Source organism: Pleurodeles waltl, chromosome 2_1 (genome assembly GCF_031143425.1).
Source record: "Pleurodeles waltl isolate 20211129_DDA chromosome 2_1, aPleWal1.hap1.20221129, whole genome shotgun sequence".
NCBI lineage: Eukaryota > Metazoa > Chordata > Amphibia > Caudata > Salamandridae > Pleurodeles > Pleurodeles waltl.
The window spans coordinates 726,159,702-726,231,790 of record NC_090438.1 but is presented as its reverse complement, the minus strand read 5'-3'; the positions used below and the strand labels follow the sequence as shown (position 1 = coordinate 726,231,790).

The 72,089-nt window shown below is 44.9% G+C and overlaps 1 protein-coding gene across 6 annotated transcripts; it reads left to right on the top strand.

The window, feature by feature from the left end:
* The first annotated feature begins 38,983 nt into the window (after nucleotides 1-38,983).
* On the top strand, nucleotides 38,984-71,150 carry TFAP2A (transcription factor AP-2 alpha). Of its 6 annotated transcripts, none has more exons than XM_069217229.1 (8): nucleotides 38,984-39,180; nucleotides 48,967-48,993; nucleotides 50,761-51,189; nucleotides 54,093-54,144; nucleotides 61,057-61,291; nucleotides 64,661-64,779; nucleotides 67,482-67,623; nucleotides 69,972-71,150. In XM_069217229.1, exons 1-8 carry the CDS (start codon nucleotides 39,130-39,132, stop codon nucleotides 70,258-70,260), a joined length of 1,344 nt encoding a protein of 447 aa, XP_069073330.1. In that variant the 5' UTR covers nucleotides 38,984-39,129; the 3' UTR covers nucleotides 70,261-71,150. The 6 variants fall into 6 exon arrangements, with proteins under 6 accessions (XP_069073330.1, XP_069073321.1, XP_069073346.1 ...); XM_069217220.1 differs by having other exon boundaries at nucleotides 61,030-61,291; XM_069217245.1 differs by lacking the exon at nucleotides 48,967-48,993.
* The last annotated feature ends 939 nt before the right edge of the window (nucleotides 71,151-72,089 follow it).

Below are 72,089 nucleotides of genomic sequence, written 5' to 3'. Positions count from 1 at the left end.
CTAGCTTCAGCCATAAGGAAATTAACGATAAAAGTTACATCTGCTGAAAGGGGATTGATACGTTTTCCCATGCACCAGCTATGCCATAATGACCATGCTGATCTGTAGGCTTTCTTTGTACCTGTAGCCCAGGAGTGTTCAATGAAGATTGAAGCCTCTGCCGAAATAGAAGGGATTGGTTGGGAATCCCCGACAATTTCCATGCTGAGAGGGTGAGAAGATTCTCTAGAATCAAGTTGTGGGGAAGACTGAGGGGATTGGAAAGGACCGAAGCAGACAAGGGAAGTCTGTTGCCAACTCCAGAAGGGAAGGAAACCACACTTGGGATTGCCAAAAAAGGGCTATGAGAACCACCACTGCCTGTTGACGTCTGACCTGGGCTAAAAATCCGCTTATCATGGTAAACGGAGGGAAAACATAATTGAGAGATGGTGACCAATCCTGAGAGAAAGCATTGAATGCTAAAGCTAAGGGATCTGGACGCCAACTGAAGAAATGGGGTAGTTGAGCATTGAGTCGAGATGCAAATAGATCTATCTGGAAAGGGCCCCATTTGTGAGAAATAGCATCGAAAATCATGGGGTGAAGTCTCCAATCGCTTGAATCCTGGAGGTATCGGGAATGTCAATCCGCCACCATATTTAGATTGCCCGGAAGATACTTTGCCTGAAGTGAAATCCTGTTTCGGAGTCAAAATTCCCAAAACCCTTTCGCTAATTCCGCTAAAGGTTTGGATTTTGTGCCTCCCAAATGGTTGATATAACGGACCGCTGAAATGTTGTCCAGCCTGAGAAGTACTGAGCAACAAATCCTATCTCTTGCTAGGCTTTTATTGCAAAGGAGCTGGCAAGCATGTCTAAACAGTTTATGTGCAACTTTGACTTCTCTAGAGACCATGTGACCCCAGTCGAGATTGGCCCACACCGGGCTCCCCAGCCGGAACGGCTTGCATTGGATTTTGATACTAGATCTGGGGCTGATGCAAAGATAGTCCTGCCATTCCAGGCGTCTAAATGGTCTATCCACCATTGCAGCTATGCACAAGATTCCTGATCTAAAATGACGTTGTTTGAATAAGAGAGACCCTGTTGTAGATGACGTCTTTTGAGTCTTTGCAGAGCTCTGTGACGGTGTGGACCTGGAAATATGGTATGAATTGAAGAAGAAAGAAGACCTACTATCCTTGCTGGGGTTCTTATGGATATAAAAGATTTGCATAATGTTTGAAGAATTTCAGACTTTATGGATTTTACTTTTGCGGAAAGGAAGATGCAAAGTAGCTGAGTCCACGAGAAACCCAGAGAATTCTAGTTGTTGAACCGGAACCAGAGAAGACTTTTCGTTGTTTATGAGAAAACCGAGATTCAACAGAAGGGAACGGGCTAACTGGAGATGAGATTAAAGTGAAGAAACACTTTCGTTCATGATGAGGATATCGTCCAGATAAATAATTAACCTGACTCCTTGGGCTCTTGAAAAAGCCACTACCAGTCTCATGAGTTTTGTGAAACACCAGAGTGCTGAAGAAAGGCCGAAAGGAAGAGAGGAAAAGTGATGTCTTGTTTAACCATTCGGATTGTAAGAATTTCCTTGATTCTGGATGTATGGGAACAGTAAGGTATGCATCCTGGATGTCCAAACAAACCATCCAATCATCCTGTAGAAGAGAATCTCTGAGATGCAAAATAGTCTCCGTTTTGAAATGACAATACACGACAAAACGGTTGAAGTGTTTTAAGTTGATGACTGGACGCATCTTCTTGTTCTTCTTTTGAACAAGGAAAACCAAACTGATAAAACCTGTAGGGTCTAACTGACAAGGGACAATTGCATGCTTCTGCAGAAGGGATTGGATCTCTGTTGAAATTAGGTTTGTCATTTCTACTGAGAACTTGGGAGGGTGAGGAGACACCAGTTGAACAGGCTTTGAGTAAAGCTCGATAGAATAACCCTTTACAGTGTTTAATAACCACGGACCTGCGGTAATCCACTGCCATTTTTGAAGAAACAATAAAAGACGACCTCCTACAATCAGAAGGCCAGAAGAGGGACTTACCAGTTTGGGATGAGAACCTGGAGCTTCTGTTGCCTTTGTTGTGGAAACCGCGACATCTTTGCGGGTAGAATTGAGGTCTGTATTCTTGGTACCAGGAATTGAAGGCACCACGGGCACCCTGGATGTGGTAACAGCGGCCGGCAAAGCGGTTCCTGCCTCTGCTGGCCCTGGCTAAAACCCAGTTGGTGAACATCTTCTTAAGGGATAGATGGGCCTTATCCAACGAAGCAAAAGTTGCCACATACTTGCTTAGCTCCTTTATAAAGGAGTCCCCAAAAGGAGACCTTCCGCTTTGATGCCTGGATCTGAAACAGCCAGGTTGACAAGTTTAGGGTCAACCTTTAGAAGGAGACCTTTTCTGCGTTCATTAGTGATTGCAGAGCTGGCATTCCCCAAAAGACATAAGGATCTTTGAACCCAGAAGGACAAATCAACAGGGTTAATAGACGAATTGCCCAGCTGAGCTGCTTCTGCTAAATCAAAAATGCGAGTCAACGGACCCACGACGTCTAAGAGTTTGTCCTGGCATGTAGACCATGCCTTATTAACCTTCTTGCAGCGATCCTTACCAAACTTGATAAAAAATGTAAGCAGAGAAGGATCAATGGCTGGAGTAGAGGTTATTTTGGAGTGCAGAGAAGGACGAGGACACTCAGAGCAGAGTTTAGCTCTAGATTGTTTATCCAGGGGAGTGCGCAGCCTAGAAGCAACATAATCCCCAACATGATCTGCTGGAAACCATTCCGTGGAGTGCGGATGGTGTATGTCATTTGGGTCAAACATAGGAACCCCTTCCGAGCTGGTAATTAATGGAGGTTTAGAAGCCTCTTGCGCCGAAATCGTTGCTTTTTTAAGAGGAGGAGAAAAAGCAGTATCCCTGTCATCATTATCAGATTTGTTTACATCTGAAACAATGTCCGGAATTTCATCATCAGTATCTAAGATACTAAAAATAACAATAGGCGCAGAAATTTGCTTAGATTTTTTGGAACATTTTAGAGACAATTTATTTTTGTTTGAAAACCCCTCCCTTAAGGGAGGCCTATGAGGAGCTGTGTCCTCTGTCTTTTGTGAGGAAACCTCACCAACCAACGCCCCTTTGGGAATATTTTTGGAAACTAAGCATTTTCTGCTATCCCCCGCAGACTGGGTCAAAAACGTCTTGGATACCAAGCTTAGAACCAAATTTTCCAAATTGTTTGACAGTTTATTTATAGAGGCTGAAACAGCCTGTTCAACAGAAAGTTGGATAAAATCATTTAATTGTTCATTAACAATTTCCTCTTCTTCATTCATTGTCTTATCAATAGGGGAACTATCAACTTCCATGATAACAGAAAGTAAACAATGGAAAACGACAGTAGCTATGAAGAGGTTAACAGTTTCCTCAGCCGGAGGAAAAACCAACTCGGCTCCGCCTATGGGCGGAGAAAAGGGGAGGTTCGAGAAGAAGGAGAACACAGAAGAAACCAGGCAGCCTGGAATGAGGGAAAGGAAACCAAGCGGTAAGCGGAAAATGCCAGAAACAACAAAAGTAAGGTGCGAAATCACCGTCCCGACGTTTCTCTCAACCGTGCACGGAAAATGGCGGTGAGAGAAACGTCGAACATTCGAGAGATAGAGCGCATGCTAGAGAAGACACACATTTGGATGTGTGGCTACAAGCCGAGCTGTGTAAAATAAGCTGGACAAAGCGCAATAGAAGGCAGTGCACCAAAACTTTAACAATAAACTAAGCAAATATGTAAAATAGTAAACAACAAGATTTTCAACACTTATCTTGACTGCGACCAATAAGAAAAGAGGGCTGTTTACAGTCAAGATGAGTATTTAGGGGCGTACTGGACTGTGATTGGTGCATTTACATGGACTACTCGTTTTCTCCCATTGGCCAAGTTTTGTTTGCCTACTGGGATTTGTAGTTTTTTGTCTTGACTGCTGCTATTGAATAAAACAAGAAAATAATAACATAATAGGAGCCTCCAGTCTTGCCATAAAATACAGCCCAACGTTGCACAATCGCTGCCGTTAAGTAATTGGACATCAATATCCTTGGGAGATATGCCTTGTTTTTCTATAAACAGTAAATTTTTTGCCGCTGCGTCATCTGCCATCGGCTGCCGTGCTTTGATTTAACAGGCAGTGGTGCACATAGCAACAGGCACGCGTGGCAACACAACAATGCACGCACAGAAAAGTACTATGAGCGAGCCAACTACTGCAACGAGAAAGTTCCCAAAATACGATGATAAAAACTGTATTTTAGTAACTTAATTTCCCTTTAAAACATGTATCCTGCTGAACGAAAGGATACAGTCTCACCAATAGCTGTATATTTAAATGTTGAGAGCCCTGTCCGTTACGTTCCTTCTGATTTTTGTTTTTCCAAAACCAAACGTTGCGAGGTTCATCCTGTGTCTGCTCTTTTCTTAGTAGTTTGCTTGTTACCACTTTCTTGTGTTGGATAGATACAGAATCCGATACTTTACATTTCAATTTAAGTTTTTCTGTAAATAAAGGCAGAGAGGTACATTACAATCTTCTCCTGTCTCAGTCTTGTCCAACTGCCTCCACATTCTATTCTACTCTGAACTCACTGCATTCCATTGCACAGCATCAATACATTTGATCAACCCCTTCAGCATTCCATTCAACATATATAACACACTGCCTTTAGTATCGTGGACCCTGCCTCTATTGCCTCCTCACGTCTAAACTTTACCATATGTTATCACTCTTTGCCTCTCTCTTTATATTATGATTCCTGCTTCTCTCTGGCTAACTCCTCCTCTCTAGCTTCACCTGTTACTTCCTCTCCGATCCCCTACCTCTCTGCTGACACTGCTCTTTCCCTCGTTCTGCCACTCCCTCCATTCGCTGTTTCTTTCTTTTTCTCCCCTTTCCCCATCCCCATCTGACTCTCTCCAACCTTATCTCTTGATCTCTTTTCTCTGTGCCTCCTTGGTGACCTTTGCTCTCTTCACTTCTCCCTTTTCTCTTCTCCACCCCTCTCCCACTGTCTACCTTCACTACTGGCTGTTTTGTATCTTTGTCTTACTGTTTTCTTTCTTTTCCTATGAACCCCACTTCTGTCCTCTTCATTCTAATTACTGATTCTCCCTCATAACATCTGTCCCTGGTATAAGACTTTTCTAATGCACTCAGGACATTCTTATCTTTTGGTCTATGACTTTGTTTCAACCTTAAGAAGATCCTTCCTCTATTATTTGAAGACTGGGGGCCTGATTACGGGTGTGGTGGTCCTCGGATCGCCACACTTGTGGTGGCTTCGGACTGCCACGGTTGTGGCAGTCCAACCACCACATTACCAGGTTTCCGGGCAGCCCCGCCAACCTATTGCTGTCTCCACCAGGATCTTCAGTCTTGTAGGGATAACAGCAGGTGCAGGTTGCAATCAACCAGGGGGGTTCTGACCTCAGAGCAGCCCTGCTGATTACAACCTGGTTCTCCGCCAACCTTTTCATGGTGGTTTCACCGCCATGAAAAGGTTGGTGGAGAACAAGTGCAGAGGGCCATAGGGGGACCCCTGTGCTGCCTGTACCCCTGCCCAGCACCCTCGTAATGTGTACTGTCTGCAAATTACGAGTGCACCCTACGGGCATCAGCATTGCAGCTGGCTTGATTATGAGCCGGCAACAATGCTGCTGGCACTTTCTCAGTGGGCTGACAGGCAGAAACCTTGGTTTCCGACTGTCAACCCAGTGGGAAAGTCATAATTGCATATACCAACCATAGCAGGGAAATTTCACCTTCCTGTAGATTTTAGGTTGTAACCATGATGTTCTGTAGCATATGTTTCTGAGAATTTTTTTATGTTTATAACTTTTGAACTCAGATTAAACGATCAAGAAGTCTCATAATTCGATTCCCACTAATAAAATAAATGTCATATATTGTAAATTAAGATGTGGAAATACCACAAGCACTTGTGAAATTAAAACAAATATTACTAGAAATTAAATTAATCCATACTAGTATATGTAACAAAGTGTTAAGCATAAAACTTATATAAATGTGCACTAAACAATAAGGACCTGATTCACATAAGCAACTTGCACTTTTGAGTACCTTACACTTTTGAGTCCATTTACTACTTTTTGCTTAGTCACAAAATCCGGATGTAAGTTACTATAAAAGAAACACAAAGTAGTAATTCCAACACCACACAAGGCCAACCATTGGTACTGCAAACCCTTCCATGAAAACTAACCGAGGTAGTGAATTAAAATAAAACTTCATACAGAAATTAAATTACATTATTTATAAATATATATATATATATATATATATATATATACACACATATACACACACATACACACACACATATATATATATAAAACAATTTTACATATTTCTTATTTAATTCTAAAATATTTGAATATCCTATTTTGAATTTCAAAACAATATTTTTATTATAATATAACTAAATTAATTTAAATGAATTCTATACATCACATTTAATAATTTGTATTACATATTAAAATATTTGATTTCTCTAGCTGTGAATGGATTTCTAAATTTCGACTTCAGAAAATAATTGTATTTTAATTTGGTCTATTTCTATTAAGTAAAGATTTACTTAAAAATAGTAAAAGTGCAGTAGCATTCTTTATATTTTGTTCTCCTTTTAAAGTAATAATATAACAATAAAGGTGCATTAGAAGTTAGAATACAAATATTTTAATATTGATTTTTTGAGTCAAATTTGTTTTTAGATTTTTCATATACTTTACTATGGAGAGACTACACAATTGGGAGAGAGCCCTCCACATTGTAAAGTACAGGGGAAATAAAAAAAGTATGCTAGATACATAAAACTAAGCAAATAAATATTAAACAAACTTTTATGATGAATATTAATGTAAATGTATTTTAATTATTTATTTTAAATGTAGAACAAAATAAAAAATACTACAACACTATTAACTTAATTTGTAAATAAATCTTAAATCAATGGAAACTTATTACATTAAAATAAAAAATATATTTTTTAAATAAATCAGCACTTTAAGAAAAATATTGTTATTATGTATTCACATTTATTAAAAGTGATGTGTAGTATTATTGAAAATTAATTCAGTTTTATTTAATAAGATTATTTACATTCAAAATTGGGTATTAATATGTATCATTATTAAATAATAAATATGTAATCTTTTTATATATTTTTATAAAAATAAATAATACTTTACCTATTTAAATAATGCATTTTCATATATTATCATTTCCTGTGGGGTTTTAGTTTTATTTCCTAGATCTCGTATTTCCTATGGGAACGTGTTGCAGTACCACTGTTTGACCATGTGTGGTGCCAGACTTACTGCTGTTTTTTGTAATAACTTACACTTGGATTTTGTGATTAAGCTAAAAACGGTAGACATACTCAAAAGTATAAATTACTCAAAAGTTTAACTTACCTTTGTGAGTCAGGTCCTAAAATTGCAAGAGTCAGAAGATAAGGGAAATAAAAAAACAGCAAATTAATAGAGAAAAGATAGCATAAATAAAAGAAGGAAAGTCAGAAATGATTAACTCATTCAATGTAATCAAGCTTATGCATCAGTAGCACATTAGCCATTTATGTAAATAAATAACAGAATGTTCACTGTTTTGAGAAACCTCATCTTGTCTTTCTTAATACCAGGTATGTTATCTATTAAACAAAAAGTGGTAAAAGGCTAAAAGGATAAGGGGCATATTTACAAAGAACTGGCGCAGCATGGCGCTGTGCCAAAATTTGCAGCACCTTGCTGCGTCAATTCTGAAACAAAACGCAGGGAAGTGCCGTATTTAAAAAAATAAAGCACATTCCTCTGTTTCCATCTGCTCCGGCGCTAAATTAGCTGCATAGCACCAACGCAGCCACGCTTGCGCCATTGTCCAAGGATGGCTGCATTGTAGGGGGATTGTTTCAGTGCATGCAGCGCTGCCCTGGCAGATTACGATCCCCACTACCGCCAGGCCGTCTGTAACATAGATCCCAGGGGTGCTGACAGAACCCTATGTGGCAGTCAGACTGCCATAGTAGCGGCGGTCCTGACCGTCACCATGAGGCTGGTGGTCTGAAGACCGCCAGCCTGATAATGAGGCTCCTAGTGTCAGCAAAAAACAATTAAATAATTGTATTAACTTTGTACATACCTACTTAGAAAGATATTCTGTAAAGTCAGTGGCTAGTCTTGGAGTTTCTCTCTTTGTAAACGATGATCCCAGTTTCATGGTAATTATTGTTTTCACTGTTTTCACTGGTAAGTTTCCTTTTTTCATTTTGCATCATCTTATCAATATTGATCAGTAGTTATGTGTTTGTTCTGTATAAAAAATCTTGCAACCGTTCTTTTTTTACATTTCTTTATATGACAAATATAAAATCACCTAGGGATTCCAGTACAGTTCTCGCTACGTACAGTACATTTCTTTGAAATTATTCCAGTAATGAAGCTTTCATGGTAGCCTTTTAACAATTGCAGTAGTTAGCAGAAAGAAACATTATTACAATAAAAATAATTAGTGCATTCTTCAAATGCTGTACTAAGGGCCGTATTTATACTTTGTGCAGTCAAAAAATTTAACGCCGGCTAATGCCATTCCAAAGCGCCATGCGGGCGCCTTATTTATGGAATGACGTTAGCCGGCGGAGCTGCCTGGTGTGCGTAAAAAAAAATGACTTACACCAGGCAGCGCCGGCGTAGGGGAAAATGGAGCTTGGGCGCCAAAAAATGGGGCAAGTCAGGCTGAGGCAAAATTTTCGCCTCAACCCGATTAGCGCCATTTTTTTTTACTCCCAACCCCCATTCAAATGACTCCTGTCTTAGCAAAGACAGGAGTCATGCCCCCTTGCCCAATCGCCATGCCCAGAGGACTTATGTCCCCTGGGCATGACCATTGGGCATAGTGGCATGTAGGGGGGCACAAATCAGGCACCCCTATGCCACCCAAAAATAAAAATAAAAATACTTACCTGAACTTACCTTACGTTCCCTGGAATGGGTCCCTCCATCCTTGGGCGTCCTCCTGGGGTGGGCAAGGGTGGCAGGATGTCCCTGGGGGCATGGGAGGGCACCTCTGGGCTCCTTCCGAGCCCACAGGTCCCTTAACGCCTGCCCTGACCAGGCGTTAAAAAATGATGCTAAAGCGGCTGGACGTCATTTTTTTTGACCCGCTAACTCCCGGGCGTCATTTTTGCCCGGGAGTGTAAATACGGCGCACATGCCTCGGAGTCATTTTTTAGATGGGAACGCCTACCTTGCATATCATTAACGCAAAAAAGGTGTCCATGCTAAAAAATGACGCAAACTCCTAGATCTTTGGCGCTAGACGGGTCTAACGCCAAAGTATAAATATGGAGTTAGTTTTGCGTCGGATTTGCGTAAAAAAAAACGACGCAAATCCGGCGCAAACAGAGTATAAATATGCCCCTAAGTTCTTTATTACAGATAAGGAAATTAGGGCCTGGCTTAATCGTCCATGCTGTAGGACGTAGCTTTTGGAGTTCCTGGGTCAAACGGAGCCTGAGGCCTTATTGTCCTGTTTGAATGCTGCCTGAGAGCTGGATCATGAAGGGCATGTGATCCCCATGGAAAGTGGAGTCGCAATTGGGGTTGGATTGCACCCGTGGAATGCAGGGGAGACAGTGATCACTGCCACAATTTCAGTCAAAATGGCACCCACAAAGCTGAAAGACTATGGGAGATGAAGGTATCCTGGCTGAGATACGGCGAAGAAGCGGCTATCAGCACTTACACAGTCAGGGAGTTATAAGCTGGATCTGACTGTCCCTGTGGAAGGCTGGAGATGCAGGCATCGACCTCGTCCTCCGGTGTGGCTGAAGCCGACATATTGCCTGCCCAGCTGAACGGCTACTGGAGGTGAGAGGCTCACGGCCAGGATGCAACAAAGAAGCGGGCATCAGCACTTGCAGAGACGTAGACAAGGTGTCACTGGGTGCCAATCAAGAAATTGCTAACCCCCTAGGCTCAGACTTGGGGTTCAATGCGTCAAGGTCCTGAGGGCTGAGAGTACCGTCATTGTTAAGACCAAACCAGCAGCAGGGGAGGAGACATTGGAACCTGCTGTCCTCTAGTGGAGCAACTCCAGCCCCACAGATTGCCTCACCAGGTCCAGGACAGTGACTGATATACAGCTACTCCACTGAAGACGGACTGACACCGTATGGAGTAGTGCATTACAAGTAGGGATACAGTTGGAACAATGCATGGCACGCACAAGGGAAACTGTGCAATCAGGTTCAGGGGCAGGTGCCAGTGACTGGGGAGGATTCCCGAGTGCAGGGCAAACTGCCGTGGTGGCTGAGGAGGGCCGGTGGGAACATGTGATATAGTGTGACTGGGCAGCTATGTGATGGACACTGTGGCATACACACCACTGTGCTAAAGCTCCATATTAATGATGAAACACCGCTGGGGAGGTAAAATGGCATTGCGTAGTAATTACTACTGCGAGTGCGCACAAGATCTAAACTTTTATCAATACTATATAATGGATCCTGCACTAGAGGACGATGGATCGAAGCAACATTGGTTTTAGGGGATGCCAACAATGGGAATTGTGAGAGCCAACAAATCAATAACAAATCAACCATATTCAATATTATAAAGCTTCAGTCAATAAACACACCAGTTTAGTAACAAGAATACATATGTTTATTTCCCTATATTAAAAAATGCTAAGGTCACAAAGATAACTCTCAAACACAAATGATAAGCATATAGAATCAATAGTGACTCATTAAAACGGCGTATGTATCTCAATTTGATTAATACAGTAAAACACATTATCTCCAAAAGAATAACACTTATTAATGATACAAAACCCGGTAATGATGGTACAGAATACATTAGTTCAGCATCAAATGAACTCATACCGGATCATAAGCAATAGATGATTATTTTCCTAACTAACCACAAATTAGCATTACATGTTGGGCTTCATGTGAAAAGAATTTAGAAACACAAATTTAGAAAAACACTTAACTCAATTATGTCAATATATAATACTAATAATGTGCAGCAATATAATCAGTAGTTGCAGTTGGTACCTGAAAAGCAAGAGAGACACAATTCACATTTAATAACATACATTACCACAATAGTACTATTAGCAAATAATCAGCATCCACCTGAGGACACCATCAAAAGTTTTGGGCCTAACGACAGCTAATCACACTCGTCTGCTGTCAATGAAAAACTAACCCCAACAAACTCCAAGCTCTCTTCCCTCTCTAATTTGTCTACACAGATATTAGGAATCTAATCAACTCCTGATTGGTCACTATATAGGGTGTTTTCATTTCAGCCAATCAACAACTAATTTGATGACCTAAATTTGACAAACCTACGCTAACTATAACATTTTCTTTCAGTAGGTACACTCTCCTTCCATCTCGTCTGTAATTCCATTGTCTCATCTGCCTCTCGCATATCTTGTTCTCAGGAAGAAACTTTCTTTGCTACTTTACTTCCATCTTCGAGGAAAGACCAGATATTAGCAACATTCTCAAAAAATGGGACATTTAAACTTAAGCAATGCTCAGTTAACATACATGACTGTGTAAGACATGTCACTGCAAACCACTAGGGTAGCTGTGGATACATCTACACAAGCTTGAAAACAATTATTATTTTGAAGCTTTGAATCATGGAAAATAACTACAGCATCTGAATATAATTTTGCTCAGCCAAGAACAGAAAAACAACAACTTTAAAAGTTTTCTCGTTTTACACATTAGTTCATCACTCGTTATTAATACGAAAAACATTAATAAACATATCAGAAAATTCACAATCTCACAATCCCTCCTCTGATGACTAGTCATGTCATCACATCACTTTTTAATAAATGTATTTATTCATTATCATCAGATTTAAAAACTTTGTTTAAGCAATTTCAGAACTTCCTCTTTTTCTCTTTTTATTTTCTTTGTAAAATTTATTCATTTCCATTTCAAAATTTTGTTTATTTATTTCTAATTTTCTCTTTTTAATACATTTTATTTTTCTAAATGTTCCCCAAATTCCAATTAAACAAAACACGATTATTGACACCCATTTTGCAATTTTCAAAATAATATTTCTTCCCACATTGCTAAACCAATTTCCTACAGCGTCAATTCCTTTTCCAGCCTTCTCTCAAATTGTGATTTCTTTCAGTTCTTTCAATTCTTTATTATTAGTGTTAGTCACATTAGTGATTAATTCTTTAACCTTTCCCCAATTGTCAGGAATGAATGAACAGCAATGATTTGAACCAATTAAGTTATAAACTCAGCCCTCTTTCGCCAAAAGAATGTCTAACACAAGGCAATTCTGTTGTGCCGTAGCTCTCGTAGCAGCTAATTCTGTATCCAGAAGAATGATAGCTCTGGAATATCTTGTCAACATATTATTCACTATTGTGGACAATTTCTGAATCTTAATCGAGTTCAGGACCACTCCTACTGATGGAATTGTAGCCCCAAATATGTCTCCCACAATGCCAGAAATTGACTCTCGCTTGTGTCTCGGTTTGTGATTCAAAAAATCAGGAATCTTACTCAAGTCTTCCAACTGATAAATTTTCGGAAAGACTACTCCCAGATAACATGTCCCATACCATCCTCTAGGAAGACGGTAATATGCATTTCTTCCACAAATACAGTAAATGCCAGGAATCAGAGGATCTTGTCCATTCATCATAAAATCCCACTTACTCTTAAACATAAAAACATGTCTACATTCACTCTTTTCCAACAAACAATCTATCATTCTTACTCCAAGGTCTTTGTGTACAAAGTTTCCCTATATGCTCAGCATCTATTGTTAGTTTACCCTGCTTAGTAATGTCAGTGTAAGCATAATCTATTCCAGGCGTTCTACTTATTATTCCCTTGTCCATTTTTGTCTTGATTTTCTCTCCTTCTATACTCTGTAATATCTAGAAATGTATTTTCTACTGGCGTTAGTAAACAAGTCAAGTTATTCCTGTGGGTAAAGGCAGTTCCAAAGGTTAGAGTAGGCTCAAAGAAATCTCTCATAGTCACTATGTTTTTTTCTTTGGCTATTTTGTTAAATATCCTATGACAGGTACAAAAGATAATACCATGTCATAATTTGAATAAAAGTATTGAATATACTCCTGATTATAGAAGCGTGTTAGCAAAAGACTACAGCTTACAGCATAAATCACAGGTAGACTATGATACTTAGTTCCTCCTTCTACTGAAGCTGGAATCTGCGTACATATATAACAATCAGTCGCATCCATCACCTTCAAATACTCATGCAATAAGTGATAGACATCATAAGAAGAAAACCATTTTTCCCCATGCAAATATTTCGCATCTATTCCCAATTTCTCTTTGGTCAATGATTTATCAGCCAAATGTATAGAATTTATTTCCGCAGTCTCATTTACTCCATCAATCTCATAAACAGACACTCCCACGAACAACAATAAACATATCAACACACTCATTACCGCTAATCCAATACCAAACACTTTACAACAACTAATCCTACAGTTTTGGTCATGTGAGTTACTCATTTTCTATGTTAGGAAGAAAAAGAAATAAATAAAAAAAACATTAAAAAAATTATCAAAAATCTCAAAAATCCCTCCTATTTTTTTTTTCTTTTTATGAATTCTTTCACTCTTGGACAAATCCTTTGTCAAGTTCAGTATAGCAGCTCGTCTAAGTTCAGTTTTTCACTTGTCTTATCCAGTAATTTTCAATATTTGTTTTTTCTCAACTTTAACCCAATGTCTCTTTTGTGGGTCTTCATGTTCCGAAGTCAGGTTTTATTAAGTCTCTGTCAAAACAATAGCTCAAAAATTCTTCATGCCAATCACTTGAATTCAAATATGCCCATTTAGGTCCAGCATATCTTTTGCTCACAATTCTTTTCCTTTTCGGTCATCTTCCACTTTCACTATCTTCTCCACTCGTTTGTTCTTCACCCGGCAACTTTTTCTCCTCTGGTACTGATGGAATCACATCAACTTTTCCCTTTTCTACAGCTTTCTCAGGCCAATTGTCTCCTTTCAATGTTCCTTTTGTCAATAGTCTTCTCAATATTGAATCTTCACTTGCCTTTGGACCTTTCTCTTTGGACATTTCCGTAATTGGTTCTGGAAGAGTATAATCCACTTGGGTGGGACTATTCTCGATTCCTTTCCCAACGGGGTCTGTCTCGTCTTCGGTTTGGCTGGACAAACCACCTGCTACTGAGGTTTCCCTCCTCTGAGCAGATCTTTCTTCTGTTGTTTCTTCTTTTTCATTCTCCTTCAAGGACACCCTCCTCTGATTGGAATCAGTCTTGCCTCCTTCTTCCTGGACTGATTCTTCTACTCCTTTCACATCTTGTTCATCTATATCATTTTGTTCTCTTTCATCTGTTATAGGAGTTGGTACATCTCTGTCATTTTCATTGTTTTGCTCACTTTTCTCCCCTTGGTTTGCAGTATTAGCAACTGTCGGCCATCTCAACAGTTCTTCTTCTCTCTCTGTTGGATCATGCACCTTTCTCGTATGGCTCGCATGCACCCAATTCGGCAAACCAGCACACTTTACTGCAGTTGTCGTAGCGAGCACAATTTGATACGGGCCCTTCCAACGTGGTTCAAGGCAAAACTTTTGCACGTATTTCCTTATGAGCACCCAGTCTCCCGCTCTCAGACTATGTCCTTGGCTTTGTATTTGTTGAGCTGTTGCAACTTCCACCTGATGAGAAAAAGACCGAACTACATCAGCCAGAGTTTTGCAGGAGCACCATATCATCTGTAATATTCACAAGTGCGTTTGCAGGTATAGCTGGTAATCTCATTGCTCTCGTCATCAGTATCTCATGCGGAGATGTTTTTATCAGGTGTACTTCTCATTGACATTAGCACTAGAGGTAGAGCATCTGGCCATTTTAGATTTGTTGATGCGCACACTTTTGCCAATCGTGATTTCAGTGTTCCATTAATTTGTTCCACTAAACCTGAAGCTTCTGGGGGGTAACTACAATGCAGTCCCTGATGAATGTTTAATGCAGAGAAAAGCAATTTTATCACCTCATTATTGAAATGTGTACCCCTATCTGATTCAATCGAAACCGGAAAACCAAAATGTGAAATTAGTTCTTGCAAAAGCAACTTAGCCACAGTCAGACTGTCATTCCTTCGTGTTGGGTAAGCCTCAATCCAATGACTGAAAATGCACACGATCACCAACGCATATTTCAAATCAGCACATGCAGGCATCTAAATGAAATCCATCTGCCTTCTACTGAATGGACCTCCTGCCATCCCTATGTGCCCCATGTTGACAATCGTTCCTTTGCCGACATTCATCTGTTGGCAAATTATGCACCTATGGCACACCAGCTCTGCCACTTGTCTGCATTTTGGATTGTACCAGTACTGTTTAAAACTCCTGATCATTGCATCCCTTCCAATGTGTGTCTGGCCATGGTAGTATCTAGCCATTTTCGTCAGTAGACTATTCGGCAAGACTACCTTTCTTTCCACTGTCACCCAAATTTCATCCTCCCTTTGTATACATTTATTTTTAATTCAATCCCTAATTTCTTCACCTGGAACATTGTTCTGTATTGCTTTCAATTCATCTAGTGTCTCAACTATTTGTACAGTAAAATTTGCATAAATCTCTTCATTTTCAGACATCAATTCCCAGTTTCCTTTGAATGATATTCCATTTAGAGCCCAAAAGTTTGCAACCTGGTCTCCATAAGCATTTCCCAATGTTACATAATCTTGTCCTCTCTGGTGTGCATTGCATTTGACCATGGCAATTTTCTCAAGTTTCTGCACTGCTTGCAGTAAGTCATGTATTCTTTCTCCATTTCTTACAGATGATCCTGAAGAAGTCAGGAACCCTCTTTGTGACCAAATTTGCCCAAAATCATGCACAATTCAAAATCCATACTGACTGTCAGTGTAGATTGTGACTTTCATTTGCTCTGATAACTGGCACGCTCTAGTAAGAGCCTCCAACTCTGAAACTTGAGCGGATATTACTCCTTTGAGCCATGAAGCTTCTAGTATGCCTGTGACTGTACACACCACATACCCCTCTCTCAAACCACCCCTGTTGTCTCGTAAGCAAGAGCCATCAACAAAAAGAATTTGATCATTGTCTTCCAAACAAGTATCCTTAATGTCTTCCCTTTGTTTAGTACAAAGTTCTGTCACCTCAAAACAATAATTTTCAACATCATCTATGTTAGACAGATCTTCTCCCTCATTTGGTAGTAACGTTGCCGGGTTAAGCACTGATCACCTTTTTATTGTCACATTTGGGGCCGTATTTATACTTTTTGACGCAAAACTGCGCTAACGCAGTTTTGCGTCAAAAAGTTTAGCGCCGGCTAACGCCATTCTGAAGCGCCATGCGGGCGCCGTATTTATTGAATGGCGTTAGCCGGCGCAAGCAGACCGGCGCTGCCTGGTGTGCGCGAGAAAAACCACGTACACCAGGCAGCGCCGGCGTAGGGGGAAAATGGCGCATGGGCGTCTTAAAATGGGGCAAGTCAGGTTACGTCGAAAAAATCATCGTAACCCGACTTGCGCCATTTATTTTCGACGCCCATCCCCCATCAACATGACTCCTATCATTGTAAAGATAGGAGTCATGCCCCCTTGCCCAATGGCCATGCCCAGGGGACTTCTGTCCCCTGGGCATGGTCATTGGGCATAGTGGCATGTAGGGGGGCACAAATCAGGCCCCCCTATGCCACAAAAAAAAAAAAAAAAAATACTTACCTGAACTTACCTTAATGTCCATGGGATGGGTCCCTCCGTCCTTGGGTGTCCTCCTGGGGTGGGCAAGGGTGGCAGGGGGGGTCCCTGGGGGCAGGGGAGGGCACTCTGGGCTCATTTTGAGCCCACTTGTCCCTTAACGCCATCCCTGACCCAGGCGTTAAAAAGCGGCGCAAATGCGCCGTTTTTGGCCACGCCCACACCCGGGCGTCATTTTTGCCCAGGAGTATAAATACCACGTAAAGACCTGGGAGTCATTTTTTAAGACGGGAACGCCTCCCTTTCATATCATTAACGCAAGGAAGGGGTTCACGCTAAAAAATGACGCACATTCCGGGAACTTTGGCGCTAGACGCGTCTAGCGCCAAAGTATAAATATGGCGTTAGTTTTGCGTCTAATTTGCGTCGAAAAAAACGACGCAAATTCGGCGCAACCAGAGTATAAATATGCCCCTTGGTGCTCTAAGAATAACTGTTTCGTAACGCGTTAATCTTGCGTTTGTCAAATATTGTGTCTTTGGTCTGGTCAGCAGAATTTTAATAGAATGAGTTACTATTACTGTCAGAGGATAACCCATCACAATATTTTTACTTTGAGTTATACTCTGTTCCATGACTGCGACAGCTCGCAGGCATCCAGGTAGGGCTGCTGCAACATTATCCAATGAGGCTGAAAAATATGCTACTGGGTGATTGACACCACCATGTTTTGGTGTTAAGACTGACAAAGAACATCCATCTCTCTTATGACAAAACAATAGGGAAGGTTTTGTGTAGTCTGGCATACCTAAAGCTGGTGCTTGACACAAACTTTCTCTCAGCTCAACAAAGGCTTTCACACACTCCTCGTCCATCATTATTGGATCTGAAACATCCTTAGGTGTCAACTTTTGCATTGGCTTTGAAACTGCTGAAAAATTCGGGATCCACTGACGACAATAACCTACCATTCCCAAAAACATCCTCAATTCCTTTTGGGAACTCGGCATTTTTATTTTCATTATTGCCACTACTTTCTCTCTGGAAATTCTCCTTGACCCTTTCTCAATCAAATATCCTAAATACTTCACCTCTAGCTAACAGTATCGCAATTTAGCTGGAGAAACCTCATGACCACTGTCTCCCAGGAAATTCAACAATGCAATCGTATCTTCCCTACAGCCTTCCTTCGTCTTTGATGCTATCAGTAAGTCATCAATGTACTACACTAAGGTCGACTTGTAAGGCATCACCAACGACTCCAAATTATTTTTCAAAATCTGATTGAAAATTGAAGGTGACTCTGAAAACCCTTGAGGAATTCTGCACCAACAGAAGACTCTAGTCAGGAATTTGAAACAAAAGAGATATCTTCTGTCCTCATGAAGAGGCACTGAGAAAAATGCTTGGCATAAATCGATGACTGTAAACCACTCTGCATCACATGGAATCTGAAACATTATTACTGCTGGATTAGGCACCACTGGACAACATTTCACCACAATGTCATTTACTTTTTTCAAGTCTTGAACCAATCCTATTTTCCCATTCTGCTTCTTCAAACCCATGATTGGTGAATTACATGGACTGCTCTTTCAAAACTCCTTGTTCCAAAAACTGCTTTATCAGTGGTCTTATTCCTTCAATAATCTCATTTGTCATCGGGTATTGAGCTGTTTGTGGAAACACCACATTCTCTTTCATTGCCACTCTAACTCCTTCAACGCCCTTGATCAAGCCAATGTCCTTTCCTGTCAAATCCCAAACGTTTGGTTTAACCCTTTCCTGCAGATCACTCGGCAAATCCTTCTTTTCAAACACCGGAAAGAAACTCATTAAGTCTTCCAAATCATGTTCCTCATGTGCCTTATCTTCATTGACTACTTGGACTTTCTCCACATTCAACAAACCTAGTTCACAAACTCTCATTCTTTTTCCCTCATCAACTGGCAACTCTTCTCCATCAACACTAATAGTCTCCATTGTAATCCCCTTTCTGGAACACATGATCGAACAATTGATTTTACACAACAAATCTCTTCCCAACAGCGATACTGGACTGCAATCACAAACAACAAAACTATGATAGTCTCTGAAATTTCCAATCTTCACAAGAACTGGTTCTGTGAGGCATTAACCAACTGTTTGTTTGCAACCCCTACTATCTGCACTGTCTTCTCAGAAACAGGTATGTCTGGTATCTCAAATGTTCTTATTGTCGAGTGTGTTGCTCCTGTATCAACCAAGAAACTAACTTCACTTCATGCACTTCACCCTGCACATAAGCACCTCTCTGATAGACATTTAATGATGCACCCATCATGAACTCCTCCTCATCTGAATTACTCAACAGCCATTCAGCGTTTATTTCACTCTCACTTTGTAAGGGAAATTGTTCAACTGTGTTTACACCTTTGTTTTTACACTGTTTTGTGACCACCTGTGAAAGCATAACCTGCTGCTTCTCCATTGGGCTCTGTATTGATTGAACCTGTCTCTGTAATTGTATTTGCTGTACAGGCACCATCTACAACTGTGGCTGCATTTGTTGTAATTGTGGCATTTGTACCTGCTATACCTGAGGTTGCACATTTTGCATTTGTTGCACTGGCTGTAAAGTCTGAAAACTCTGCATGTGATTCATATTATTTTGAAGTTTTCTATTTTGACCTCCCATCCTAGGTCCTTTCATGCCTTGAAATGAATTGACACCATTTGTTTGCTGAACCATTCCTCCTCCCTGATTCAATACTTGACACTGTCTTTTCCAATGTCCCAGCAATCCACAAATGTGGCAAGGTAATACCTTTCACCGCTGCTGTTCATCGTGCATTACCACTGTACTTAAGTCTACATTTCTATTCACCACTGGAATCATCATTCCTCGTCCTCTACCACGAACTTGACTCGGAAACAAACTACTTCCCTGTGGCAACTGCTATAGATTACCCTGCATTTCTGTCTGCGCTGCCTTGGTCTGCATTACCATCGCCTTTTCTTTCAGCTTCTTCTGTTTCAACTCAATCTCGTCACTCCAATATTTAGCATATTGCAGGACCTCATCAATCGTCTTTGCTTGCCAACATATCAGGTGATTCCTAAACATCTGACTCACCTCTGGCTTCAACCCATCAACAAACCTGAACACCAAATTATTCTAGTTTTCCTTTTCTATTGTTTCTCCACCACTAAACTGTTTGAATGCCTTCAACAATCTCTCATAATATGCATGAATTGACTCCTTCCATTCTTGTGTTGTTCCATCAATGTTGCCAATCAACACTTTTCTGCGAAACTCTCGTTTTCAGAAATTCAATGACCTTATAGGAATATTTCATTACTTCAGGTGACGGCGCACCACTCTTCAAATCTCTCTGCGGTTCACTCATCGGCCAATCAACACTTCTTTTGCATTCAACCCACAAATCTGCTGCAACCACAATGTCAAAGAGCGTATTCAAGTCTTCCCAAAGACACTTTGAAAGTTTCACAAACCTAGCTGTCTGCCGATACCACTCCATTGGCTTCTTTCTCAGTCTCGGATAATCATTTGTAAAACTTCTGATGTCACTGCTACTCAAAGGTACATGAATAAAATTCCCTCATGGTGTTTCTCTCATTAATAAAATGTGTACTGTATCTCCTGCCCCATCATCTTTCTTAGGTCTTTGTCTCTCTCTTTCTGTCCCATTTACTCTCCCATTTATCCAATGCTCTCCAAATCTGCACCTTCTCTAATAACTCTCTAAGATGTGTTCTCATCCCTGCAGATCTCATGTGAACAAAATCTTCTTCCTCTAAACTCAGTTGATAACTCCTTTTCATTGTTCTTATTTTTGTCAAATCAATGTCGTATTCATCTGCAACATCTTGTAACTGTTGATAAACCCTGTTTGCTCCTTTTGTAATGACCTTACATGGGTATCTCAGTTGTCCTTCAGTATAAGAGTCATGTCTGTTTACTCCCATTGTTCCCTCTAGGAGTTCACTCCCTTCCATGTTTAATCTCACTTTGTTTATTATCTCTTCTTCCTTTTCCTTTCTCTCTGTTGTTGTTGCTTTGAACTATTTAAGTCCTCCAACCAGTCTGTTATTTCTTGTGCAGTCAAACCTTTCAGAGATACTCCACTAGTTTGTGCACCTGCTCCTCGCCCTTGTCCTGAACCTGTGCTCGGTTGTTGAGCCATTGTTCCCGATGTCTCGACAGGTGACAAATCTATCAGAGAATTTGTCTCATTTAAACATGGTCCCTGTCTATTCTGCACATTCAGTAATGAATTTAATTTTCTTCACTATTGTCTACTCGAACATATAAAGGACTTACTGGACCCATTGTAATAGGTACAGTAATTGCGTCTGGATTCATCAGTGTTCCTGCTCCTAATGTTTGTTCTGCATCTGTGGAATCTGTATATGTACAGGCTCTCGTAACCTTGTCCCTTGGCATCCTTGTGACAAAACTATGTTTGCCGTTGTCTTCACTGTCTGAGCTTCTGGCTGAACCTCAGGAATGTTCATTGTAATTTGTTGTCTATTGCTCAATGACTAGTTAAAACTGCTCTGCATCTGTACTCTCTCGTGACTAAGGTCACCCCTCACTGTTTCTGATACCAATGGTGCAGTAGGAATTACGTTACTCATACTGCTCCCATTCGATCCACTCAGGTTCTGCTGTCTCATATTGGATGGAAGATATGTGTCTACGACATGGTTCCTCCGTGTCATCATCATTAAACATAACCCTTCTTGGCTCTTTTGCATTCTGTTCTAACAAACCCTTCATTTTCATTTTCTTCCCGTCTTTTGTTTTCACTTCGTCTTCACCCATTCTCGCTGGGAATAACCTAACCCCGTGTAATGCACCTAATCTCCACTCTTTCTGTTCCTCATCCCATAATGTTTCAGTCAATGATTTCTCTACCCTTTTCATTCTTTTTTCGTATTTTAAAGCTTGCTGTTCCTTCTCTACCAGCTCCCATATAGCTAAAGCTTCATACGGTGCGGGCCTCAGTGGAGGTTTAAGACTGTACATCTTTATTCTCAAATTATCCAGAACTCTTAAATTGAACATACCATGTTCCAGAAAGGCTAAACAACCCTCTTTCTTTGTTATTTTGACCCAATGCTTCAACCAAAGACATGCCGCTGCAACTCTCTTTCTCAAACACAATGTATGCTGGAGTATTTTCTGGCAGACAGATCTCACCTTCAAGTACAGGAATGTACTCATCACCCCTCAACAAACATTTCAAAGCTTTGAAAAACTTCATTTTGACTCAATTTATTCTAACACAATATTCACAGGAAAAGTTTAACTTCAAAACAATTCAAGAAACAGTAAAGAAGTTTAAAGAAAGGATAACCAATCATATGAAGTAACTGCTATCCCACAATTCTCTTCGACCCCCTTGCCTTCCAATCGCATTACATTATTACCGAACTGATTAACAAATCCGTGTGCGACTCCTTCCTGACAACTAACACCTACAGGCAGGGTAACACAAACGCTTCAGAACCTTCCAAAAAACCTTCAGCTTTCGCCCACTCCTTTTTCACAGTTCCCACAATCGCGAGTTAACTTTGACCAGCAAATTTTACTACTTCACTGTTCCTTGGACTATTGTCTAGTGCACTTAGTACTCACCAAGTCTTCCGTTTATTTTCATTCACACTAACTCCTCACAAACTCGATTTACCAATCCTGCTAGATCAGCCTACTAAATGATCAAATTACAACATATACCAAGTGTCTCTTTACACTTGTCAATATACTCCGGAGTCCCAGACCTCTCCCTCTAGGTCTGTCATCAACAACCAACCACATGGATAATTTTTCCTGCAACAAGCGCCACACTCAAATGAAGAACACCGCTTACCTACTCTCATACCTATAGGTGTACACCCACTCCATCTAATCAATAATTCGAGTATTTCTACTCCTCTAAACTCATATTTAACACGATCATCTGCAAATTAGCTAAAGCTGTGCAAGCGCAAATACTCTATACACCTCATTCAACTACAATCAAACACTGCAGAGAACATACTCATCAACCTAGGGGTTTTCCAAGAACTGGGGAAAGTCACTTTAAGGCAACTAGCCACTCATCATGTTAATCTGTTCAACAATTTTGAAAAAAGAAAGAAAGAAAGAACAAACCTCTTTGACACGATCAAACCTCACAGTCCTAATATGACATCATCAAAACAATGACGTAACCATCCTCTGCTACCAAAAAACTGCGAGCTCGCCACGAGATCCAAACTTTTATCAATACTATAAAATGGATCCTGCGCTAGAGGACGATGGATCGATGCGAAATAGGTTTGAGGGGATGTCACCATTGGGAATTGTGAGAACCAACAAATCAACAACAAATCAACAATATTCAATATTATAAAGCTTCAGTCAATAAACACACCAGTTTAGTAACAAGAATACATACGTTTATTTCCCTATGTTAACAATGCTAAGGTCAATAAGATAACTCTCAAACACAAATGATAAGCATATAGAATCAATAGTGGCTCATTAAAACAGCCTATGTATCTCAATTTGATTAATACAGTAAAACAAATGATCTCCAAAAGAATAACACTAACTAATAATACAAAAACCTGTAATGATGGTACAGAATACATTAGTTCAGCATCAAGTGAACTCAAACCAGATCATACGTAATAGATGATTATTTTCCTAACTAACCACAAATTAGCATTACATGTTGGTCTTCATGTGAAAAGAATTTAGAAACACAAATTTAGAAAAACACTTAACTCAATGATGTTAATATATAAAACTAATAATGTGCAGCAATATAATCATTAGTTGCAGTTGGTACCTGAAAAGCAAGAGAGACACAATTAACATTTAATAACATACATTACCACAATAGTAGTATCAGCAAATGATCAGGTTCCACCTGAGGACACCATCAACAGTTTTGGGCCTAACGACAGCTAATCACGACACTTGTCTGCTCTTAACGAACAACGAACCCCAACAAACTCCAAGCTCTCTTCCCTCTCTAATTTGTCTACACAGATTATTATACTAAGATCTAATCAACTCCTGATTGGTCAGTCTATGGGCTGTGTTCATTTCTGCCAATCGACAACTAATTTGATGACCTAAACTTGACAAACGTACGCTAACTATAAAATTTTCTTTCGGTAGATGCACTTTCCTTCCGTCTCGTCTGTAATTCCATTGTCTCATCCGCCTCTCGCATATCTTGTTCTCAGGAAGAAACTTTTCCCTGCTATTTTACTTCCATCCTCGAGGAAAGACCAGATATTAGTAACATTCTCAAACAATAGGACATTTCAACTTAAGCAATGCTCAGTTAATATAAGACCTTGTAAGACATGTCACCGCAACCCACTAGGAGTAGCTGTGGATACGTCTACATAAGCTTGAAAACATTTATTATTTTGAAGCTTCGAATCGTGGAAAATAACTACAGCTTCTGAATATAATTTTGCTCAGCCAAGAACAGAAAAACAACAACTTAAAAAGTTTTTTTCGTTTTATACATTAGTTCATCACTCATTATTAATACGAACACCATTAATAAACATATTAGAAAATTCACGCTTTCCCACTACCAAGCAAGAGCCAGCCCCATGGGAAACTCATAGAGGCACAATTTGGCTCCTCTAGGTGGCACGCCGCTGCAGGGGACAGGGCCTTGACGAAAGGAGAAGACATACCAGACTGAAGAAGCGGGGACAGTGGCCATATGGTGAGACTTTTTAGCCCCCAAACTCATTCTACTGGGCCACTCCCCTATTTAACGTGTGAGAGGAATGAGATTACCCAGATGAGGGGGACTACCTATCTACACCTGTTTAGATTAACACCGGCCATGGATGAGAGAGGCAAGATCAGACGAGAGTTGACGAGCGTTGCTTGACGGCCGGTAAGAGGGCTGTGAAGAGAATATCAGTCTACTGTGTGTTTGGAGTAGAAATGTTATAATATAATTAATCACTGGATGTTACAAGAGGGAGACTGCTGCACCAATTTCCATAATGGTACTCTCCATGAAAGGGCCCCTCCCCCTGTGCAGAGGGACAGGGGGATCGGAGACAGATGGGATGGTAGAAAGACAAGCAGATGAATTGTTGCTGATTCATACAGCGAACATTCTAGAAGTGATTAAAAACACCAAAACATCCATGGAGGCCCAAACAGCAACACTGGTGAGTGAAGTGGGACTATTGAGAGATGACAGCAGAAATCTGACCGACCAGGTAAAGGAACCGGACCACTAATTTGGTGCAACTCTGCTGCAAGTGAAAGAGCTTACAAGGAAGTGTGCTGACATCGAGAAGGGAATTATATAGTTGGTGGGTAGACTGGAGGATGCTACGGGTAGGTCATGTTGCCACACTGTAAGAATAGTTAGGGAGCCGCAAAAATCGGAAGGACAGAATATTGAACTATTGTGGAAGAATAGCTAGATAAGACTGTCTTACTGGGTAAGCCATCCCGATTCTTTTCCATGGAACGGGTGCACAGAATTTCAATTTATGCACTGCAACCAGGGGCTAATTCCCGGCCAATTATAGCTACACTGGTGAATTTCAGAGACAGGGACATAATTCTCTAGGCAGCTAGTAGACATGGCCCGTGTTTTATAGATAGAGAAGAAGTGCATCTGTATCCAGACTATACGAACTTAGTCCAACATCAACATGGGGCATTTGTGACTGTTAAAAAAGTAGTGAGACAGTTGGAACTAAGATACTAGTTTCTTTATCCAGAAAAGTTGAGGGTGAAACTGGAGGGGAAAGCTCAGTTCTACCTCACTGTGCAGAATGCCTGGCCATGGCTGGAAAACCGTGGTCTATGGTGGGGACCTCTGGTGGAATACAAAAGAGACGATGGGTGGAAACCAGTGCCCTCGAGGCAGCAGAACAACAAAGAGAAGAACAATGCCTCTTCTCCTTCCAAGGAACAGATAAAAGCAGCATTCTTAGCAGCAACAGGGGGCAGTCTCGTGCCTCAGAGGGAGAAGGCAGCTGCATGGAGCAAACAGACACAAAGCATGAACCAGAAGACAACCAGATGCCTACAGTAACACCCATGACATCTGTACACTTGGTGTAAAGAGGGTCTGGAATGACATTGTGGTCGTGCAGCAATGGAAATGGGCTCTGGAATTTGATCTCAGGGATCTGCCAGAACTTTCGAGCACAGACTTGAGACTGCCCACAGTGCAAGCTGAAGTAAGGCAAAACTAGTACAAGAGGCCAGCAGCTACGCTCTAGTGACAATTTGCTACATTTATTTGTTAATGTTCTGATTTGGGGTTTACACATACTGTAAGTTTGGGGTGGTTAGTTTGGGAATCACCAAATGGTAAGGTGTGGGTGTAAGATTAGGGGTACTTCACAACACCACAACACACCAATGGTTTGGGCACACACCCATCATGCAGCAAGGAAGGAATCAGACCCAGGTAGAGACACTTCAACTACATCCACCATGACACACCCACAATCTATAACATTGTTATCATGAAATGTCAACGGACTGGGTAATAAGATAAAGTAGAGCCTAATACAAAGAATGCTTAATAGACTTAACCTTGATGTTGGGTACTTACAGGAGACACATTTTATTGATAAGAAGGGATGTAGTATGGAGAGAGGAAGGTATAGACTGGAGGGATATGTACAAAATACTTCAGGTGCTAGGGGGTTGATGATTCTGCTCAAGACAACACTCCCTTTACACTTCAAGCGCACATGGACAGATGCACATGGATGTTACACCTCGATTTTAGGCAAACATTAGGGGGAGGCACACTTGATGTATATGCCCCCGGGACTCCAGACAATAACATAAGGAAAGTGAGTACTATACTGTTGGATGCCCAGCTGGCATTGGTGGTGCTAGGTGGGACTTCAACCTGGTACTGGATGAAATAAAGGATAGGATGAGCCACCGGGAAGAGGAGGAGGCCACTTAGGAAAGTTGGAAGGTTTCACGCAGGCGATGGGACTATATGACATATGGAGAGTTCGCCATCCCAAGGGCAGAGGATATTCTTTTTATTCTGGAGCCCATAACATGCACTCCAGACTGGACTACTTTTTTATTACAGGTGAATCACTCACAAGGTTTAGTGCAGCAAAGTACTTGACCAGAGCTCTTAGTGACCACTCCCCACTATTAGTAACACTCGCACTTAAAACTCCGAAACCCAGACAGTCATGGACAATAGAAGTGTGGCATCCAACTAATAAGCAAGATGATACACACTTAGATAAAGCATCTAAGTACTTTTTTGAGGAAAACAAAAGCACTGCCCAGAGCCCGGTAACACTGTGGGAGGCGTACAAAGTTACGATTAGGGGTGCCATCATTTCTGGGAAGATAGAGAATAAACAGGAAATAAGGGCTAAGTTGACTACTCCAGAGGGAGAATAGACACAGTTAGAAAAGGATTATGCAGTAACACCGACCCATTCAGGTAAAATGGCCCTGGATGTGAAAAGGGCAGAATATTAAGCAGTAGCGTAACATGAAGCAAGGACATCATAGCTGGGAAAGCAGAAACAAATCTATGAAGAGGAGAACAAGACAGGCAAATTGCTAGCATGGCTGAGAAATAAGGAGAGAGATAAAATGTCAGTCAGGGAGCTAAAGACAGATTCTGGGAGCACAGTGAGGGAGAGTGGTGAAATAGCAGCGGTACTTGCTAAACATTTAGAACTAGTTTATGACTCATGCATGATCGCCCTTTAACACAAGGTATTAGCTTTTGTTGATGACTGCCCCATAAGAAGTCTATGTGGAGATGAAAGCAAAAAACTAGATATTACAGAGGAAGAGGTGTCATCAGCAGTGGGTTAAATGCAGGCCGGTAAAGCATCGGGAACTAACGGATTCCAGATTGAATTGTTAAGGAGGCTGCGGATGCTCCACTTCATGCGGCATATATGAAAATGTTTTAAGAGGAGAAACTGCCAGAAGACTGCAATGGTGGTGCTGATTCCAAAAGCAGGTAAATGTCCCGACAGCTATGATTCCTCTAGGCCCCTATCACTTCTGAACGCTGATATTTAAGTTCTGGCAAAACTCTTAATAAATAGACTGAGGACAGTGGTGACAGATTCAGTACACCTGGACCAGAGCGGGTTCATGCTGGGTAGTTCGACCATGCTGAATCTAAGGTGACTTTGCCGACTGGGAAAGTGATTGCTTCACTGGATGCGAACAAACCCTTCGATTTGGTTGAGTGGATCTATTTGTTCGGGGTTCTAACAAAGGTGGGATTTGGTCCTAAATATATTAAGTGGGGGAGACTATTATATGACTGACCCCAGGCACAAGTGCAGATTAATTGCTAAACCTTGTGGGGTTTTGCATCCGAAGAGGTACAAGACAAGGATGTCTGCTCTCACCAATGTTGTTTGCCCCAGCAATTAAAATATTGGTGGCATGGGAGCGAGGATATGCACAGGTATGGTGCTGGCCCTGGGGGTGGTGTTGGGGAAGAGGAATGCATCTCACAATACACAGACAAAATCAGACTTTACTTGACTTTACTTGACCAATGTGACCCAAATACTAGACAGACTATGGGATATTTTCAATATATTTGGCAAACACTTCAGTTTTGCCATAAATTGGGATGAATCACTGCTGTTTCCGATAGGAGACTATACTTCAGGGGAAAGTCTCACACTGCGAGAGCAGGAAAAGTTTAAATATCTTGGGATCTGGATAACTCACAATGCAGACTCCTACTATTAGGCTAATCTGGAACTCCTTTTGCACCGCTTATAACAGGATGTGAATCACTGGCACTCACTTTCACTATCTCTGTTCGTGAAGGCGGCCATGTTTAAGATGGTAGCACTCCCTAGATAACTCTATATTCTTCAGAATACCCCATACAAGATACCAGAGAGTTTGTTCTCTAAGGTAGATAACTTAATACAGTATCTGCTATGGGTGGGAGGGTAATCTTGAATATCCATGAAAGGCATTCAAAGGTCAAAGTATGAAGGGGGTATCGCTCTACCGAATATACGGAAATATTTTGAGGCGGTACAAGTGAGTGTAGTGAATGACTGGGCTTAAACAAAAAGTGATAATCCTGCGTTTTGTAGGGACAGGATAGGAATGGGAATAAAAACCCACTTACATGCACTATACAGAGGTAAATTGTCCCCAAAATAAGCCGGGTGACAAAGATGGAACTGAACACTTAGAAAAAATTGGCCAGGGAAATGGGGTGGGGCCTCAGACTTACTCTTAAAACACCACTTTCAGGGGTCTCTAAATTACGGTCTGTAACAGCACTACAGGGGTCTAAGGACTGGGACGCCATTGGTCTGTCTGCATTGGCAGATGTGTGGGATGCCAAGGGGGTGGTCAAATTTGGCCAGTTATCTCATGCACTGAGGGAAAGTGTATCATTAGAAGAGGAAACACAAGAAGATTCTCTGTTGGAAAACAGGCTCCTCGATGAGCAGGTAGAGAAGAAATTGATCTCATTGACTTATGGTACAGTGATGAGAAACACACAGACCCCACTGTTGGAGCTCCACATAGATGCTCAGAAAGTAGAGCTGGATATTACAGAGCACTGTATCTAAGAAAATCCATTCATCATTCTTTATCATGCACTTGAGAATTAAGTTTCATGCAAAGGGGATTGTGAAATAGTATGCTCACACTTCGGGACAGATTTACTCGTTTTTCACGAAATGCAATTCAGCAACAACATGTTTAGGACTGTGTTACTAAAAGGGGAAAAGCAACACTGATCCATGTAAACTAAGATTAGCCTGCTTCTGCTACCATTACTTGGCCAATTCCCTAAACCCAGTTGCAGTTGTGCATGAGCATAGTTGGGGGTCTCTAGGCCATGTTTTCAGCTTGAGTTGGTAAAACGAAACCTGGCTAACTTCCAACTTCTCTACTAAGTTCGAAATTATTTCTAATAGGACAAAGGTTACATCCAATATATTGTCCTGGGGAAAACTGTATCTAAAATTATTGCTGTTGGGGATTGAAACCGCAACATATATGTTATTCTTGGGCTGCATTTCTCATGAAATTCACCATTTGACTATCGAGTTTTGAATAACTCTGTCTTGATGATTATTTTTCAGTATTGAAGCCAGTGGGATTATTCTCTAAAGGTTGTACATGTTGTCATCTGTCACTTTCACACAGCTCACATGCTCTATCCTGTCTCACTGTTTCTTTAGAGCACTTTGCTTATTTATTGTACATATTTTGCTAACACTTTATAGAATGACATGTAAATTATATGTCTTGCATTCTCATAGACTGTGAGTTTCGTTTGCAATTTGTTTTCCACTAAATACTATCGGAATGCATTGAGTGATCCACTAGGTCAGTCTTTTAAAATGTAAACTGGAGGATTCTGAAGGAAACACTGTATTATCCACTGTATTATATTGCCATCCATGTGTTGGTGCTTTAATAAGGGTGCCTTGTGGTCACACAATCTAGCACCATGGTATGGAAATAAGTCCACTGTCTAGCATGGATTTTGTATAAGAAGCATACTCTTTCAGTACAAATATCTCTGCCTAGGCAAACTAAAAAGGAATTGAGTATGTGCTATGCACTTCAGGACACATTCAATGTGTGAGAAGACAAATGGACACATTTTGCTTATCAGAGCCTGCTTCAAAGATGTGTCATTTTTTTACACAAAGCCCGGTCTGGTTATCTCAGTAGAGCAAGCTTTGCATCAAAACAAGATTAATTGATTGGTTTCAAGTTTTATGAAGTGGGAATTTCCTAGAAAGGGGTGTCTTCGCTATGGGTGTGTGAGCTGATCTGTAAAAGTAATGCTCCTTTGGTGCTAAGCGATGCAAAGCAACACAAATCGTTTTTCACACACTAAAAGGGCATACATTTCAAGTGCAGGATATGATTTGTGCTTTGTGTCACTTATTCTCACTTTTAAACAACACAAAGCCTTAGTACATTTTGGCCTTCATTCACGACCCTTTTGAAAAAAGCCTTACCAACCCATTACTTTCTAAGTTCTAGGATTCAGCATATGTACATTGTGTATCTTGCAAACATGCTGTGGATTAATTCAGTTTTCAAAGTCCAAATGTGTTTGCCTTTTAATAGCACTGTCTAGTGTCACAACATTGCATGGGATGCTGCTATACTTTAACAATCATTACTATTGTTTAGGGATGTCATGCATGTTGCAAAATATATAATAGTGAAAAAAATAAATATATCAAATACATTTTGTTGGCAAAGAGGATTGGATAATACCACTCACAACTGTGCATCGACTATAGTATTTACTGTTGTGGTATCTCAAAGCTGAGATGCCCGGCTAGAGAAACAACATAGGAAATAATAGAGCATTCAAAGTAAGAAGAAGATGGATACAAACTAAAAATCAATCAAAGTGCCCTGACTCAAATCTGTGCAATGTTTGAAGCATGATGGGCGTATGGTTCTATGATAACATTATGACAACTTGTACCAAATGAAACGCACAGGCTTAAAATTCACTTAGAGTCTGATATCAATAGCAAAACAAGTATTGGCAAAGCCAATAGGTCTGGTGTTGGCTGCCAGCCTTTTGGTCTTGTCAATGTTTGTTTTGTCATTTGTCATCTGCAAAACTTTATTTTGTGGGTTACCGGCTTTCCTTAATCTCAAAAACACAATGGTTAAAAATAACAATACATTTCTTGTCCCTAGGCCCACAGTGCTGTGCTATAGCAGTACATGCTATTGAATTGAACTATTTTGTGCGTGGACATGCTTATTGTGAAAGGGTAGAATGTCATCACTCACAGTGAAGGTCGCCAATGGCTTAATTGCCCTCTGCCCATGTTGTATGCTGTAACAGGGGGAAGAAAAATGTGACTGGTGGATGAAGAGAACTGACTGAAAGCCTCCTCTACGTATGCCTATTACATGTATAATTTTATTAAAATCAAAATGTTTTAACTAATGCAAGACCTAAAAGCACTGTAGAAATAGATTAAGCAATGCTACATTAATTTCAGAGGACATTAAAACGAATTAACTCCTGCCCCAAGATGTCAATTTCCTCTATCTTACATCTCTTTACAAATACTTTGAGCTTATTGTGCTCTTTACAGACAGTAGACGTGTCATTAAGGGTTATCTGAAAAAAAACATAAATAACATGGATAAAGGAGGCCCTGTCTGGTACTGAGTTGTTTTATAGGTTGTCTGAATGCTAAGTATGCCCTATTTCTCGGTGACGCAGTCCTGGCAATATCCTGAGAGATGTGTAATTTATGACAAGAGCAATCAAGTTTTTTTCATCCCGGCAGTATTATTTATATTTATATATTTGTGTACTTTAGGAAAAGCTTTATGGCCCCTTTTAGGTTTTTCATTCTTCCCAACATGGCCAGGTCTATCAAGTCTGTGGGCTCTTTTAAGGTTTAAATCGGGGATGAGAGACATAGATCCCACTCTGAACCCAATATCCAGAGCCCAAAGGGCAGAACGTGTTGTCACATCGTGTACTCTTACCGAATTTAATACTGCTGAGGATCATGCCCTGCCGGTTGTGGGGCAGGTGGAATTGGTTGAGGGGGATGTGTAAATCCATTGCCTGTGCCAATTGATTAATAAGAGCTCTGTGTACTCAAAGATTACCACAATGGATAATAAAATATTACATATGGATTCGATGATGGACATTATTGTTGATCCTGCATCCTTGGCGGCCACATTTGAATGGATTGGTAGTGCTTTAGGAAACCCATTCTAAAATGGCTGCTGGGGATGTGCACACATCTAACCCAAAAAGGCAATGGCATCGTCAATAGGTTTCACTATTGAGTCCTACTGTTTTTTTTAAATTTAAAGATAGTTTTGTTTTTGTTGCGAATAGGCGTCATTATGTCTTTCAATGTGTATTGGGCTGCAGTTTTAATAGATTAACACAGTCTCAATGTACGCTCTCTCACATTGGTAAACACCCATGCATAGCAGAGCAAATTATGCACACCATCCAGCCTGGCATATGTGCCACGGGTGAATTTCTCGAACAACATTTACCTTTCATCCTTAAATGAGTACCATTAAATTGGCTACTAGTGGCAACTGTTTTTACAGCGCTTAGACATGGCAAATCTGTGAAATGAAGCACTATATGGAAACAAATTATTGTATTTTCCGGTCGGGCTGCAGTGGCCAGGTTTTAATGACACTGAAGTTGTAGTTTTAAGGTTGGATGTTTTTAGTTACTCTTGGAGTTTGTTGACCACATTAGCCCATCATTAATAGTGTTTCATAGCACTGCCTGGCGTGATCTGGTGCCTATAAAGGGCGCTTTAGTTACCACCAGTAACAGGGCGGACATAAGCACCACTAAACCCCATTGTCCTGAGCACCCACTGGTAAATGCAGACATGGGAAGGGGGGACACTTTCTGTACAGTCAATCAGTCTTTTTTATGGAATGTCTTCATTCGTTGTATAATCAGTATGTTTGATGTTGATTAATACACTATTTTACGAAAACTGCTAAATGTACTAAAAATAAACTTTCTCTACCGCCTGCTGCATTTAGCTCTTCAACATTCATCTCTATCACTTTTTGTTTTCCCCTCACACTTTTCCCCCTATATTTATCATTTAGTCTTTGGTTCTTCCTTTGAGTCTTTGTTGATCTTTCTTTCTCTCTACCTTACTTCTTGTCTTTCTTTGTTTCCTGCTGTCTCACTCTGGCCTGACCACCTCTGATACTTACTCTCCCTGCAGTAGAATAAAGCTTTCACTATCATTGGACAGCGGGCGTGGAGCTGAGGTGACTTCCTTCACTTGGTCTTCTACTTGCAAGGACACATATTTTGAACTCATGGATCAGGGGATCTTGCTTGTCTTTTCCTTGACCCTGTACAGTAAATTTTATCTTTGGGGTACAGGAACCTGTGCAGGAAACACACTGAAAACAGAAAACCAGCCTAGCACAGGGAAACGTTGCAAAGCCCCCTGAAAAACCACACACTCTAAACACCTGTCTGTGTCCTTGAAGAGAGTTGTATCAATGAAGGTGGTACTCTCTCCCTACACCCCCATCTCCCCAACACCGACCCTCCCCTCCCCCGCCCCCCGCAAACGGGGCGTGACGGCTAGTGGAACTAAAGTAGGGACGAAAGAAAAAGGGAAGGGATGGCAGGAGGGAAGAACCGACAGGAAGAGTGCAAATATGAAACGAACAGAAAAAAAAAAAGATCGACGGTGAAAGGATGACATAAGTATGGAAGGGGGTTAGAGGAGAAGAGTTGAAGAGGGCGACGAACAGAGGCGATAGGAGGGCGTAAGAAGGAAAATGCTAAGGCAAAATATCTGCTGTTTCCCTCCGCCTCGTCCGTCCCCTCTAAGCGCACCCCGTCTGCCCGGCAGCGCGCTCACTCTGTTAGCAGGTCCCGGTGAGGGCCTGGGCCGCTCGGCGCATGCGCCGCCCAGCTGCAGGTGAGAGGCGCCCGGGGAGGCACGAGCAGGATTCGCCTGAGGAGATCATCAGGTGAGGACGGATCCCGGTCCAGCGCGCGCGAGTGTCCCTCAAGGAGAAAATGGGCGACTGGCAGGTACACACTCACCCCTCCTAAGTGCTACTTATGTCTGGAACTTCATGCGGGAGGCGGGAAGTCACTCCCTGCCCCGGGGAGCAGGAATGGGCCTCCAAGAGGCAGTTATTTTAGGAAAGGAGACTGCTGACAGTGTAAAAGGGCTCTCAGACCCATGCCCTGGCCACCTCCCCGGGCCAGCCCTGGACAGCAGAAATGTGCACCAGAGGGCAAATGTGGCAGCGGTATCACCTCCCTCTGGATAGCGCCTTGGCCGCTTTATAAAGTAATGTTCTTGTTTTATTATTTACAGGTATTACTATTTGTGTATTTTACTATTATCGGTTACATCGGTATGTTTATTATTCTTGTTCCATTGCAATGTATTTGAAGTTCGCCGTTTATTTCCCTAAGTGTAGTTGCTAGTGCGCACTTCTGTTGCACAAGCTAACGCGTACGAGTACATCTCGCGTGGAAATAAGTGCGAACCGCAGTCCTGTGTCGACTCAAGATGTAGCTCAAGACAGCGGGGCTTCCAGTGTAAACATTGAAGGATGCACTTTGGAGCGAGGTAATTTATGCTGTGTCTGTTTTTTTGTTTTATTCAACACTTTACCCTTTGGGGGAGGACCTGTTTTTTTCACGAGGGGGCAATGGCGTGGGGGCCCCAGTGCCTCTGTTTAACGCCCCACCTTGGGAAACGCTCAAGAGAGACAAGCATTTAAGGCAAGGAGAGCTGCGGCTACTTTCCCTTTGGTTTTCATTTCGATTCAGCTAGAATTCAGGGGAGGTGGACTAACACGAAGCCCTTAAGTGATACAACATGTTGACCTGAAAGTAGTGTGAGCTGGCGTGCGTTACAAGAGCAGTCATACGTTTGTTTTTCTACAGCCGAGACTGTGTAGCTGCAAGCCGCATACGCTTTCATGTGCAGAATCTATCTATCTATCCACCAACCTATCTATTTATCTATCTATCTATCTATCTATCTATCTATCTATCTATCTATCTATCTATCTATCTATCTATCTATCTATCTATCTATCCACCAACCTATCTATCTATCTATCCACCAACCTATCTATCTATCTATCTATCTATCTATCTATCTATCTATCTATCTATCTATCTATCTATCTATCTATCTATCTATCTATCTATCTATCTATCTATCTATCTATCCACCAACCCGTCTGTCTGTCTATCTATCTATCTATCTATCTATCTATCTATCTATCTATCTATCTATCTATCTATCTATCTATCTGTCTGTCTGTCTGTCTGTCTGTCTGTCTGTCTGTCTGTCTGTCTATCTATCTATCTATCTATCTATCTATCAAAACACAGCTCTCTGTTGCCTAGAAAGATAGGGATTGTCTAGGGCAAAACATGTTGCCACCACTTTAGGGTGACTCTTGTTTTTTATTAATGGTTATAGTAGGGTGGCCAGACGTCCCTGATTTCCCCGGACAGTCCCGTTTTCCCGGTTTTTAGAGGACTGCCTGGGTGTCCTGACGCTTCTCTTAATTTTAAACAAATGTCCCGGTTTTGGGGACAAAGGTCAGATTATTAAATAAATGTCACAGTTTTTGGGACAAAGGTGAGATCATGTGGGGAAGCAGAAGTTAAAGGTATGCTCTCCTTTAACAGACGCCTACAAAGTATGAAATAATGAAAGAAATGTATCTGTTTTCTGTCAGGCATCACAGTCCCCTGCCTGCTCCCAGAAGAGAGACGGGGTAGGGAGCAGAGAGAGGTGGGTGAGGGCTGGTTTGGGGTGCAGGGTGGGAGGTCAAGCCATAGCTAATTGTATAAATGTAGTCTTGTAAACGTGTGTGTGTGTGTGTGTGTGTATGTATATATATATATATATATATATAAACACACATGTATAGGCACACATTCACAAAGCTACGCAAAAAAGGAACAGGCCAGATATAAAAGTGAGTGTAAACTTTTTAGTTCTTTTATGTCTCATCTGTCCCGGTTTTTGCTCCTCAAAATCTGGTCACCCTACTTTATACGGATAACGCAGTTATAAACTAGTACACCTGCTGCTTGAGGAATATTGTGTTTTGCAAATCAGGACTGACAGCACAGCAGTCGAGTTGCTGCAAAGTCAAGTGTTTGGTGTTAAACTTCATTGAGCACCGGTACTTGCCAAGACATCAAAACAAACAAGACGCCACCACCCTGAAACACACACACTGCACCCAACGTTAAAGAGCTGCTGCCAGTTTATAGGAGCTTCACGCGCACAGAACGGGAAAAATGCCTCCGCCTGTTTACTTCCCGCCAATGACACGTGGGCGACTTGTAGCTGAGAGGCGCTCAGCCTTTCATCCGCCCAAAGAGGATAGCCCCCACATCGAGCCGCATCCACTTTTACTTTCAACAGCGTTTCAAACCTCTCTGCACATCATGTATAGTAATAATATCACAGCAACTTGTCAAAATAATAGATACATTGAATGTAATATAAAAACGCTGTTAAACTTCGAAGCACGGGCCCTTGCAGGATTAGATGGCGAGAGTTCCGTAATGTAACTTAAAAACATATATGTGAATGCTGGAAGAGGAAACTGTGGACTCCCCCTACACACACACGCGTCACACACACACAGAGCAACAGAGGCCTTGATGGCAGCAGCCCCACCATAAATGCTAATTGGGCTGTACCTCCCCTTCGCCGTCCGTGTGTGGGAAAGTCCACTAAGGGATATTAATAGCCCCCACTCCCCCGACACACTCACACACATATTGCTATTCAGTGAGCCCTGTCGTGGTAACGGCGGCAGTACCCGGGCCTGGCGCGGGCTCAGGAGAGCGCCCCAGACCCTGTCTCTGTCCCCTACCCCTCAAAGCTCGCTCCTCGGGGGGGCAAAGACAACAGCACGAAAGAGCGGCCAGGCCGGGTCCAGGCAGCGCTCCTGCGCCCTGGGCGACTGTGGACCTTTGTGTCAGGAGGCCACTCCTTGTCCTTCAAGTGCAACATGGCAAGGGGGGTCTTACCCCGCACTGAGCCACGGGGTCCGGCCGTCGCGATGGACACGCCACTCCGTCAACAAAAATGACACACGATGCGCACTTGGAGGATTCTTGCCTCGCACAGTATCAGTGGAATAACAGGTCATCTGATCTATAGGGCAGATTTGGAAAGGAGAGGCGTTGCCGCTTCTGCCGCTGGCACCTCTTTCACAAGGCCGTGGGCACCTCTTGCAGTCACTTCGTCCAGAGGAAGACCCCTGCACCTGTTCACGTGCGGCCTCTGAGCGGGCCCTGCGCTCAGCTGGCCCCCACCGCCACTGAACTATTTAGGAGGACTTTGTCTCAAAAGCACTTTATCTACAGCTGGCAGCCAAATACCTCCCATGTACTTGAGCTCTCTTTCCGGGTGAAAGGGCGATAGAAACGTACAACCCGTCAACCACGGGCTTGCGATAAAATTAGGGTGGCTTTGAGCAGCAGCTTGTGTGGCCACCGAGCCGCACACCCGCCGCATTCCCTGCGTGCGAGTGATGCGGTGGCGGTGACCCTGTCGCATATAGAGACCCATCTTTTAAAAGTAACAGAGCGGCGCCTGCAAACTAAGACTGGCCCCACCGCGCTCTCCCCTCAAGAAATACCGCAGAAGAGGGCTGGCAAAGGGACCAGTCACAAAACTCCAGTTATCAAAGGGCAGAGCAGAGTTTACAGCTGAGCACGTGAATGAGTGGCTGGATGGGCAGACAGGTGTGTCTATATATATATATATATATATATATATATATATATATATATATATATATATGTGTGTGTGTGTGTGTTTTTTTGCCAACAACATAATGTGGTTTATGTTTTTAGAACGATGGATGGGTGGAGAAAAGTCTGAGTCCGTACGTGCATGAACAGATGTGGTGGAGAATGACGATGATGAACGGATGGGTGCATTGCTGGATTGACACGAAGGCGTTGGAAGGGAGAAATGACAGGGAAGAAATGACTGGGGGAGGGATGGATGAGTGCATGGTTGGTTCTATGCATGAATGGATCGATAAGTGGATGGATGAATGTTTACATGGCGGTCTGATGGATGGGTGGATTGATGACTGCGTGGGTGGATGGATAACATTATGGGCCAATGATCTACAAATGTATATATTGACGGGAGTGTGGGGGATTGGTTTGAATGGATGTATTGGTGGTTAAATAATTGGATGGACCGATAGGTGGATGGGTGAATGTATTACTTAATAGTTTGAGGGATGGATGGATCTATGGGTGTTTCGGCCGCCCTATGGACGGATGCTGAGGTGTGTGTAAAAATGTAATGTTAAACTGCTATATTAAGGAATAGAAGGTGTTCGTGTAATAAAACCAGACTACGTTTCTGTCTCCATGAGCATAGCTTATTTCCTAAATAGTGACGTCCATCACTTGAAAAGTGCTTTAATAGCCAGGCAGAGTAGTAACAGTGCGAGCGAGCGCTACCCAGTAGTGCCCCGGGCTGTGCCCCCCGCACGCGCCGTGCCAAGGGAGCCATTGGTAGGGTGGCTATGCTAATGAGGCGCCGGCTGCCTGGTAAAGCGCTGGAGTGGGCGAGTTTGGCCATTAGAGGGAGATGTCAGAGCGCAGACAGGAGCTCCCGCTCAGCCTGCCTCTCCCCGGCGCCGCGCCTCTCTCACCAGCACACTGGATCTGTACTTCTGCGAGGCGGGGAGAAGCCAGGCCCTGTCACGGCAGCCCATGAAAATGCTCTGGAAGCTGACGGACAACATCAAGTACGAGGAGTGCGAGGTAAGCTCCAGATATGATGGGGGAGGGGACACCCTGGATGTACCCATGTTCTGTACTTCCTCTGCACCCTAGCCTTATAATGGAAGTCGGTTTTTGCTTTTTTTTCTTTCTTTTCGGAGACTTTTAAAGCGCCCACTGAATCGCATCCAGGCGCCTGCACTGCACTACAAAGTGCGTTTTAGACTACATTCTGCGATTTTGTGTTAAACAATTCGTGTTGAAAACTTGAAGTTTGTTTAGTTAATTCGAGTTTCTAAACTTTTGAACAAGAAATGGAATATATTACACATGCAAAGAGGAAAAAATGTAAATGTGCAGCCGAGCAGAAGAGAGATTTTTTTGTGACCACTCTCCAAGGGCTGACAATGAAAGTTGCCTTGATGCCAGCACATAGGAGAAAGCTTGGCTTTAAGGAATCTTCCTCATGTCTGGTTGCAATCGAGTGAGTTGACTATTTCAAATGAAAACCCAATTGCCTCCAAGGTGTGATTTTGAATTTTCGATTTTATTTCTTACAATTACAGAGGCACCGTGCAATCCTTAAATATACATTTTTAATTAACGTTTGTTTATTATTTATTAAACAAAGGATCGTATTATAAACAACCTTTTGACACGTTTTTAGTGGTTAGTTGAATGCAATGCTACATTATTGACATTTTCACAATAATTAGTAAATTATCATTTTTTCCAGCCTCTCTTGATTCTAAAGTGTGTGGTTAACCTGAGACCATGGGCTCTGCTCTTTTAGTTCCGAACAGGGGTTATTAGCTAAAGCGTTATTTTTTTTTTCTAGAAACCGCTGTACTTGCAAAACCATGAAAAAGGACGTAGATGTATTAACTCCTTTAGTTTTTGGGATGAGAATGAATTCCCTGACCACGTGAGTGGCTGTCATATAAACAAAAATGGCCGAGGCTTTCTGTTTAGCTTCGATTTGTTTTGTTGCGCACACAGCGTGAAATGTGAAAAATGCAGCGGCGGCAGGTGAGAGGCACGGGCAGGGTCCTCCTGTCCGGACTTGCAGAGCTCCGCGGAGTATCCGGGGCACTGTTTGTGAACCAGCTCCCGGGCTGCCCCGGCCACTGCCTCGTCGCAGCGCTACTGCCCTGCTGCCCTGCCTTTGCGCTTCTCAACTCTACTGCCCTACCGCGTCTCTCCTCCCTGTCGCCGCTCTTCTGCACTCTGCTGCTCTATCACTTTTCTCCTGCCCTGTCACTACACGCTGCCCTGACGCTTCTCTCCTGCCCTGTTACCCCCCACTCCACTCTCCTTGCCTTACCACTGCTCTCCTGTTCTGTCACTGCCGCGCCACAGCCTGCTGCCCTGTCACCAGCTACTGCCCTCCTGCCCTGTCACTGCTCTGCTGCCCTGTCCTTGCCCCTGCCCTCTCACTAATCTCTTTTACTACTCCACTGCCAACTTGTGGCCCGTGACTGCGGGCCTTGAACTGCCCGTGTGCCCCGGCACCGCTCCCGTGCACTCCCATTGTTGTAGGTGTGAAGCAGTGCACCGCCCACCTCCCTGTGCCACTGACCACCGCTGACACGTGCCCGGCGCCCTCCTTTGTTCTCTCGTGTGACACACGCCCGGGCACCAGGAGCACGTGGGCAGGAGCTCGGCCGGTGCTCCTCCGAGCACACCCGGCACAGAGGGCTCTGCGGGGCCTTCTAAACAGTGTATTGTCTTGTAGCATGTGTGTAGTGCTTCATTCCTGTGATGAGTGCCCGAAGCGCTGTCTATGTTTACAAACGACGCCTAGAGTTTCTTTTTTAACTGAGATTGTTTTGCATTAACCCATCGGTTAATTTATGTATCATGGATGTCGTTGATTTAATTGTGATTTGTCATGTCATCTATATAGTCTGTTATCTAAATCACACATACGTGCAGCTGTGTGTCTGATGTTGTGATGTTCAGATTCGTTCCCATGAAGGCGCTTGTACAGATGTGTGCGATGTGATGCAAAAGTCGGTCCTCTGGAATGCTTGCTCTGCCTTCAGAAGGTGTATTTTTGTTGTTAATCCTGACCCCGCTGCCTTGGTGTTTGTTGCGGACACCAGCGAGGGCAGCGACAACCACACAACAGCGGCTGTGAGGTGTTTTCCATGTATTGTTCGCATCCTTTGTTTGCGTTGTGCGTCTTCCTCGTGCCGCCTGGCAGGACCGGGCAACCTGTGCGGGCTGCTCTGGAGGGCTTGGGGGGTGGAGGGAGGAGTGTTCCACCAATATCCCACGGTTAGGGGGCCGGAGACCACGGGAAGGAGCCTCAAGTCCACATGAAGGGGTCAGAGTCCACGGGAGGGAGCCCCAAGTTCAGATGAGGGGGACAGAGTCCACGCAGAGTCCACAGGAGGGAGCCCCAAGTCCATATGAGGGGAGCAGAGTCCACGGGAGGGAGCCCCAAGTTCAGATGAGGGGGACAGAGTCCACTCAGAGTCCACAGGAGGGAGTCCCAAGTCCATATGAGGGGAGCAGAGTCCACGGGAGGGAGCCCCAAGTTCAGATGAGGGGGACAGAGTCCACAGGAGGTAGCCCCAAGTCCACAGGAAGGGGCAGAGTCCACATGAAGGAGCCCCAGGTCCACGGGAGTGGGCAGAGTCCTCGGGAGGGAGCCCCAAGTCCAGATAAGGGGCTGAGTCCACGGGAGGAAGCCCCGAGTTCAGAGGAGGGCAGCAGAGTCCACAGGAGGGAGCCCCAAGTCCATGGACGGGGCACGAGGCCAAAAGATGGAGGTCAGAGTCAGCATGGGGAAGCCCAATGCTCGCGGGACGGGCCCAGGGTCCACAGGTCGGGGCGGAAGTCACGCGAGGGAGCCCAGAGTCCACTGGAGAGAGCTAAAGTCCAGGGGCGGGGGCAGGAGGTGCCCAGAGGCTGCGGGCGCGGTGGGACGCCCACTAAGCATCCTTCCAACTTAGTAAGGGCATCTGGGTGGGCAAAGGGTAAGACTTGCGCTATGAGGGGGTGCGGCGGACATGTGTAGTGCATACGTTGATCAATGTGCGCGTTGTGTGCTTTAATTGCGAACCATCCATGTTCTCCTGCTTGCGCTTCACCGCACTGGTTGCTCGTGCTCTCAGGTGTGGTGTGCTGCACCATGTGTGCAGCTACTTCCTGGTACTGTGCAGCGCGTGCACTGCGTTGTCCTGTCTGTGTGTTTCCAACTATTCCAGATCTTGGCTCGCACCTGTATGTATGCAGTATTGCCAGGAGTGTGCAGTGATTGCTGCAGCGTGTGTGCTCCCAGGTGAGCAGTGCACCCAGATGAGTGTCCTGTCATAGTATACCTCTAACTGCGGGGCCGTGGGTGTGAGCCCCCAAGTGCCTCTTCTGCCCCAGTCTAGAGGCACCTCTACCTCCGGGGGGGGGGGGGTGAGGGGGGGGAAAGCCTCCTGGTCGTCATTCCTGCCTCATTAGACATCCGGGTCTTTTTTTAATAGGAGTACATCTGCCCTTTACGAGCTTGCCCCATCCTCTACCCCCCTTCTCTCCCCCAGGTGCCCTCTTGTTACTGAACCCCCAGCTCTCTCTCCTGATGGCTGAATGCATCCTGGCGCTTCCAGGCACTTGCAGTGTTTGTTCGCATGCATCTCCAGTTGTTGACCTGTTTCTCTGTGTTCTCTTGTGAGTGCAGTATGTGGATCCACGCACGTTCTTCACTCCCATGCATACCCATTGTCGAATCACGGCTATCCGAACATGGCTTCCGATGTGTGCGATCTCGCAGGAGTATCTTTCCACACATTTGCAAAGGGCAGACAGTAATGTGCCGTTTATTGTCCCTTCATTGTGTGTGCAGTAGGTTCGTGCAGTCTGTGCCGCCACTCAGCTGTCATGCCCCCAGGCGTGTATTGTCAGATATTTGCAGGGTGGGTGGGTGTGTGTATGGGCATCTCAGAGATGCGTGTGTGCCTTCCGCCATATGTGGATGCAATGTGTGTTTACTAGGTGTGTGTGCAGCGTGTGGTGCCAGGGATGTTCGCTGTGCATTCTCGGTGTGCACAGTGCGCCCGTATCTGTGCAGTGTGGCGTCTTCTACATGTGTCACTGTACGAGCAATGGACTGCCCGCAGGGGGTGTAGTGTGAACTGTGTGCCACTGTGTTCGCAGGTGCGTGCAACGTGGGATCTTATGTGCGTATCGTGCATCGGGATGTGGACAGTGCACGTTTCTAGATGCTTAACGCGCTCCCAGGTGCATGCAGCCCCATGAAGTGCATGCTTTCGTTGCGTCCAAGATACCATCCCAGGCCCTGTTGGGCCCAGGCCGTGTTCGCGGGCTGTGCTCTCAGAGTGTTCAGAGTAGTGTCACACCAGCACACTAATGTAGTAGGAGTGCACAGTTTATGCTGTTGATGTGCCCAAGGTATGCCATGGTGCGTGCACAAGAAGCGCGCAGCGTATGCTCTCCGGTCCGTGCACTTGCATGTCGCTTCTGCCTAAATTGATCTCAAATGTACGGAGTTTGACATCACACGTGCTTGCATTGCTCCCAGGTGTGTGCAGTTTGACATCTTACTTACCTACGGTGCTCCTACTTGTACTTCGTGCAGCACCCCCTCCACCCCATATGCCAGCAGTGCATTGTCTCGCAGTGTGCAGTGCGACCTCCCAGGGCTGTGCACTGCATGTTTCCTTGTGCGTGCACTGACACCGAGTGTGTGGCGTGGCCTCTCTCCTTGCAGTGCTGCCTCCAGGTCTGTCCACTGCACGTTTCCTTGTGCGTGCACTGTGTGGAATATTTCCTTGCAGTGCTGCCCCTGGTCTGTGCACTGCATGTTTCCTTGTGCGTGCACTGTGTGGAATCTTTCCTTGAAGTTCTGTGCACTGCATGCTTCCTTGTGCGTGCACTGTGTGGCCACTCTCCTTGTAGTGCCGCCTCCAGGTCTGTGCACTGCATGTTTCCTTGTGCGTGCACAGTGTGGAAACTTTCCTTGCAGTTTTGTGCACTGCATGCTTCCTTGTGCGTGCACTGTGTGACCCCTCTCCTTGCAGCGCCGCCTCCAGGTCTGTGCACTGCATGTTTCCTTGTGCGTGCACTGTGTGGAATCTTTCCTTGCAGTTTTGTGCACTGCATGTTTCCTTGTGCGTGCACTGTGGAATCTTTCCTTGCAGTTTTGTGCACTGCATGTTTCCTTGTGCGTGCACTGTGTGGAATCTTTCCTTGCAGTTCTGTGCACAGCATGCTTCCTTGTGCGTGCACTGTGTGGCCTCTCTCCTTGCAGTGCCGCCTCCAGGTGCGTGCAGGGCCGGCCCTGATGCTTGCAGGTGCGCCCCGGGCCGTGCAGGGACATGCCGGGGCGCTGTTGTTGTTGCAGCCCGCGCCTCTCCCGGCCGGGACTTGAGGGCTCTCGCACTCTGTGGGGAGTAGTTTCGAGTTGGGCAGCCGGTCGGACGGGTTTCTGCTCTTGCTCTGGAGCCGGCAGAGGGAGGGAGCAGGACTGCGAGCTGTGCCTGGAGAGTAGGAGCGGGCCCGGACTCCCTGCGGCGCTCAGGGGGTCTCTTCCTACCCTCCACACCCACCCGGAGGCCTGTCCAGGGAGCCAACTCCGGGCACCCCACCACCCGCCCCGCAGCACCCCCCAGAGCCCGGGAGCCGCAGGGGACCCAGAAGGCCGCCTCAGGGGCTTCCGGGAGCAGCACCTCAGGGCCCCGCTCCGCCCTCCGGGGCACCGGGTCCCGTCTGCTGCTCCGTGTGGAGCGCTCCGGAGGCGCCTAGGAGCCTGAGGCCCGGACTGTGAGGAGGTGGTGCGTGTTGGGGAGGCATGAAGCGGGCTCAGGGGCCCGGGAAGCCGGGCCTGGCTGCTGCCGAGGCGGAAGTGAAGGAGGCCGGAGATTTGGAAAGCCCAGGAAGCCTCTCACCCCCAGGGAGCAGCAGCGCAAAGAGAGGAACGGCAGGCGACGGCATCTACCACACGGCGTACCCCGAGGTGCCCTCTCATTTCGTACTCTTCAGTCATCTCTCTTATAGGGTGGAATCTGCCCTCTGCTGCCCTTCACTATTCTATCACTCCACCACTTCCCCAGGGGGTTCATCTTCCTCAGGTGTCCTCTCATATCTTACTCCGCCCCTCCCCCCGTTCCTCAGAGGTGTATCTGCCCAAGGCTATCACCTATCATTATAGTGATCCAGCATCTCCTTTATGGGACTATATGCCCACAGGTGGCCTCTCATACCATACTGCAATCCCCCCTGCTCTGGGAGGCTGTATCCCTCTGGGTGCCCTCTTCTATCCTACTACTAGCAGAACTTTTCTTCCGGGGCGTCCTCTTCTGCTGCACCGCCAGCACTTTCTTAAAAGGGCTAAACACTCCTGAGTGCTCTCTCACATCCTCCTGTATCTTCACTTCTTTCTGTAGGGGCTGCGTGGCCCCAGGAGCCTTCTCATACACTGCTATTCTTTCACTTCTTACTCCAGATGGGCACATGCTCTTGAGAAACGTCCCTTTTCATACTATAACTTTACTTTAATCCAGTGATCATATATCCCAGTTGCCATTCCATACCTCCAGGTCTTCTCCAGGGGGTCATGAACCCTCGGGAGCCATCTCTTGTCCTGCCATACCCACAGGTTGTCTCTTCAGATGCCCTCTCCTGTCATGCTAGGCCTCCAAATCTTCTCCTGGGGGCTGGACATCCTCAGGTGCCCTCTCCTCTCATGCAGTCCCTCCAGGTCTTTCTCAGGGGCCTATATACCCTCGGGTGCCCTCCTCTGTCACACTGTACCCCCAGATATTCTTCAGAGGGCTCTATACCATCAGGTGCCCTCTGCTGTCATGCCATACCCACAGGTCTTCTCCAGAGGCCTATATACCCTCAGGTGCCCTCTTCTGCCATGCTATGACTCAGATCTTTTCCAGGGGCTGCATACCCCTAGTGCCTCTTCTGTCATGCTATTCCTCTAGCTCTTCTCCAGGGGGCTATATACCACCAGCCGTCCTCTCCTGTCATGCTGTACCTCCAGAGCTTCTGTGGGGGGCTATATACCCTCAGGTGCCTTCTCAAGCCATTCTGTTTCTTCAGCTCTTCCTGGAGGAAGGTATGTGGCCCCAGGGGCCATCTCCTCTTGCATTGACCGTCAAGTTCATCGTCCAGTAGGTCTGTACGCACCATGGTGTCCTCTTCGCGCCACCCCCCATTTCCTATACAGTGCTTTAAGTCCACATTGCCCTCTCTTAAACCTCTGTCCCACACGATTTTTATACCAGGCCCTGTAGGGCCCCGGTGCCACCTACCTACTAACCACTTCCTCTTGCTGTAGGGGACAAAATACGTCACAGGAGCCTCCTCCTGCCTGACAGTACCGCCAGCTTTTCCTACAGAGGGATATATGACCCTAGTTGCAGACTTCACTCTTAGAGTTCTTTAATGTCTTCGAAAAGGGGACTATACGTCCCCGGTGCCCTCTCATACTGTCACTACACTGACATATCTTTCCCAAGTGCCCTCTTCTGTCCTGATACTGTTCAAGCTCTTCCTCCAGGGGTCTGTCTGCCCTTCGTGACCCCGCCCCCATGCTCCTGTAACTCAAAATCTTACAGGGAGCCAGCCTGTGTACACCGAGGTGCACCCCCAAACTAATGTAACTCACCATCTTCTGACAGGGAGTCTATGTACCCACTGCCGCCCCCCAGCTAAATAGTGTAACTTAAGATCTTCTTATAGGAACCTATGTACCCTCAAGTCTCCACCCCACACTACTGCAACTCACCATTTACAGGGAGCTTATGTGCCCCAGCCCCCCATACTGAGAGCCTATATAACTCAAAGCGTACCCCCATACTGCTGTAACTCACCATCTTCTTACAGGGACCCTATGTGCCCCCCATACTGTAACTGTAAATTTTCTTATAGGAGCCTGTGCACCCCCAAATGCCCTATACTAATGTATCTCAAGATATTCTGATATGAGTCTCTGTACCCCCAAGTACACCCCATACTACTGTAACTCACCATTTTACAGGGACCCTAATTTCGTCCAGGAACGACCCCTCCCCCCCTCCCCCACGTACTACCGTAACTCAACAACTTGCAGGGAGCCTATATAACCCCAGGTGCCCCCAGCTCCCCATACCACTGTAACTCAGGGCGTCCCACCACCCTACCGTCTTCTACCACTTCCTCCGGGGAGCCATGTGCCCCCAGCTGGTTTCTCCTGTCGCACTCGTTCTTAGGGCCCCCCAGCAGGGGGCGCTAGCTCAGGGTGCCCTCTGCTTCCTCATTCTCTGCGCAGGTTTTGTCGGTGGTGAGGGTGGGTGTTGGGGTGGCGGAGGAGGTGTCGAAGTTCGCGTGACCTCTCACCTTTGTGTCTTCGCTCTTGTGCGCTGCTCTGGCGCCCCCTAGGCCTCCCTCGAGGCAGTTACAACCGCGCGTCATGTGCTCTGTGTATCCACACACCTGAGGCTGGCAGCCACGTGCAAAGACGTGTCACCGAGCCCAGGGTACCGCATACACCCCCCTTCCTTTCTCCACCCCACCAGGGCGTCTGGCTGTCACAACCTTTTCCCTACCTTTGGACCTAAGACTTGTGATACTTGAAAGTGTGCATCCTGGCCAGACTACACCCCTCACACCTTCCAGCGCCCTCTTCCCCCGTCCCTCTGATCACAGCCCTCCCCCATGCTTCCCTCGCCTTCCTAACCTGCCCCAGGCGCCCAGAGGCCCGTGAACCGGTGGGGGTGCTGCGCACGTCACGCCAGGCGCTATCCTTCTGATGATAACAATATTACATATATAACGTGTTTAAAAGAGCGCTGCATACCTTTCTTCTGCCGTTTCTAAACTCTGCCAATTACCCCGGGTGCCCGCAGTGCTATCACCCAGCCATGCCATCCTCCTGGCACCCCGTACCCTGGGCATATGCCTCTTAGAGATGGTTTGTGCCAAAGCTTTACATGTCTCTTATTAATAATAATAATATTATGACCCGCCCCGCGCCCAACTCCTTCTGGCACTCGCCAGCCCCATTCACCCCAAAATCTCAGGACGTCTCCCACACCTATGCCCCTCTCTGCCTCGCCATCTCTGCCGCCTGCTGCCCCCTTCGCCCCCCACCCCGCACCCCCACTTCACCCACCCAGTCACATCGCTTCCTCTTTCGCTTTGCCCCGGCCTGGGAAGCCGTTCACAATGGCTCCCTTGCCTTGCTCCCCTCCGATTCGCCGGGCTCGCCCCCTTCTCCTCCCCACCCAGAGCCCCCTCCCTCCCCAGCCTCCCACCTCTCCGATCAGACCCTCCCACCCTCCAGTCAATGGACGTCACTCGGAGCGGGCTCTGCCTCGGAGTTGCCTCCTCGCTTCACGCTCGATTTGCAGCCATTCTCGGCCCCTTATTAAGTATTCGTGTAACATTAATAGTCATGAATATCTGCTATTAGGAGTCAAAGGCGAGCAACCCGCTCTTGGGGACTGGGAGCTGCGCCGGGAGGGAGAGAGCAGCCGACTGCCTGCACAGGAGCACACGGAGCGAGAGAAGGCAGGAGCGCTGAGAGAGGGGGGACAGGAAACCACACACAAACTTTCAATTGCCTTTACAAACAGGGACATTGCGCATCCCCGGAGGAGCCCTTCCCCAGGCACACATGGATTCGAGTCCTGGCTCGCCGTCTGAGACACCGTTTGCTCTTCCGCACGCAGCATAGCGCTTGGCTTTTTTTCTGCCTTCTTGTAATTTTTCGTATTTTTTCAATTTTATTATTATTATTTATTTTTTACTCGTTCGTTCCTTGTTGTCACATCTCTCGATTTTTTTCTACCCTTCGATCCCCTCTCTCTCTAACGCCCGAAGATGTTAGTGCACAGTTTTTCTGCAATGGTGAGTTGCCTTTGTTTTTTTTAGATGTACGTACAGGTTCTTGTGGTTGTTCGTTATTTTGGCTTTCACAGCCACCGTGCTTATTGTAAGGCTTTTTTTTTTGCTGCGTGTGTTTTTTAATTTGTATTTTTAATATTCCTTGTCATGCTCATTCCCTTCCGGCAACACTTCTGTGCAATCCATGCAAACATTAAAAAGGTTGCGCTGTAAATCTTTTAACATCCCTGCACGCTTTTATCTTACAACATACATGTTTTATACCTTGCCCGAAATTATATCCAGAACAGAGAGTGCTTGCATTTTTGGTTTCACACATAATATAAACATAGGTTTTTTGTTGTTTTTTGGGTTGCCCGTTACAGTGTATATTTTAACTCAGTGCGGACAATTACCTAACTTTGTCGACTGCCGTGATAGTCATTGTCAGTTACATCAGTATCCCTTCATGATGGTATTACACTTACGCCAAAGTGGGTGAGTGTACGTCTGCCAAGGCTATCGAGGTTCACTGTGTCTCTCCCGTGCACACGGTTTTGTGTGTGTAAATTGGTCCAGGGGCTGCCGGTAGCGTCGAATGCAAACCCGGACAGACAGGGGCTGAAACTGGGCACAGGAAGCAGTTGTGTGACCCCGACACAATTACATTCAGTGCATTCGGGGGTGTTCACTGACTCTTCTACACACTGTGGGCCCTGGGCGACGGTGCACACACACTGGCGCCTGCAGCTCCCATCTCCATAACAATGCACAGTATTTTATTCGACATTAACGCCGGAGTATTGTATTATGTTTGGTTAGCGTATAATTCGATGGCATATTTTACCGAATAAATTTGAGGAGGGGGGTCGGAAGTCGCAGCTGTCACTGATCTCTGTGTAGCCTCTGCTACAAAGATTAGTCGTGTATTCAAGATATAATAATTAATTTTAACAACTCATTTTTTATATATCCACGAGAAGGAAGCGCGCACTTCTAATGTAAATATTCCAAGGAATGCGCAGGAATTTAATTGTATACGCTATTATTGTGATTAAGTCGAATGTTGGGTGTATATAATTGGAAAGTCATATGGAGTAATTATTACACAAGGCATGGCGGTTCCTATAGAGATATTAATGTGCATTTTTTTCTGTAACGTACGTTCATGGAGACATGGTGTACGGCCGCGTGGAAATGCACTAATAGATGTCTCACCCTAGTACCACGAGGTTTTGTCCTGTTCGGCTGGGAGAACGGCGAGGTGTTATTTTTATTTTTTAATAAATATTCAGTATTTGTTATTGGGGGGCGAATGGTGGTCGCCAGTCCCCATCACCGACCTCGGACACAAAAGCGCGGTTGTATTGTGCCTTTTTAGTTCAAGGACACGCAAACACACTCAGATGCCTTTCACAGATGCAACAAAAAGTCAGAGGTGCCTCCTGCCTGGATGTTTTGTCTCTCTCCAAAAGTGTATATTTGTGTTCGCACGTGTGAACCTACCGCCACCACACACGCCGCTGACCAGACAGTCCATGTGTCGCGAGTTACAAGGTGTACCTTTGTTAGTTTTTCAGTCATAAAAGTCCTTTGATTTATCTTCCATTTTCGTTTCCACTGGGAGGGCGCAGGCACCCAAAGCGCGCCTGGAGTACACAAGCTGCGCGCCGTGTGCCTGCTAAGTGTGCATGCCTCTCTCACAAGTGTAGTGTGTTGCTGCTTTCTCGAGGCCTCTGGTGCGTGTGTGCGCGGTGTCAGGACATACTAACGTGTGCTTCCCCCCCACAGGACCGGCACGATGGCACCAGTAACGGCACGGGCCGGCTGCCCCCGCTGGGCCCGGTGGGGCAGCCGGCCTACAGCAGCGCCCCCCCGCTCTCCCACACGCCCAACGCCGACTTCCAGCCGCCCTACTTCCCGCCGCCCTACCAGCCCATCTACCCGCAGGCCCAGGAGCACTACCCGCACGTGGGCGACCCCTACAGCCTCAACCCGCTGCACGGGCAGCCGCAGCCGCAGCACCCGGGCTGGCAGCGCCAGGGCCAGGAGTCCGGCCTGCTGCACCCGCACCGGGGGCTCCCGCACCAGCTCTCCGGCCTGGACCCCCGCAGGGACTACCGACGCCACGAGGAGCTGCTGCACGGGGGCCACGGCCTGGGCTCCGGCCTGGGGGACATCTCCATCCACTCGCTGCCGCATTCCCTGGACGACGTGTCGGTAAGAGCGCAGGCACATGCATGCGCACAGACGCAGCAGGGCCATCCGTACACACGTGCATGCATGCCCGCACACACCTGCACCCACACATCACACTGCCGCTCCCTGGAATAAGTTAGACCCCAGCTGTGCATTTCGAGGGAGTATTGGGGGGTCACACAGGTGCAGAGCGCTGGGATCTGAATGCATGGATCACATATGAACCCCCTCACCTCTCGCAGCCCCCTGTAACTGCTATTTCGGTATGTGGGGCGATGTGAACTCTCAGAGAGGGGCTGGTGGGTTTAGTATACTGTGAGCATGTTCCCTGTACTTCCTTACAATGAGAGTATTTCCTCATGTTTTCACTAGTGCGCAGTTCAGAAAAATGTATTATGCGCTATAAAGAAGCCGCAAGCAGCGAGCCTGGGCATCTATATGTTTATTTTTTTAAAGAGCTGGGGGTTTCATGCACGGCAGAATGCCAGGGAGGCCCAGTGGGGCGCATGCCAGGCTACAATACACAATACTACCACCAGGGCCTACCACTACCAAAAACGTAAGAACAATGTCATGTGTGGAAAGTGTTAGTCTAGGGGTGGATCAATGGCAGCCATTCAAAATAATTTTCTGAAAAACACAATGTATTTTAGGGGAAACACGTTTTTTTTCCCCGAACAATTTGAAACCCTGAGTAAAAATGAACCTGGGACTCGGTGTTTGTGTGTGTCCAGAATCCGCCCTGCCAGAAAGTGTTTAAAATGCTTCTTACATCGAGATGCAGCGTTGAACGGCGCTGAAAGAAACACCCCGAGCCACATATCACTGAGTAAATTGCAGGTGCACTGAAGATGTCACACTGCAATTCAACACAAAGGCTATTTGGCCTTAAAGGGGCCTTTGCGCCATTTATTCCCTGACCGCAGTTTTACAGCAGGGTTCATATCAGTTCGGTTACCTTATGTTAATCGCATTTCTAAAGCGCCTACCACCATTGTTATGGCATCGTGTCGTGGCGGAATATCTTTCCCAGCGCAGTGTAATGTGCCATATATTAAGTTGCTTGAGGGCAACCATCGACACCTGAGACGAAGGATTTTTCTACTAAAATTATGGGACAGGGGCCACGGCCTGGTGCAGCCCTAGTCTATCCACCAGCAACTAGGCGCTCTAGGAGCGTAATACAACGTTGTCCTTAGGCGGCTGCCTAATTTGATAATATATTTCGGTCACCCCTGGTCTCAGCTCCTGTGCATGTTAATAATAGCTGAATGCCTACCCTCCCAGGTGCAGGCATACTGTAAACAAACCTCGGGGTACACACCAGGAACAGAGAGGCGGCGGGGTGGGGGGGGGGGGGGGGCGTGGTGAGGGTCTTTGATTAAAAAATAACACATCCATTATAGAACGTATCTGCTTAAAATAGGCCGGTCCCTAAGGCAGGAGCCGGGAGGCCAGCGCCTGCCGTGACTGCCCGCAGCAGCCATGGCAATGTGTGCGAAATATGACAACACGCTATCCACCGACAAATGCACGGGTTGCTACACATAATCCAGGACTGAAAAATCAAGATCCTTGGTATTCAGGCTCCGGGGATACGGGTGCCACCTATTCTCACCCCAGACGTCGGCTTTTTAATTGCAAACTGTTTCCAGTGTCTCAAAATAATTCAAGTTAAATGCGGCTTATAGCATCCTTCACTGCAGCCCCGTCAAAACCGGAGCATAATTTTAGTTTAACACTCGGCGCAATTGTCGAGGCCTTTTACAGTTATATTCAGAGACCCAGATCCTAAAAACATGTTCCGTGTGGACGGAGAACTGCCGTCTAATTCCGCAAATATTATTTAGTCCGTGTGCGCACACACAGATTCACAGGCAGGGGATCGTTATAATTACATGTTAATATTTTACGTAGGTCTTTCGATAGGTAGATAGACAATGTATTAGTCGTTATGTATTAATTAATTCTCCCTGCATTAAAAGCAGAAGCATGCACCGTAACGATATTGCACTTAAACACAGTCCACCGGACATTACATATATTTCCTTTACCGGTTGGCAGTGCCCTCCCCTTCCCCCACCCCTCCTCTCCGATCTTTCCCTAGTTTAATTATCCTTAAACCCAGAAGCACTTGAGGCGGGTTACAAATGAGCGCGCCGAGAACCATAAAAGGCGCAATAAAGCGCGCAGGCCCCATCCGGGCGGAATCATTCAGATCAGGCGCAATTAGCGGGCGCATAAATCCCGCGCAGAACGGAAAATGTTAGAGCCCCTGTTATGGTAGGAGTTCCCTGTCTCTCGGTGGCAGAGCGACCCCGGTTCTTTTCTGAACACGAAAAGGCTTTTCATTTTAACTCGTTTTTTTCAAGGTCGGTTGAAAACGGGGGATTTTAAAAAAATACAGTTTGTTTTATGTTCCACTTACTGTTGACTCGAGCACCACAAGTCTTCATTTAAACAAGAAATAACACGAAATACGTGCAAAAAGGCGAGTGAGAAGTTTCTATCGAGGAGTCATATTTTCATATATTTATTCAATCATTTTTGACACAGTGCGTAATCATAATAATAATTTTCTCCAAATTAGGGCCCTAACCCCAGCGTCTGAAAAACAGAGATTATTAACGAGCAGAACTAGGTTGTGGAGGGAGATAGTTTGGGGTCTGAGAGCCGACATTCGGCGGTCGGTTCAACTGCACGGCCACCCCTGCTCAATACTAGCCACACAGCCCAACAAAACCAGATTCAGGCAGGAAGCCACGAGAAATAGAGATGACCGGAAATGTTTAACACGTGGATGCTCGTATCCCCACGAGACCGCAGCTAGGCAGCTCTCTCTCTCCTTGTGATACCGTCTTATTAATGAGTTATTGTGTTATCGGCATGTTGTGACAGCCGCTGTGGTGTTTTTTGTGTTGCAGCACGTGGAGGATCAGAACATTAACATCCCCGACCAGACAGTCATTAAAAAAGGTAAGGGGCACGTACTTGTGTGTGTGTGTTTTTTACAATCAGTTGTTGTGCCCAGGGGGGCTGTGCTGGGGTCGCTGCCATCGTGGTGAATGCCACATGTCCAGGAGGCTGTGAAAGCCTCTTGTGTGCAGCAGGCCGGCCTTGGAGATGCACCTGCCGGGCTTTACAGGGCCTCCTGCTGCTGCAGAGCCGGGGAGGGGCGCTGACAGACCCGTGGGTCTAGAAAGGTGTGGTGAGGCCCACTGGGGTCACAGGCATTAGGGCATGCGCATTTATAGAGAGAGTGTTGGAGGGCAGGCCTGTGGGTCTACAGTGTGGCCTACTGGGGTCCCAGGCCTTCGGGTGTTCACACTTACAGAGAGCGCGTTGGAGGCTAGGCCTGTGGGTCTAGGCAGGTGTGGTGAGGCTTACGGCAGGCACAGGCCTCAGAGTCCCCACAGGTGTAAAGAACCTTTTGGGGTGAGGTGTGGGGGCTACACACCTAGAGGGAGACCTTTGGAGGTCATGCCTGTGAGTCTCCACTGGTATAGTGACGCCTAAAGGCGGTCACAGGCCCGGGGCCTGCACTGGTGTAACAAGCCTTGGTGAGGGGCTGCACGGCCACAGAGAGAGCTTTCGATGCCAGTTCCCAGGGTCTGCACAGGTGTAACAACATTTGGGTTGGGCTGTGGCGCTCACAGAATTAAAGCACAGATGTACAGAACCCCTGGGAAGCGCCAACAACATGTCATTGGCTCTACACTGGTGTAGTGATGCCTGGGGCGTGAACTGGCCCCACGACAGGGGGCTGCACCACATCTGGGGGCTCACAAGCTTCTAAGCCTGCACAGTGTTATGTGACCCGGAGTGTGTATGTGTGTGTGTGTGGAGGTGGGGGGGGGGGGATAAGGGGTAATGGGGCGTTGTGGTGGAAGGGGGGATGTGGGGCTCGGAAGCCAGTGTTTGGGGGTGGGTTGGGCTGGGTTGGAAAGGTCTGCGTAGGCGGGTGGGTGTTGGAGACCTGATGGTGGCAGGGATCTCAGGGTCTGCACAGAGTTGCTAATGCTGACCCGGTGGGGAAGACCAGTGCTCCTGATTATCCACACGAATGTGACGTATTAGTGTCTGTGGCAGCCCTGCCAATAAGACCGAGGCGACGGATCTGTGAGCTGGAGGGCCGCGGGCGCAGCCATTGTTCATGCAGGGGGCTGTGCTGCGCTTAGGTATGGTGTCAGCTGAGTCTGGGGCAGAAGGGGAGAGGAGGGACGCCTCTCATTCGTGAGCACAGCCCCCTAGGGCGTGTAAATTACCGGGTGTGTTCTTATAACGCCTTCAGCCGGTGCCTGTGTTCCCAATAATTCGTGCAGTGTATCTCGCGCGTTTCTCTGCTGAGATCAGTCCCATACCTTCCTGGTGTGCGGGCCATTTACTAGAGAAGAAAGTCTATTAATAATAATAATAATAATAACAATAGCAATAATAATAATAGCAATAATAATAATAGCACAAATAGTAATAATAATGATTTCATTGTCATTATTATTGTAGCAATTGCTGCTAATATTATTATTATTGTTATGAAAAGTCAAGCTCTTTTGTTTGTTGAGAAAGATAGAATAAATTAGCGAGTTTTTTTTAGATAGTTTTAGTTTTAATTTGTATTATTGATCGGAGAAACAATGTGTCCATTGCGGGTGTGGTGGACATACCACTGGAGAACATTTAAAAGACATTCAGAAAAGAGAAAAATGCAACAAAGAAACAAAAAATCCAGGGGGTCCTCTTCTTCCAATAATTAAAAATGCGACTTTGCTCGGTTGCTGTTTGTGTGCTTCTTGGCGGTGAGGGGCCAGGAGCCATGATTCAGTGATGTCTCTGGCCAGGGGCCCTATTCCTGGGGGCTCGGGGGCCTGGGGTGGAGGCCCTCGTCCCACCTGGCTACGTAGCCTCCCGTCACGTCAGATTACGTGGCCAGAACGCAGGGCGTGAAGAGATGCGCTTTTCCGAGCCGACGTGATAATTGCCTCTTTTATTAGTAATCTCAGGAGTTCGTTTAGCGTCCGCTGTCTCCAGTAGCCTCCCCAGAGCCATTACTGTCAGCAGCGATCTGTGCAGGAGCAGAATAAGGGTCCGGGGGTGCGCCGCGCTGCCCTCTCCGCACCAGACGGGGGAGACTCTGTGTGTGTACATGTATATGTACATGTACCTCAACTTACACACAAATTCAGACATCTCGATATATATATCGGAATAAATAATAAAAACAACGCGTAATATGGGTTTATGATGAACACGGATTTCTTTTTAAAATATGAGGCTCTGACTAAAGATCCGGGGCACCGGTCTCCTGCCAGCAGTATTGCTTCTTGCTGAGTGGGGGATCGTCTCTCCTTAACCACCCTGCTCTGCACACTTAACGCTAAACAAATGGGGTACTACGCCGTCTCCAGGTGCATACGTGGCTTAGGAAGCATTCCTTTAGTTATGTTTTCCTGATTTTTGATTTTATTATTTTATTATTTGTTGGGTCGCAGTTATCTACCAATCGATAGTACTATACATCTTTCTGCATGCGTGCATGCGCTTTACTGCATTTCTAACTCATCTTAATCGGAAAAAGTACATTCAGATACTATAAAATATATAGCATAGTTAATACTCACTGTGTCTCTCACATACACTGTCACGGCCTAGGTTTATGATAATTAAAGATAGTAGATAAATATTACTTACTAACCGAAGCGGTCTATGACTTACAGAAAGAGAAATACATTTTACCCTTTAGCGTGACCCATGGCCATAACAATGAAATAAGGTAATCTTTTGGCCCTGTCTACTTTTTATTTTATTTTTATCAAACAGGAGTTTTCTCTTGTGAATAAAGGGTGATGCATATCAAAAGGCGCCTTTAAAAATCCTAAACGCCACCCAGATGTGTGAAGCATTTGTGGAGAGAAAAGTCGGTCCACGTGTTAGGTGAAGTGAAGGAGTAGAACAGAACAGAAGATAGACATGGCATATATACATATATATATATATATTACTGTAGGACTTAAATTCCTGAATTAAATGTGGCTATATGCAACTTCACTATTGTTTAAGCACTGCAAATACAATTACTATGAGCAGGTCTTTCTACATACATGTGCTTAGGAAGAATTGTGCGCAGCGGGTAATCGGTTGAAAAAGAATATTTTACATATAAATGTATGCGGCACTGCCGGCGGCTCCATTCGGGTGCTGCGACGATCCGCACATTCACCTTCCCCGGGGCGCAGGGGTGGCAGCACCCCTTGCCACGCACCCCTCATCCTCCGCCCTGCCTGGGGGTGCCAGTGGTGGGTCAGTTCGCACAGGGCCCGAGGGCAGGCACCGTCTGCACGGCGCTGATTGGTAAAGGCCTGGGGTGAGTGCTGGGGTTTGTTCTGCTTTTTTGCACACGCAGGAGAATAAAGGCCTTTTTCCGAAGGGAGGATTTGGTGAAAGAAATAGGCTTTGAGATAAGCAGAGCGCGTGGGAGCGTTTCTGTGGAAACAGGCGCTGGTGGCAGGCTCCGGCGCGTCTTGCTTTGGTTTGGCCACTGGGTGCCGCTGTTGCAGGTCAGTCGACGCTTCCTATTTAGTTGTCTAGTCTGCTGCCTGCTGCTAGGTGATCATTGAGAGGACATTTGCAGTTGGTTTTAACAAAATCCACTGCCCACTCCTCCAGACAAGCTACGTCGTTGCCTATAACTATTCAACCTAGTGTCTATAAAATGTATACAATATCATATTTTGATCACTAGAAGTGTTTTTCCTTGCCTAGTTCGCCAACTAGAAGTGTTTATCCTTGCCTAGTTCGTCCACTGCATAGTTTCGAGGAAGCTCCACTCCGGGGTGCTTGCAGTATGTTAGCTAGGTGTGAGAGGGGGCCCTGACAAGAGATACGATGCCCTTTAGATCGAGGGCCGAATTTAGGAGGCGGGGTATGAGAAACTCTGCTGCAGAACACCAGACATCACCTGACAGCGCAGGGAACCCTAGCTACCACGGAAACACCGGGGCGGGCTGCTGGTCGGGCCCTAAATCCTTCATCTATAGTATGCAGGCAATGACGCAGGGATTCGTGCCCCTCTCACCCTCTGTGTTGATGAGGTTTCGTTATTTTAGTAAATAAAGCATATGCAAAACCAACTCAGGTTTGGCAACATCTGTATGCTTTCATTTATATGTTTGTTATTCATTACACACGTGAAGATAGCTGCCTGTCCAAAAAGCCTCAGGACAAAAGGTGATAGCAGGGAAAAAAGGGGAGGGTGGAAGGGTGGAAGCAAAGACCACAAGAGTTGATATTCACAGAGCCTAGAGTAGTTCCCTGCCAGTTCATGTTTACCAGGGGAGCGTGATTTTACCTCTTAGCAGCCCGCAAAAAACAAACTTATTTGTCCAGGGGTGTGATCAGACGTCTTTCCACCGGTTTAGTTCAGGTCCATGTAGGTAGGTATTGGGTTATTGTATACACTTTTAAAATTCATAACAATAAAAACATAGCAGATAAAATCACAAATCATCAAAATGTTAAGTATGACTAAACGTAAAAAGTCACCAAGCGGTGCGAAGTATAACATTGTTACAACCCATTTTATATAAAGTTATAAAAAATAGATCAACTGAAAAAAATAGACCGTAGATCGTTTATTAAAATGCATCTCGAGATCCACTGCAAAATACTGACGGTCACAGTTCTGAGTCCTTGGTTGCGACCGGCTGCAATTTTAGTTTAAGATAGGATATCACATATCTCTATAAAACAGCCTATAATGATGCATGTAAGACAGTATGCAAGATACATGTATTAGATAGCATTATTGTATTACTGATCATGCTACAGGAGTGGATCCCTTGATGGGGAAGGTGACTGGCAGTTCTACAAGACCTGGGGGTGCAGAGAGATTGAATGGGAGATATTGCATAACTTCACTTATTTGTAATGTGTTTTCACACAACACACCAGGCATAAGGTTTAAACAATGTGCTGCCTTTTAAGGTCACTTACGTGCACCTGGTGCTTTAATTTTGTCTGTCGAATGGAAAACAGTGCAAATCAAGTGGGGTTATTTTAAGTGTCAACATTCCTCCCTGTTTTACTAAGTGTTGAGAACAGCAGGGGCGAAGCATGGTCTCCTTTATGTCATAGCAGCCACTGAGCCCTGGTGTGTAGTGGAAAAAGGAGGCATTCTAAGTACTCCCCTCTAGTCTGCACTCAACTGAAGAAAACCTGGCAGATGAGGTTAAGAGTGGATATTCGCCTGAACGAAATAGGCTGATAGCGTTAAAAGTGAATGATTTAATAGACTGTAGTCTACTTGGGCTAGGGATAAATTTAGCAAGTAGGGCCTTCATGATGTTCGTCCTTTGTAGACCAGGGCATACTCACATTAGGGTTTTCATGATCTGGTGCCTGCATTGGCTTGGGCCTTCATAACTGGAGGCTTAGTTTTTAGGGCTTTTGTGGGCTGCTGCCTCTATAGGCTAGGCCCTCATGTTTTGAGGCACTCATGGTTCGGAACCTTAATGGTGTAGGACCTTCAAAGGTGCCTTTTGGGCAAGAGTCAACATGGTTTGTGGCCCTTATGACTAAGGCCTTCATGGATTAGGGCCTGCATGGGCTGGTGACTTGATAGTTTAGGGCAGTGGTTCTCAACCTTTTTGACTTCTGTGGACTCTCACTTTGTCAGTACTGGAACCCGGGGACCCCCACTGAATCATTATTGGAGTCAGTGGACCCCCCATTAAGTCATTATTGAAAGCTGGGGTCCTAATCTGTTAATATTATTACATTTTCTAAGCAGTCACTGAGCCCCTGAGGCGGCTTCGCAAACCCCCAGGGGTCCCCAGACCACAGGTTGGGAACCACTGGTTTAGGGCCATCATGGGTTCATCTTTATTGGTCCGGTCCTTTATAAACTAGTGCCTTCATGGTCCAGGGCTTTCATGAGTTAGGGTTTTTAAAGGGATGCTACCTTTATGGTCTATGTCGTTCATAGTTTAGAGTTTTCATGTTCAAATGTATGCATGTGTTGATGTGTGCTATGTCAGCTCCCATTATTGGCCATTGAATTTCTGCTCTATGGTCATCATTGTTTTGTACCTTCATTGGCTAGGCCTTTAGATTGAGGGATCCAATGGGCTAGGGCTTTTGTTGGATGGGGACTTCATAAGATTGCATGAAAAGTGATGTGAAACACTTGTATAATTTGCCATACATGCTTAACCTAGTCTAGGCTTTAGTGACTACTTGCTTTACAAATGCTCTGGAAGGGCATGCCTGAACCTGGAGTGTGATTTATTTTTTTGTCTGGAACTGAAAGACAGTCATTTTAAGATCAAGACTGCAATTCTAGACTTTCTAGTTTGATTTACTGCAAGAGAGGCTGAGTCAGCAAGTTTGATGAGGTAGAGCTTATAACTCTTTCAGTGGTATAATTGATACATTTCCAACTAAGTATCGACAAAGAACATACACGTATTTATCAAACACACATATGAACCATATCAAATGATAGCCAGTAAAGAGAATGTCATAAAGAAGATACACGTTTGCTCTTTTTAAGACCATTAAATAATTGGAGCATTGAATTATGAGCCCTTTCAAGTAGGCTGGATGGTAACTTAATTACAGTTGTACTATCTGCAGTTTTGAGATTTAGATGGACTGTAAAGAAAAAAGAGAGAGAGAGAATGGTACCCAGACTTGATTGTGCTCTAAAGTCTGTAAACTGTAGTGCAATAGAAAAACTATTTCCTTTATTAAGAAAGACCATAATCTCATCTCTCTTCACCCCTATATCCACTTCCTGTGTCTCCTTCCATTCTTTGCAAAACAAACCAACACCAACCGAGCACCTGCTCTCTTTTTCCTTTCTAGATATTCATCGCCTTCTTTTCCTTGCAGGACCCATGTCCCTGTCAAAGTCTGGTGGCCACGGTGTGTCCTCATCACTGTCGTTGAATAAGGAGAGCCTCTTCGGTGGTGTGGTGAACCCCAGTGAGGTCTTCTGCTCAGTGCCCGGCCGCTTGTCCCTACTCAGCTCCACCTCCAAGTACAAGGTGACCGTGGCTGAGGTGCAGCGACGCCTTTCCCCACCAGAATGCCTCAACGCCTCGCTTCTGGGGGGTGTGCTCAGGAGGTGAGAGTCTAGACTGGCCAAGGATCTGGCCACATATCTATGTGTCTCCCACTAATGTGATTAAATGTAGAAATGTGCTCTTTTTCTCTACATCTGTACCTTAGGTCTGGATGATATGGTGGTATTAGACAGTGGGAGGCAATGTGGTATGCTAAGTTTTATGTTTAGGTGAATTTTACATTGTGTGTGTTACTGGATGTCTAGGGTGCGGTATGGTGGAGCTGAGTGGTGGGGTGCAGTGTGTAAGTGAATTATGGGCTGCAATATGGGTGTGGAGTGTGACTGAATGTGTTGAGTTAGGTGTGGAGTGCAGTGGATTCAGTTTGGTAGAACTTTTTAGAGTGGTAAAGTATAGTGGACAGAGAAGCAGCAGTGGCTTTAGGTTTAGTGGTAGAGTTGTGTGATGTGGTGGGGCGAATTGTAATGTTGGATGTGATGGTGTGTTTCAGTACTCTGAAACTGGTCCACAACACACAACTGAACTGCACCACTCTATATCATGGACTCTTCTCTATAATTAAGATAGGCCAAGCAGTAAAATGTTGTTACGGCCCTTACTACTGTGAATCACACAATGACTGAAGCATGCAGTGTGTGTGTGGGTATATATGAATGTACAGAATTATATAAGTATTGTGCATTTGGCACCGACATCTTATAAATGCAAATATTCCCAGTGTACCACTGCTTAGTCCCTACACTATTCATAATAATGCAGTTGCCTCCAATATCTGGGGGTAACTATCACCTGGTATTAAATTCCTCTCAGATGTACAGGCATGGACATCTCCTGTCTAGGCCTTATAACGCTCCTGCCTGGGAAATAACACAATATACGTAAAATGTCCTCCATAGGTGTCTGCACATAATCAAACATGGACAAGAGAACACACTAACCCCTTATATCTCTGGGGGTTTCCTGTTCTTCGCGTGCTTCCTTTGGAGACACGTGCTATCACAAGAGGGAGAGGAGCTATAGGGAGGCATGTTAGAAGGAGACATTTTGAATGAGACTTGTGGGATTTTATTTTCTAAGCCACACATTTTACACTCAGCTGGACCGAGCTGCATTTGAATCATCTCCTCCAAAACTAAGCACTCCTCTACTAGACACATGCACAGTACTGCCCACTTATTTGAAGGCCTAAGATTCCAGGACCTCATATGAGAAGACTCTTATTCATTTATTTGAAGTGGAGACGTTCGGTACATTTTATGCTATACCAAACAAATCGTTTCAGAGGTAAAAAGGAATGAAGGAAATGTGGTTTTGTGAAGTGGCAAACAACAACAAAAGCCATTTCAATGCCTTAGTGCCTGAGGAGGCGACCAAGCGCTCTTGAATTAGGCCATATTGGTGCTGTAAGCATATATGCTTAAACTGAATGTCATATTTGTCCTACCCATGCTGCATCAGAGTAATTGAAACAACACGTCGAATGTACGTAACTATTTAATCTGTTCCCTTAAAACAGAACAAAAATGCATACACTAATTGACCTCGACCCGGAAGTCGTCAGCTGTCCAGTTCATATGTTTAAACATATCCCTGTGGCTGAGCTGACTCGGCGTGCACGCGCTGTCTCGACACTAGGTGGTATTAGAGCGTAAGGGAAAGCAGCTTAGAGCGCGGGCCCTCTCTTACGTCAAATACATTTAAAGTGAACCTCTCCGGCGAGCCAGCTCGGTGTAACAGCCCAGGGAGCGGCATTCTGGGCCCAAGCGGCACTGGCGACATTCTCCATATGTGGGCTAGGGCTTATCCCCTCATTAAAGGGCACTTGGGAAAGGAACACAAGACTGATTAATCTGCAGGCTCTCCGAACAAATGACTGCAGTCGGCAGGTATGTTCAAGAACACAGGCACAGGGACATAACAGCTCACTTAAACACAAATATCCCAAAACAGACAGGAGCACAGGGGCACCACACTGACACGCAAACGCCAGCTCACTTATGTGAAAATGTGAAAACAGACGCGAGCGCAACGGCACTATGGCCAGACACAAACACACACTAGCACAGGGGTAGAGAGCTCATTTACAAATATATAAAAAATATATATATATAAAAAAAATAGCAGATAGGACCATAGGACCACAGGAGGGAACGCAGGAACACCACAGACACAGATAAGAACATACAGTTCACGGATTCACATATACTCATAGACAGACATATGAGCATGGACACCACTCGCACACACATTCACAACCACACACAAACAGGGACATACAGCTCATTTAGACGCACATAGTAAGAGGCAGCACAATGCATGGGCATCATACACAAGCATGGGCACATACATATACACCACAGTTAGACATGTATACACCATGCCACAGACAGATAACAAGCTCACTCACACCACACATGCACGCACCACACGCAGACAAAAAGAAAGACATAAAGATAGGAACAGACATCACACAGGCACACACAATCAAACCCTGTCACAAACAAGCAAATACACGCACATAAAAACACACAAACAAGCACACACCCATAGACCCTAAATTACACACACACAGATCCACCTTTATAGGTGGTCCTTTTTATTTGTGACTCTATACATTCTTAATCACTCTCAGCTGGTTGGGTGCAACCAATGTGAAAGCTACATTTGTTATTGATAATGCAAGCATTTGTGAGAGCGGGCAAAAAGCTGACAATAAGAGGGGTGCACAGCTTGTGCTATATTCTGGTTGGAATAGTTCAAAAGCAAGTGATGGCAGGAGAAACTGGCTGCTGATTCGGCCCTCTTTTGTGTTTTTCATCCTGCTGTATTGAAACCTGTCTCTTGTCTTGGCTTTCAGTTCAGTTTGTCTGAGTATCAATACTTAAGTATGCTGACACGATTGAATGTTATTTTGTAGCATTCGGAATGTTAAAGGTGAAATAAAGAGAAAGTAGAACATGCTTTATTTAATTTATAATGCCCAAGCAGCATAGGCGTTTCAAAATTGATGAAGGTTTGTAGTTTTTAGATTTAAATCCCCCCCCCCCCCCCCACAAAGAATACTGCAAACACACACAGCAGAATACGCATTTTAACTCGAATACACATACTTAACAAGTAAAACAACACACAAATATATCCCCAAAACAAGCACACACAAAGACACACGTGGACTCTTCCACCAACACAGAATCATAAATGCACACAAACACTAAGACGCAGATGGAGAAAGACACATCAACACACGCCAAACCATGCACACAGAACTCCATACAAACCAATATCACAAACACTGCAAGGCAAAACAGACAACGTCGGTTGTTCTTTAATCTGTTGTGTTTATGTTTAGAGTAAATGTTTTTCTGCCCTGGAATGCTGTTTCTAACTGGATCTCCTGTCTACTTGAACAGGGCAAAGTCTAAGAATGGAGGGAGATCCTTGAGAGAAAAATTGGACAAGATAGGGTTAAATCTCCCAGCAGGAAGACGCAAAGCTGCTAACGTAACACTACTGACATCTCTCGTGGAGGGTAAGTAGCCTTACACTTTACCAGCAGTGAAAGTAGGCTTACACTTTACCAGCAGCTCATCGCCCATATCGAAGTCGATGGCACTGTGGGAAGGCCAGCGTCGGGTATCATGCTCACAGCCTCCTTCTGGCGCTGTATTTAGAACTTCCACGCATTTTACTTTAGAAGTTTGCGTAAAGATAAGCAAATAAGCGCAAGTTCGTGAAGAGTTTCACAATTCACAAATGCCCCCAACCCCCTCCAGAAATCTCACCGTAAATCATTTAAATTATTCTGACATCTGCCTTTGAGAAATGCGTGACCGCTGCTTCCGGAATCCATTTGCCAGAATCCATGACCCGGACCCAGGTTTCACAGGACGCTGGCGAGCTCGCTGTTGGCTCCTGTGCCCCCGGGGCCTCTTCGTCTGTTTTAAAGCATTGCGTCGGGGGGAGGGTGAATTTGTTTTATGTATTTTAAAGTTGTGCACGTGCCACATTTTGAATACTGCACTGAAACACAGCACAGACATGAATGTCCATTTGGAGCAGTTCTCTCGCTCTCAGGGGATACGAGGCACAGTAACTCTGAGTGAGATGCGAAAAGGCAGACTTTGGGAGCAGGAGGGGCTCCGGGATGCGAGTAGTGACAGACTGCGGTGTTAAAAAGGCCCAGTTTATGGCACAGGCCATTTACAGAATCGTCCAGGACTGTCATGATGTGGACAATGACAATGTGGGGTGTGAGCAGTCACAGTACAGGGTGTGAGCAGTCACAGTACAGGGTGTGGGCAGTCACAGTACAGGGTGTGAGCTGTCATGGGGGTGGCGTGTGTCCAGTCACAGGGTAAAGTGTGGCAGACACAGAATGCGGGTGCGGGTAGTAAAAGTCATTGGTTGTGGCAGTAACACTGTGTTGAAAGGACAACTACAAGTTGGGGTTTGTGGGCATTCCCAGGATGGGATGCGGTCTTTGTGGGAAGTCATGGGGTGCAGTAGTTAGGGTAATTCTCTCTGCCTTCTCCTCAACCTAGATCCCCACCAAGCAACTCCTTACCCGATGCTGTCGATGCCCCGTTTAATCCTGCCAACATACGCAGCCATTTTAAAATCAGGCTAACCACCCTAGATATAATGGATTACCTGCCAAGCACACACATTTGAGACAGGTGCACCAATTTTGGAAGACTAGTATTTTTACAACTGTGGAGTCTCGGCTCTCCTGGTGGAGACTCCACACATAAAAAGAAATGCAGTCGTCAAGATACTGTTCATAAAATTGCTTGCTGAATTGCAAAAACATGTAAATGTACACAAACGCGTAAGTTTACCCTTGTGAATCAGGCACCTAAATGTCTTTACAAATAGTGACCTGTGTTTTCAGTATTGTAACACAGCAGCAGCTCTCTGATATTACTGAAAACAAGCTCATTGACACCCTTCCATTTCTTATGTGAGATCCTTTTTTTATCTAAAAAAAATTTTTTATGGCTGTTGCATGAATCATAAATACATTTGTCTGCAAAATGTAATAGACTTTCACACATCACCCACGTTAAAAACTATATTAAAAGAAAACGGTATTTGAAACAATACCATTAGGGCAAGAGTCTCTGCAGAGCTGGCACAAGGGTGTGGGGGGGAGATGTCTGAAAGCCTAGGGTCCTGGCCTGCTCCACAGACACAGACTGACTCCGCTGCATAGTATACACAGACATCCCTGAGTAACACCCCCGGTCCCACAGCACATACAAGCTGCTGCTCCTGCCCAGCACACAGGGACACCCACCAACCCTCGCCGAAACAGTCTCATCCCCACAGCGCTTACAGGCTGCTCCTGCCCAGCACACTGAGACACCCACCAACCTTCACCGAAGAACAGCCTCATCCCCACAGCACATACAGGCTGCTGCCCCTGCCCAGCACACAGAGACAGGCCCGCCGAGGCCGTGTGAGGACGGACCCGTCCCGCAGGCCTCTGTTATTGTTTATGATTCTCTGCGTTTTATGGAAACAAGCTCACCGGGCCGGTCCTTTGAAGCCCTAATTGGCGCATGCGTCCTTCCGGAGCTGCAGCTAATGGCAGGAAGGCCTGCAGTAAAACAACAACCGGGCCAGGAAATTAAATCCAAAGCTTCCCAAAACTCCACCAAACACGCGGGTTCCGCCATTGACCCCCCACCACCCTCCTCCTCCTTAATCGTTTAGAGAGGACAGCTGACTGCGGGGCATTGAGTTATGTCTTATGTAGCAGACAATTCACATGTGCACGAGTAACCGAACCCATGTTATTAATAAATATTATTAATTAATAAGACCATTCTACCTGTAAAGGTACCCTGACTGACCGTGTTATGGAAAAAGAAACCTCTTGAAAACTTGATTTTTAACAAATCTATTTGAATACACATTTATGAACAACATTTTAAGTAGCATAAATTTCTAAAAACGTATTGATTCACTTTATACGTTGAAGAATATAGATCACAACCGTAGAAATGGTTCAGTTGATTCAGCTCTCCCAGTTGACTTTTGGTGTGATCCAGTATTGAATCGGGTCAAGGATGCCTCAGCCGCTCATTCTCCCTAAACTGATACAATTACTACAATTTCTATTGGGTTCTCTGACTTGCAGGTGAAGATGATCAGTTAATTTATTTTGATAAAGTGGTATATAAGTGAAAGATGGTTTTCTCCTTGCACTCACCGTTCTCTTTCTTGTAGGAGAAGCCGTGCACCTAGCCAGGGATTTTGGGTACGTCTGTGAAACAGAATTTCCTGCCAAAGCAGTAGCCGAGTATGTGAACCGACAGCATTCCGACCCCAACGAGCAAGTGACGCGAAAAAACATGCTCCTGGCTACCAAGTAAGAAACAGCAATCCGCAGCACATTGCAGCGACTCGTATAGCTCGGGGACCTCTGTCCACCCTCTCCGCAGGCTCTAAACGCACTGTAGAGATAAAAGGGCCTACGTGCATGGGGTGTAAATAAGCACTGTTTTCTAGAGCAATTATTATAGCACCTGGAAACACGTTCCAGTGTGTATTGAAGTCACTAACACTGTTTATTGTAATGGTTATGATAATTCGACTTGATTAATGCAAATTATACTGCTGGGGTGTATATTTGAATTACTTTTATTTTTCTTGAAACTACCTAAAATATTCTACATACATTTAAACCCCTTCCGCCTCTTTAAATCTACCAGTGTAGTTGTACATAATTTTCAGAATGTATGTGGCTGTATGTTTATATTTTGTTACTGTTACTGATCCATCTAATTTGTTATCACCCATCCATGTTTCGCTTTCCCTCTTTCTGTGCAGTCTGTCTTTTTATTAGTCCCTTTTAATGTTTTGTTAAAACATATCACCTCCTGCACGGAGGCATAGCGGGTTCTGCGTCCACTGACAGGTGGTGTTTGGAAAAGCACAGTGTGTGTTTGGGCTGTCTGGAAACGAGGAGGCTTGCTGTAACAGTCCTTAATTACGCACAAGGCAGTGCTGCAGTCACAACCTCGGGGCATGTGCGTGGATAGCGAGCACACACAAATTAATGGTCGCTGCTGCACAGCTGAATGAACCAGGAAGGCTGAGGCTGCCGCCAACCCCCCCCACCCCCCCCACCTCGCCCGCCCCCGCCCCAATCCTCAATGGCCCACGGAGCAAGTTATGAGTTAACTCTAAGCTCTGCTGGAAATATAGCCCCCTAGCGACTGCCAATGGCTACTTTTCCCATTTTATGTTAACCATGACCACATGATTTTAACAACAAAAAAATTATAATATAGTCCTCTGTGTCTGTGAGATGTTTCTCACTTGCAAACAGCATGGGGCATTTGATCAGACCACTTCAGGCATTGGTTAACTTCACTGTGAGTATATCTATTCCACCCTTTCACAAGGAGCACATCGCAAAGTAGTTCCCTTTATACTAGAGGCTACAAGGACTTTGTGTGCTGTTTGAGACAACATATTTTAGGTTTTAGGCTGAGTGCGCCGCAGCTTCCCGACAGTGACGTTTCACAAAAGCTATGATGACACAAACCAAAAAAGGGCAAAGCCGAAAATTGGTAGCCAACCCATTAGCTTTGCAGTGCTGTTGCGGTTGCATTGGAGCAATTCAAAGCGCCTGGCGTTTACGTTCATCATTAATAAGGAAGGCTCTGTGCTTTTCGGGTTATGTTTTTTTCCATAAAACTATACCAGTGCGAAAAAGAAAGGATGAGGAAAGGGAAGCCGGTTAAACCCCTGATGTAATGCTTTGTTAAAATTGTTAAAATGCGGGCTTACTCTATGGGGAGCGTATGCCTGGAATGCTAGCTTTGGGAAATTCAATCACGAATATGAATCCCTCCCCCCCCCCAAAAAAAAAAAAAAAAAAAAAAATCGGCCACTATCTTTTTTGAAAGGTGTTGTTGATGAAATAAATGATTTCAACTCCCCCAAGCAGTCAGGTGAAATCTTCCTGGGTCAGAGCATCCAGTTACTCGACACCATACCCATATCACATGACAGGTTTGGGAATTAGAGGAGAGAAAATCTTAATCATCTTTCTGCCGAAAACTACTTCAAATGCAGAGGTGCAAAAAAACAAATGCCTCCGGGCGTTTCAGAAATATTTGGGACTGCTGATGGCAGAGGGAGCTCTGTTGTAGGAGGGAGTTGTAGATTTTGGGGTACACTGCTACCACGCCTCTTCAATCAGAGATTACAAGTCTCACTCATTGGGTGGTCAGGGTTACGTCTAATTGATACCAGGTCGTATCTCACACCTGCTGAGCTCAGCCAGAACCTGTCAATTTAACACTCATTTGCGGGTAAAACATGATGGGTGGGGAGTGGCTGCAAGAAGCTTTCACCCCAGACGTCACAACCGCTCTTGGTGGCAGAACAACTTTTCAGTCTGTATCGGAGTTCTGCTTCTAAATAATATTTTTGATATTTAAACTTTATTAGTGTCTCTATGAGCCTTTCGGAAAAGGGTGTAGAACGCGTTGGCATTTAAAAAAGTGAGTATGTGGCGGTATTATATTTAGATTTATGCTGAGCTGTGTTTTTTACCATTTCTTTGCTGCCGTCAGATGCTGTCATTTATGTCACTAGTTGTATGATACTGTTATAACTGGTACTGGCGTCTAATAATTTTAAAAGACCAGTAGCTCTGCTGTGAAATCTGCTGATAATTTGTTCACCTTTCTTTCCCTTCAACAGACAGATCTGCAAGGAGTTCACGGACCTGCTGGCCCAGGACCGGTCGCCCCTGGGCAACTCGCGGCCCAACCCCATCCTGGAGCCGGGCATCCAGAGCTGCCTGACCCACTTTAACCTCATCTCGCACGGCTTCGGCAGCCCTGCAGTGTGCGCGGCCGTCACCGCCCTGCAGAATTACCTCACCGAGGCCCTGAAAGCCATGGACAAAATGTACCTCAACAGCAACCCCAATGGCCACACGGACAGCGGTAGTAAAGGCAGCGATAAGGACGAGAAGCACCGGAAGTGAGCCGGAGGCCATTACCCTGCGCACCAAGGACGAGCCGCACCGGAAGTTAGCCGGAGGCCTTTCCCCCGCGGACCCTGCGTCCCACCGCGCCTCCCTGCATCCGGCCACTGTTTCTGGCTCCGCAATGGGGAAGGATTTCACTTGGTGGGTACAAACTCTGCCCCTTGCAAGACCACTCGCCACCCGCCACTGTTTATGGAGTCTTCGAGGAACAGGGCAGGGGAGGAGTTTATGCCAGAGCTGGAGAACGTTTCTTTTTAAAGAGAACTTTTTTCTAATAAAAAAAAATGGAGAAATAAGAAAAATATATATATCTATTGCCATAATGAGCTTCTGCGGACTAAATCAACACGTCCTGTTTTTTTTGGGTAACTCAGTTACGATTGTAGCCATCTTGAAAACACCCCAACAATCAGGGCGGCACAGAGGATGACGTTTTCTATCAGTATTGTGAATAAACTTGAACACAAAAAACACACACACTTCCATGTCATGTCTTCAGTTGTAGAACTTTTTCTGTTTCCTAAGAAAGGTACAATAAGTCGACCTCGAACTTTTTTTTTATTTCGACACTTTTTGGCAGGTACTATTATATAAGGGAATCAGTGTTCATGTGCTGTACATACTTATTTATGTGTAATTTAATGGGAAATTGTAAATACGGTGCGTCTGTTAAAACCCTCTTTTATTTAACTGGTGATCCCGTTTACCTCTTGTTTAGTGGGGTTTCTGCTCTTTCTCTTAGTTTTTCATGTGGTCATAGTACTTCTTTAGAGTTCAGAGGGGCTTTTGCAACCCTTTGGGAGCCATCATTTTAAGCCCTGTTGTAGCATGTTAAGGCGACGTTGAAGCAGCTGAACAAATAAAAAATAAACCATTTTAATAACAAAGTAGTATTATATTTAGTTTCTCATTGATGCCGGACCACTGACTTTTTCTTCTAAAAGTTGTAGTTAGATAAAACTCTTGTGTTGTGACAGAATGGAAATTTCGAGACCCTTAGTGTTCTTTATCATCTGCAGATAGATATGCAAGAAGCACAAACAGACCCACCGTATACATAAACACACACACATAGCAACCGTGCCATAATCAAATATTCACAAGCAAAGCTACACATGGGCAAATATACACACACGGTCACATGGACACGTGCAAACACACAAGACACAGGGAAACAAACACACAAGCTAAAAATACACACATGAATGCATACTCTTGCAGCCAAAAGCACAAAGACAAATATACACAGGCAACACACAGACAAACACAAAAGGACAGACATGGAGAAATAAGTTGCAAGCACACCAACATAGAGAAAATATTGTGTGATCACGCACAAATACACACATGCACACTCTTTTTTTCACAAAGCGTTTTGCTGTAGCTATTGCAAAGCCCAGGTTATTTCTTGTTGTTTCTAGAGCGTTTTCAACGTTTTTTAAACCGTCTTGGTTGTGTTTATTTGTTGTTGAGCTGTGGTGGCAAGTATCTTACCTGCCTATGAGTAGCCCTTTGTCGCCCAGATAAATAATTTTTTGTTACGCTTGATGTCGATTTTTTTTTATTCAGTGGCCGTCTTTACCCAGGCGTACTTTTGTTCTTGGCAGTATTTTTTATTCTGTATGGTTACAGTAATTGAGTTTAACTCTCCCTTGGCAATTGTTCCTTGCAATAAGCAGCTGAACCCACTGTATCCCTCAAGTATAATAAAAACTTACTTCCAACTTGGAGTTCAGAGCAGGGTATCATTTAGATATTCCTCTGGGTCTGCATTCAGACAAATGACACAATAAAACATAATGCATTATTTTAGATACAAATACCTT

Bases quoted from the DNA above. Each gene is read 5' to 3' on its own strand.
- TFAP2A (XM_069217205.1), top strand. From the start codon at position 44,945: ATGAAGCGGGCTCAGGGGCCCGGGAAGCCGGGCCTGGCTGCTGCCGAG. The intron at 54,145-61,029 runs GTAAGGGGCACG...TTTCCTTTCTAG, and splicing joins CCAGACAGTCATTAAAAAAG to ATATTCATCGCCTTCTTTTC. The intron at 67,624-69,971 runs GTAAGAAACAGC...TCCCTTCAACAG, and splicing joins AACATGCTCCTGGCTACCAA to ACAGATCTGCAAGGAGTTCA.